Source organism: Petaurus breviceps, unplaced genomic scaffold (genome assembly GCF_028583685.1).
Source record: "Petaurus breviceps papuanus isolate PSGF00001 unplaced genomic scaffold, PetGlider_PUasm1.0 76, whole genome shotgun sequence".
In the NCBI taxonomy this organism is placed as follows: Eukaryota; Metazoa; Chordata; class Mammalia; order Diprotodontia; family Petauridae; genus Petaurus; species Petaurus breviceps.
In genome coordinates this window covers 61,880,071-61,952,159 of record NW_027186473.1, presented here as the reverse complement: position 1 = coordinate 61,952,159, position 72,089 = coordinate 61,880,071, and the positions used below count along the sequence as shown (strand labels likewise).

At 39.7% G+C, this 72,089-nt stretch overlaps 1 protein-coding gene and 1 pseudogene across 1 annotated transcript; both read left to right on the top strand.

The window, feature by feature from the left end:
* The first annotated feature begins 14,599 nt into the window (after nucleotides 1-14,599).
* Nucleotides 14,600-16,836, top strand: LOC138174855 (heat shock cognate 71 kDa protein-like; annotated as a pseudogene).
* A 4,019-nt stretch (nucleotides 16,837-20,855) lies between these two features.
* Nucleotides 20,856-62,534, top strand: LOC138174854 (probable E3 ubiquitin-protein ligase TRIML1). The gene is made up of 7 exons (XM_069105079.1): nucleotides 20,856-20,959; nucleotides 53,958-54,086; nucleotides 54,507-54,602; nucleotides 54,847-55,077; nucleotides 58,295-58,317; nucleotides 58,745-58,842; nucleotides 61,416-62,534. Exons 2-7 carry the CDS (start codon nucleotides 54,066-54,068, stop codon nucleotides 61,964-61,966), a joined length of 1,020 nt encoding a protein of 339 aa, XP_068961180.1. The 5' UTR covers nucleotides 20,856-20,959; nucleotides 53,958-54,065; the 3' UTR covers nucleotides 61,967-62,534.
* Nucleotides 62,535-72,089: the final 9,555 nt, after the last annotated feature.

Below are 72,089 nucleotides of genomic sequence, written 5' to 3'. Positions count from 1 at the left end.
CTTGCATTGTTGAAAGGGCTAAATCTATCAAAAATCAGTCCTCACACATTGTGGTTGTTACTGTATACAATATCCTCCTAGTTCTGCTCCCCTCACTAAGCATCAGTTCATATAAGCCTTTCCAGGTTTCTCTGAAGTTCATCTGTTCATCATTTCTTCTTTTCTTCTTTTTCTTTTTTTGTTTTGGAGGGGAGAGCAGGGCAATTCTGGTTAAGTGACTTGTAAGTGTAAAGTGTCTGAGGCTGAATTTGAACTCAGGTCCTCCTGACTCCAAGGACCCGTGCTTTGTTAACTAACTGCACCACCTAGCCACCCCTATTCATCATTTCTTATAGCACTATTGTGGAAGGAAATTTTTAGACCATCTAACTCTACCCTCTCATTTTCCAGATTAGGAACAGAGAGTTCAAACGACTCACCCAGATTCTCAAAGGTTGTAATTGAATAATTCATATTTGAACCTAGGTCTTTTGGTTCCGAACCTTGTTGGATTTCCAATTAACCACATTGTTTCTCTCAGAATTCAGTAACATCATCACCCTACCAGTATAACATTTATAAAGTTCCCCCTCTCTCATGTCCAATAACAGGATCATAGATCAGTACTGAGACTGTCCTCATCACATGGAGCTAAACCACAAAAGGGAACCTCCCAAGAATGGAGCCAATGGAACATGACCTCAAAGGTCCCAAGCTGGAAATCCTTTTAATGGATGCTCTAAGAGGCTCTTATTAACCTTTTTATTTATTTGTATGTCATGGGACCTTGAGGAAATCTGGTGAAACCTCTGGATCTCTCCTCAAAATAATGGTTTCAATGCATAAAATAGAATAAAATAAAGGATTAAAAAGGAAACTAAAGGTTAAGGGAAATAAAGATGTGATTTTTTTTAACAAGTTCCACAGGTGCCCTGAAGACTATCTGTGGACCCCAGATTAAGAACCCTTTCTGTCAGCAGCATCAGAATTGGAGGGATAAACACTGGATTTGAATTAGAAGACCTTAAAATACTTTAACTTAAAAGCTTTAAATACTCCCTTTGCTGTGTCCGACCTATGCAACCTCAGCTGAGACATTTCACTGCTTTCTTCACTTCTCGAGTCTTTCCCAACCCCCGCAGTGCCAGTGCTTTCCTTCTCCTTTTCTCCAAATTATCCTGTCTATGGTGACTCCCCCACTAGACTAAGTTCCCCAAGAGTGGGATTGTCTTTTGCCTTTCTTTGTATCTTTAGTGCTTAGCATCGTGCCTGGCACATAATAAGTGCTTAATAAAATACTTATTGAGGTGGCAGTTGATTAGATGATCTGTCTCCTTCTAGTTCTAAATCCTAAATCATGATGAACAGACATATACAATTTGTGATGATGGGGTGTTGGTGCTCTGGCAAATGACTAACCATAGGGATTATCAAGAGAATACTCCCTCTCTACATGTTGACCTCCCATCATAAGAATTCAACATCAGAAGGTACAGTGCATTGGAAGGAAAACAGTAATAAATTTGAAGTAAAGAGATCTGGACTCAAAATTAATTTCAAAGATTGGTTAACTAAGTGGCCAGTCCCTACACATCACTTTATCTGTTTCCTCTTCATAAAAATGCATTTCCATCTCTTACCTCGGGTTGTTAAGGGGAAATGCACTTTTTAAATCTCAAAGCACTACAAAACAGTGAGCTATAATAATCATGTGACATGAGGATCCCATCTGCACTCAGGACTATGCAGTTGCTGCCATTCACCCAGCACTTGGCCCCTGTTGTTACCTTTGTCTCCAGTACCTATTAATCACAAGCTGTCATTTACCAACTCAGGTCCCACCTGCTGCTCATTCCATTCCCCCCTCACACACTGTAAAGCCAAGCACAAGCAGCTTTCCAAAAGAATGCTGCTGTGAACAGTTTTCAAGTTTCAGATTACATGGTATAGTGAACTCTCTATTCAATAACAAATCAGCGCAAAACATTCATAGAAAATCAAAATACAACATTCACTATGTAACAACTCGACAACTTATCACTAAAATGGCCACATAGTTTTCACCAAAGTGGTCACATAGTTTTAAACAAAGTACTTTCATTTAGTCAATCACAAAATCCTTAATTCAATCACAAAGTACAAAAGTCAAAGTTCTCCACCCCTAGGTCACAGTAAATCATAATCTTCTCAGTCAGTACACAGAATCCAAGTAAAGTCTTCTTTCAGTTTCACTTAAGGCTGACTCTCTGCTTCCATGGCTCCTCTTCCATGGTCCCAGCTCCAACTGTCACCTAGGTTCAAAGGCAGGTAGCTTCCAGTTCCCTGTCCAGTTCTTCATTCAGTTCCCATTCCATATTGAAGTTCACAGTGTCCAGTCCACTTCAAGTCCTTCAAAGTTCCTATTTCTGGGAAGTCAAAGCTTGACAGAGCCACAATAGTATTCATGTACTTTGCCAGCACCATCATCAATTCACTATCTGCCTGTGAAATCAACTCAGACCCAACAACAAGGTCTGAGAACTCAACACAAATCATCAACATAGAAATCAATACAGACGCACAAACAAAGTCCAAGAGGTCAGCAGAAATCATTGGTAAAGTCCCAGGACCTCCAAAACCCTCCTCCTGGACTTCTGTACACATACAACCAGAAAATCCTCTTTTGGGCTTCTGTACAAAGTATCACAAACAAACAAACAAACATCAACACAGACAGAGAAGACAGAGTGCCAGGATACCACAAGTTTTCTCCTTCTTGACTCTGCCATCACAAGAGTCCTCTTCTTGGTTCTGCTGTCACTATAGCCTGGGCCTCATGGTCATCAGCTTCTCCCCTTACTGTTGTAGGAGTTCATGAGTTCTAAGGTTCACAAGTTGTGGGGTTCACACATTCTGTTTCTTAACAGACTTGATACAAGGTTCAAAAGAAACTTGAACTGAAACAAGATGTTAATTCAATAGTTGAAACAAGATGTGAACTACTTATGTGTTTGTCATTACACACACACACTCTCTCTCTCTCCCTTCTTTCTGCTTATTGGTTGTTTCAGTCCCTTATATTGTAAACAACAGTTTAATTAAAATCAATGAAAGTAGAGTTATATAAAATCATTAGCCAACAGTTGTGCAATCAAATGCAACCAGAGATATGCTGGTAAATGTCCCTCTGAAACATTCTAATTATCTGGGTGAAAAAATGGGGGGGAGAGGGGGAGAGGACAGTACAGCAAGAAGAATTGAAACAAGCATTTATTAAGAGTCTACTATGTGTAGTCTCTGCCCCTTCCCCCCACCCCTGGCCATTGGTGAACAGGTTTATTTGCTTTTTCTATGAGGTGAATGTGGAACTCCTTGTCCCCCTTCCCAAGCACCCCCCCCCCAGTCTGTTGCAATAATGTTGTTTGTCTGAGTCTTATCGCTGGGCTGTTATTGTTGGCTCTTAGGGGTTCGCCTGTGACATTTTTTTGTGCCAAAAAAAAAAAAAGAAAGAAAAAAGTTGGTTTGGTTTGCTAATCAAAGAAAAGAAAAGAGTCTACCATGTGCCAAGTACTTTATAATTATTATTTCACTTGATCCTCATGATAACTTTGGGACTTAGATGCTATTTATGATTCCCATTTTATAACTAAGGAAACTGAGGGACAAGTTAAGTGCTTGCCCAGAGTCACCCAGCTATTTAAGTGTCTAAGGGGCCAGATTTGAAGTCAGGTCTTCCTGAGCCCTGAACCATCTTAGCTGACACTTTAAGTTAAATTTGCATCATTAACATTTTCTCCAACATTTTTTTTAATCTAGTCAATCAACAAAACAATAAATCAAGCCCTCATTTGTAATATTTACATATTTCCAAAGTACAAGTTCTCACACTAAAACTTTAACAATTCTGAACTATTAAATAACTCCAGTAAACTTTTGCATGCAATACTCCACATCCTTCCCAGCTCCAACCCCAAAGCAAAAACTGTGCCCTCAAAGTGAGAAGGTAACCGTTGCCCACAAAAGAGTAGCTCTGGCAATTAATCAATACCAGTGTGGACCCTGGACTTCCCCACTGTGATCATTGTGGCTTTCCTGGACCCCAAGAGTACTGCATCAACTAGATATAGTGGGTTAGATGAGGTTCCAGGGGTAGCTAGGTGGTGAAGTGGATAGAGCAATGGGCCTGGAGTCAGGAAGACCTGAGTTCAAATCCAGCCTCAGACACTTACTAGCTGTGTGACCCTGGGCAAGTCACTTAACCCCAATTGCCTCCAAAAAAAAAAAAAAGATAAGGTTCCACTGAGTTTCCAGTGAGGACACCCAAGTCCCAGTGAAAAAGGTCAAAATTTAGTGGATTAATTCCTTTAGCATTGTCAACATCTTCCTTTGCTCTAATTGTGCCTCATGCCTGGAATAAAATTGATCATCAACGTAGTCTCTGAGAGTACCTAGTTTCAAGAACCAATTTTCTTTATCCTTCCAGATGCTGGTTCCTCCTCCCAAATCACTTTGTATGTATTTCCTAGGTCTGTCTGTCTTTACCTCTCTAGATTTCTATCAATCTGTCATTTGTGTTATCTCTCAATTTATCATCTGTCCAATCATGCATCAATGTATCTGTCATTCACCTCTCTTTTTATCTGTCTAAAACAAGCTGGCTTCTGTGGTTATACTACTGTACATTCTTTGAATAAGAGCTGTTTTAACTCTTTTGTCTTTGCATTAGTATCCAGCACATAGTAAGTAGTCAATAAAAACTTGGCTGATTGAAATTTTTCTGAATATTGAACTTTTACAGCTTGATAGTGCAAAGGGGCACTTAGCATGTGGCTTTGTGTTCTTCTCTGAGTCAAGCATGGTGTCACATTTACAAGACTTTCTGGTAGCATGACAGAGTGATAATTGTAGTAGAGTACAGCCTCAGTTTCCTCATCACCAAAATGAAGGAACAACCTTGCAAGTCACCTTCAGCTCTAGGACTACATAGCTTTGATCTGACTAGGAGACTTCAGTTCTAATACCAAATTTGCTATAAATAAGCTGTGTGATTCAGGGGGAGTTTGCCTAGAAATGCTATCGATGATGTAAACTTTGAATTACCTGTTTCTTCATTTCTAAAATGAGAAACTCTAGTGCACAGAGTCCTGGGCCTGAAGTGGAAGAGTCATTTTCTTGAGTTCAAATCTGGCCTTAGACACTCTTCGTAGCTGTGTGAACCTGGGAAAGTCACTTAAACCTGTTAGCCTCAGCTGTGAAATGAGCTAGAGAAGGAAGTGGCAAGCCTCTTTATTGTCTTTGCCAAGAAAACTCCAAATGGGGTCAAAAAGAGTCAGATATGACTGAGAAACAACTCAACAACAGTAAAATGAGGTAATCTCTAAATCCCCTCCTACCTTCTGCTATATATTTCCACTCTACCAGACATAAAGCTTGATAATACTACTTCTCTTTTCCACCAACCCTATTCCCTTCTACAGGAGAATACCACCATAGAGTTAACATGCTCCCTTTGGTGTTTTACATTAGCAGGAGGAATATACTGAAGAAAAATCTGTATCTTCATACTGGTTGCACAAGGCATAGGACTTTTGTAATATGCCCAAGTGATGGCAGTGCTCATACTGAAGAAATTGGATTCTTGAAGGATTGGAGTCTCAGCCCCGAAGCAGGATGTTGGATTTTTCAGTCATTGCTCATTAGCAGGCATCCCTCAGGATGAACTAAATGATAGGAATCCCTTGGCTTTTCTTTCTAAGCTTATTAAGCCCATCTAAAAGAAATGAAAAAGTGAAATATTTTAGAATAATCTGCTTTTGTAGGGCTCAGAGCTCCTATCATATTTCTCTTTCTCTATAGGGAAAATTCTCATCAATTTTTAATGGAACTTTAATATGCTGAAAGAATAATAAAAGAATTAAACAGACAGTGAAAATTTCTGTTCCAAAGAGCCAGTTAATAGTGAGAGTGCTCTATGAATCTCTGCATACATGCCAAATCCTCCTGTTCAGACTGTTAACCAAGAGTACATGCAATAATAAACATAATATGCAGTAATAATAAAAATAAATGGAAGAAACATGGATTACACCTATGCAAGGGATGGGGAAACATAAGACCTTGGGGCCTCTTTTAGCCTCTTGTGAACCTCTGTGGTCCTTTTTGCATACTTATCTAAACAAACACAAACTGAGACTTGATTTTGATAACACAATAAAGGCAAATTTCAGTTGTGTGAATAGTCTTAGGTTTTCTAGGATTTTATGTTTAACATTGAAGTTTGTCTCCACTGGATCCAAAGAGGCTGGGGGCACTTGGCTGCTCTATACACAAGTTTGGAGTGGGTTCAGATCTAGGAAGCCTGGCTTTAGGCTTTGGCATTTTCAGCCAGCCAGTCAGTCAACTATTTGGAAGTGTCTACAATATGCCAGGCTCTCTGCTGGGGATACAAAGAAAGGCAGTGAAGCGAGTAAGAGCACTGGCCCCAGTGTCGGGATGACCTGGGGATCAAATCCAGGCTCAGATACTTAGCACCACACCCAGAAATAACTGGCTGTGTAACCTTGAGCAAGTTACTTAACCCCATTGCTTAAAAAAAAAAAGGCAGTGAAAAAAAGTAGCCCCTGCTCTCAAAAAGCTCCCAGTCAAAGCAGACAACATGCATTAAGCTATGTACAAATAAGATATATACAGGATAAATTGAGAATAATCTCAGAGGGAAAGCACTAAGACTGGGAAAGATTTCTTTCAGGTAGTACTTTATCTGAAACTTGAAAGAAGTCATATAGTCATATTCACTGGTTCATTAACCCTACCTCCCCTGCCCTCCATATCACCCTAGGGACTACAGAATTACTTTAATAATAATAAGTTAAATTATGCCTCATACCTAGAGCCTTCCAAAAATTCAGTCAAAAAAATAAAAGCTACTTAATATACAATATGAATCAGGCAGGTAATTTATTCCTACATAACTAAGAAGAAGAAAAAAAAGAGAGAGAGGCTGCCCCAGTGTGGTAATTTTAAAGATGCCGCCTGTTCAGACTGCACAGCCAATGGAACGGGACTGGTTCCACTCACAAGCTTACAAAGTAAAGAATGTCTTTTCTTCAAAAGCAGATCCTCACAGTGTCTCTCAAAAGTGTCTCCATCTTAGGTGATCTGAGCAAGTGCCAAAGCTGAATTATACTAGTAATACTTCTTATAATTTGAGGATCTATAATTTCATCATAGACCAGAGTTCCTTCACTGACAATCTTTTTGAGCTTCTATGACTGGAAAAAAAAAATCAGCACCCATTAGCCAACATTTTGGTGATGAATTTGTCTAACTCAGACAAAAGACATACATTCCAACAGCTAACCATTACTTGAAAACTTTCAGGACTAATAGCCCCTGACAATTTGAGTACCCTGATAACATAGCTTTTGGGTGATAGCTCCTCTATCATGAGAGTGTAGGACAATGAAAAGACTCTGGAGTCAGAGATCCTAGTTTCTTATCCTGTCTATGACAGGAGCTGCCTTTTCGACCTTGGACAATTCAATTTACCTTCCTGGACATTCACTGTTTTTCGCTGGAGTCTGACTCTTTGTGAACCTTTTAGGGTTTTCTTGGCAAAAATACTGGAGTACAAAAGTAATTGAACATTGTCGTTGTTGTTGTTGTTCAGACATGTCCGACTCTTCCCATTTGAGATTTTCTTGGCAAAGATACTGGAGTGGTTTCCATGTCCTTCTCTAGCTAATTTTACAGATGAGGAAACAGAGGCAAAAAGAGTTAAGTAACAAGTGTCTGAGGCCAGATTTGAACTCATGAAGATGAGTCATTCTGACTCCAGATGCTAGGTACCTGCCACCAAGCTATTCATCTCTAAAATGAAGGGGTTGTACTAGTGTCTGTGAGGATCCTTTCAAATTTAAATCTATCACCTGTGATGATCTCAAAGCTCATTAGTGCTTTAGTGAAGGATATAGGAATCTGGTTGGGTGAGAAAGATATCTTATTGTCTAAGCTGTCTTTAAAATGAGGAAGAATTTTAAATGATTTTTTTTTAACTTAGTGAGAAAGGAGGGAAGCAAAGTCATAGGTCCAGGTGAAGACAATAAAATTGTTTGATGGAAACTCATTAATAAAAATCTTCACCAAGTCATGAAATTAAAGCAAAGATACATGGAAATCTTCAAAAGACTCCAAAGTCTTGAGAGGAATAGAAATAATCAAAGACTTGGGAGATAGTACCTTAAACAAAAGGTAGGCACTATATCCAGTCCATAACTGATCTGGTCTACTTGAGCTTTTCCCCTATGCCAAATTTAGAGGGCACTGAAAATGAGTGAGGGAGAACCCTCCCTACCTATCATGGCAGCAGTAGTGGATGTTGTCCTGGTCTCTCACATACATGGGATATTTGCTTACCGCATGCTTTGCTGGTGGTACAATACCCTCACACAGCCTTTTCAGATGCCTTCATCCTCTCACTTCAAGAGGATTGATGCAATTCCTAAGATATGTCAGCAGATGGCTCCAGTTACATAACAATTTCCCACATTCCATAGGGTACCAGAGATTATCAAGTTAGAAATTATAATATGCTTCCATGCTTATAATGCTTCTTTAAAATGTTTTCCCCCTTACATCTAAAAAATGTTAACACCAATTTTTTTAAATGACCCTCCAATTCTTAATGTTAATTCCACAAGTTTTTACCCTCCTATAAGCATAGTTCCTCAAGTTTTACTTTGCTGTTTTTATTGGGTGTTGATCTGGTGGAAGGAATATTGACTTTTCAGTTAATATATAGGAAATATATTTTATGAAGTGTATTCAGTTAATACATAGGAATATGCATTAGGTAGATAGATGAGACAAAGAGACACAGAGAGCCTTGAATAATGAATAAATACAATCAAGTACCTGGAATATAGCAGCTCTTTGTAACTCTGGTGGTTAGCAGTTTCCTGGCATGTGTTGTTATTGTTATCAGCAGTTGCAGGTATGTCCAACTTCTTGAGACTCTATGTGGGGTTTCTTGGCAAAGATACTGGAGTGATTTGCCATTTCTTTCTCCTACTCATTTTACAGATGAGGAAACTGAAGCAAACAGCAGTAAAGAGACTTGACCAAGGTCACACAGCTAATAAATTCTCTGAGGTCTAATCTGAATGCAGGAAGATTAGTCTTCTGATTCTAGGCCACTATGCCACCTGGCCACCCTCCTCATTGATTAAACTGGCTAAAATAGCACCTACCTCACAGGGTTGTTGTGAGAATCAACTTAGATAACACGTAAATAGCATTTTGCAAACTTTAACACTTCATAAAAATTGTTATATGGTAAATGGGAATTTCATGAAAATGGTAATCATGATGCCTCTGGAGAAAATATTAAGATCTTAATGCATTTAAAACATGTTTCATAGATCAAGATAAGAACTTGAGACATGAATTTCAATTTCAAAAGGGTCTTCCTTTATGTCCCTAAATTATGTGAATGTGAATCTTTTGTGATTTTATTTTAGTTTGCAAAATATGTGATTTGAACTAGGCCCTAGCAACACAAACATTGAAATTGCCCCTAAGCTTTACAATCCCTATTTCAGTATTTTCTATATAAAGGCCACAAATTGGGATGTGTTCAATGATAAAACTGGACCATATCCTACAAATAAATGCCTACTTGCTGAAATCTCTCATATGGAGCAGTGTGAGAAATCAAAAGCATGCTCTAAAAAGGCGGGTTAAAAAAGTACATTTTCCTAAATACTCATAATTAAGTGAGATAGTATATATTCAATTTAATTTAATAAATGTTTATTAACCACTATATTCCAGATACTGTGCTAAGCACTGGTAATACAAAAAAAAAAAAAAAGACAGTCTTTGCCCTCCAATTGCTTACAATTTAATGGGTTAAGACAACACAACAAAAGGAAGCTGGAAAACAGAGAAGCTGGAGGAAAGATATGAGGGAATACTTGGTACTGGGCATCTTGTTGAAACCAACCAGGGCTGTAGAAAAAAAAAAAACAGGAATTGAAAATCCAATTTCTACCTTCTATAAAGGAAGGCTTCAGGGATAGTTTAATATTCTGAGACCCTTCAGCCCTCTACTCAGATGGGAAGGGAGGCTGAGGCAGAGGTGGTATCCAAGGTTTGAGTTAGCAACATCATGATGAGATTAGAAGTGATGAGCTTATACTGTGAGGGGAATCAGTGCCTGGGTGGGTAAATGCTAAAGAGAAAAAATATCATTTGGGGAATCTGATTTGGGATAGAGTTTTCAGCATTTAGGACAGTATCTGGCATGGCATAGTAGGCAATTAATAAATACTGGTTGACTTGACTTCATTCCAAAGAGTTCAGTTTTTCTTCCTAAGACAGAGACACTAACATGTCTGTAAAATAATAAATTGCTTGTCTAATCATGCTGCCATGTGAAGCAATCTTATTTCAATAGCAGATTCAGAAGTTTATTTGAAACCTCCTCCTTGCTCCTCAATATTGACCCCATCCTACACTAGGTGCTTTATTGCAAAGGCTGAGGTCATCAAAACTGGGAATCCTCTACTTTGTCCCCTCAAAAATCCTCTCAAAACTTTTTTCTGTCTCCTTTTTGTTCCCTAGAACAGATCCCCAGGGGCAGCTAGGTGGCCCAGTGAATAGAGCACCAACCCTGGAGTCAGGAGGAATTGAGTTCAAACACACCCTCAGACACTTGACACACTTACTAGTTGTGATACCTTGGGCAAGTCACTTAATTGCCTTGTCTTCCCCCCTCCAGAAAAAAATGAATTTATTCTACAACAGATCCCCATATCTGAAATTTTTAGTAGACATTTATTAGGTTATTTGATAGAGAATGAGCCAGAAAAGAGGTATCTCTCTCTTATCCAGGTTTGGAAAAGTTTATATCATATACAGTATACATAGGACCTACAGTAAAGCAATTTTACTGTGTGGGCGACTTAATCAAAGCACAAGCTTCTTTAGATGATCACAGGTTCTGAGTGTGGTAACCCAAAATAGGAGTGCTTTGTATGGATCAGTGCATTGGGAATCAGAAATTCCATTAGCCATCATTCATATTATTCATCAATTCATATTAGCCATCTCTGACATTCCTGAAGAATTACTGGGGTCAAAGAACACTCAAGGTGTAGAAAACCTTCAATCACATAAGGTTGAATTTAAACAGTATACACAAATAACCCAACTCCAAGTGAAAGGCCCTTACTTGTCATCTTTCTTTTTTCCTCAAGGGTTTAAAATTAAAGTCATAGCTAACTTCAGCATAAACTTTTTTTTTCCTTATGGAGTATTCTTTCCAAGGTATATCAACAATCAGTGAACTGACCAGAAATTGGTAATTTCATCATAACTAAGCAGCACTTTAACATGGAATAGTTTGTAAAGAACACTGGCTGTTCTTTAGACAAAAGTTGGAATGTGATTTTTTGGTGGGAAAGAACTGTTACCCAGAAGTAATCCTTTGATTTTTCCACTAAGTGCATCAATATAAGCATTCATTTCGATAATATTGTTTTTCATGGATCTGTAGACTTGTCTGATGGTAAACTGTGCTCAATAAAAATTGTTCTTAGAATATTTTGATAACTTTGTTCCCTGAGATCAACTGTTAAACTGTTCTGTTGTCAATGAAATATTTACCTTCATTAAGGGATTTCTTTCTGAGTATCTATAAATTAAATAGTCTGCCAGAGAAGCACTTTATCGCAAAAAAAAAAAGAGGTTTTCATCTGCTCCCATTAATACTATCTGAAATTGTTTTCTTTCAATTAAACTATGGAGTAAGAATATGCTATTTGCAAGGCACTGTGCTAATTGATGTGGGTACAAAATCAAAACTGGGGAACTAGGCAGCACAGGGAAGAGAAAACCATCCCTGGAGTCAGGAGGACCCAAGTTCAAATTTGGCCTCAGGCACTTGACTCGTAGTAGCTGTGTGACCTTGGGCAAGTCACTTAACCCAGATTGCCTCCAAAAAAATCAAAAACAGAAATAGAACCTTCCCTCAAAGAGCTGAATTTTAATTAAGGACATAACATGCACAAAGATCCCCTGAGGGGCTATGTCATAACCTAAAACTCAGCAACTATTTGCTCTCTGGCTCAACTCCTATGTCCCTACTTTCTGCTGCTTCAGCTCTTCACTTTTCTCCTCCTGCCTAGAATTCAAGGTCAGTCAGTCCCTCCTTCTCTGCCAAGGCTGGTGACAGAAACAAATCTGTTTCAAAATCACAATTGTTATTCTTTTTGCTTTGTTGACAAATTGTTAGTCTAATTTGAACCGAAGTTACACTTTCTCCCTAGATTTAGCTTCTCTAAAACTCAATCATAGCCCTTAACAGATACAATTTGCTCAAATACACTTGCATTTTTTTCTTTCAAAGAATACGTTTTAGAATTGTATCAATGTGTATGTGTGTGTGGGCAGGGAGTCATCTTCAGATCAACAAACCTGTATCCTGACTTTGAGGAAAACCAATATATCAAAAAATACCACTCAGGGCAATTTTGTTTTAAGTACATCATAGGATTCCTTTAGTGGTCTGTAGCTTTTTAACTTGTACCCAATTCCCCCCTTCCCCCAACCCTTACCTCCCCCATTCCACTCATTGCCCTTATTTGGGCAAAACGCATTTCCTAGATTATTTACCCACTGAAATAAATAACATACTGGATTTCAACTTTGATATTTCCCTTCTTTTTTTTTTTTGCTTGCTTTTTGGAGGGGGGGGGGAGGCAGGGCAATTGGCGTTAAGTGACTTGCCTAAGGTCACATGGCTAGTGTTAAGTTTCTAAGGATGGATTTGAACTCAGGTCCTCCTGAATCCAGGGGTGCTGCTCTATTCACTGCGCCACCTAGCCGCCCCAAAATTTCCCTTCTTTAATGATTTATATATCTCTATTTAGAGGGGGTCATTTTTTTTTCCTCTCAAAAAAGGCACAGATGTCTGTGTATAAATGGCCTGGTGGAAAAAGCAATGAAATTTGGTGTTATACAGGTAAATTAAATGAATTATGAAAAGCATTAACATTAAGATTTTCAGAATCTCAAGATGTTGTAATTTAATTTTTATTGCTTGTAAATTTTATTTAGCTACATCATTGCACAATTAAGCATGGAACATTCCTGTTACCAAGGATGAAACCGATGGAAAATGAGCAAATACATACCTGAGTATGGCTACCATGTTAACCGAGGTGTAAATGGGTTGTTACTGGGACACCTAGGGTGAAGTGTAGAGCCCTTGCCCTGGTGTCAGGAGGACCTGAGTTCAAATCAAGCCTCAAACACTTACTTAGCTGTGTGACCCTAGACAAGTAACTAAATCCCATTGCTTTAAAAAAAAAAAAAGGTAGCTGTTGAGTTGTTTCAGTCATATCCAATTGACTCTCTGTGACTATTTTGGGTTATTTTAGCAAAGATACTGGAGTAGTTTACTATTTCCTTCTCCAGCTCATTTTACTGGTAGGAATTGAGGAAAACAGTTTCAAGTGCCTTGCCCAGGGTTAGACAGCTAGTGTCTGAGGCCAGATTTAACTGATGCCTTTATAAATGGGTAAAGGCTATTTATAGCCACATTCTATTCATATGAACAAGAACATTATATACTGGTAGGAAAGATTAATGGTATGTTAACGACTTTATAAAAACTAAGAAAAATTGTCTTGCTCTATTATCTGAACAGAAGTCTTGCCATAAAGCCTGTGTAGAAAACTATCATCTAGCAAGATTTATTGATGTCTCCTTCCTCATATAACACAGATCAACTAAACATTGGAAAGACTAAAATCTGTGCCCTAAAGTACTAATTGCTTTAAAAATAAAAATTACTAGGGGGTGGCTAGTTGGCCCAGTGAAGAGAGCACCAACCCTAGAGTCAAGAGGACCTGAGTTCAAATCCAGCCTCAGACACTTAGCACTAACTAGCTGTGTGACCTTGGGCAAGTCACTTAGCCCCAATTGCCCTGCCCCCCCCTCTAAAAAAAAGGAAAAATAAATAAAAACAAAAATTACTCAAACATATAGTCACACTTTTTTACTTTTAAATGAGGAAAAATTATTTGATCCTTGTATCTTTTCTACGTCTCAATGTAGTTAACTATAGTCTCCAGTTAACCACCTTAATGAATCTAATTCAATTGCAATATAATCTGTTCACCAAAAAAAAAAAAACAATTTTGCCTTATGAATGATAAATATGGAATTTCTCCATGTTTCTTTGCATGTGTGCAGATCTTCATACACATAGAAACAATTATAGTGATTTGAATGAGATAATAAGCAGCAGAAAGCCATGAGTGTTGCTGAATAGCTTTGTAAATTTTTCACTGATAGTTTCTCCTTTTTGTCTGTCCTTTCCTTCCCCTCCAGGATCCTTCTCATTACCACTGTCTTACTTTTCATTCCTTTGCCAATTAAGAGACACTTTAATAGAAAGAAAAAAACAGTATGTCTTATGCATTTTTCAAAGCCTGTCATTTGTAGGTTTCCCCTACTTGTGCAAATATACATAGACTTCAGAAGTGCTTCAAAAGAAAAAAAGATAGACTCAGTGCAGCAGCAGCCCTTCTCTCTCCACAGTGGTCAGCTACGACCCCCCGACTCCCCAGCAACCATGTCGAAGGGATCTGAAGTTGTCATTGATCTTGGCACCACTTACTCCTGTGTGGGAGTCTTCCAACATGGGAAAGTGGAGATCATTGCTAATGACCAAGGAAACAGGACCACCCCAAGCTACGCCACCTTCACTGACACAGAAAGTTTAATCATTGATGCTGCAAAGAATCAAGTTGCAATGAACCCCACCAACACAGTTTTTGATGCCAAATGTCTGATTGGTCACACATTTGATGATGCTGTCATACAATCAGACATGAAGCATTGGCCTTTTACGGTGGTGAATGACACAGGCAGGCCTAAGGTCCAAGTGGAGTACAAAGGGGAGACCAAAAGTTTCTACCCAGAGGAAGTATCTTCTATGGTCTTGACCAAGATGAAAGAAATTGCTGAAGCTTACCTTGGGAAGACTGTCACAAATGCTGTGGTCACAGTACCAGCCTATTTCAATGATTCCCAATGTCAGGCCACCAAAGATGCTGGACCATAGCTGGTCTCAATGTGCTTCAAATCATCAATGAGCCAACTGCTGCTGCTATTGCTTATGGCTTGGACAAAAAGGTTGGTGCTGAGAGAAATGTGTTGATCTTTGACCTTGGAGGTGGTATTTTTGATGTCTCCATTCTTACCATTGAAGATGGCATCTTTGAGGTCAAGTCCACAGCTGGGGACACCCACTTGTGTGGGGAGGACTTTGACAACCGAATGGTCAACCATTTCATTGCCGAGTTCAAGCGAAAGCACAAGAAGGACATCAGTGAGAACAAGAGGGCTGTTCGCCATCTCCACACTGCTTGTGAACATGCAAAGCATACCCTCTCTTCCAGTACCCAGGCCAGTATTGAGATTGATTCCCTCTATGAAGGTATCGATTTCTATACATCAATCACCTGAGCCTGTTTCAAAGAGCTAAATGCTGATCTCTTCCGTGGTACCCTGGACCCTGAGGAGAAGGCCTTAAGAAATGCCAAGCTAGGGGGCGGCCAGGTAGCACAGCGAGTAAGAGCACCGGCTCCAGTGTTGAGAAGACCTGGAGATCGAATCCTGGGCTCAGACACTTAGCACCCACCCAGAAATACCTGGCCGTGTAACCTTGAGCAAGTTACTTAACCCCAGTTGCTTAGGGGCGGCCAGGTGGCTCAGCGAGTAAGAGCACTGGCTCCAGTGTCGGGATGACCTGGATCAAATCTGGGCTCAGATACTCAGCACCACACTCAGAAATAATAACTGGACATGTAACCTTGAGCAAGTTACTTAACCCCAATTGCTTAAAAAAAAAAAAAAAGATATGCCAAGCTAGATAAGTCTCAGATTCATGACATCATCCTGGTGGGTGGTTCCACTCGAATCCCCAAAATCCAGAAGCTTCTGCAAGACTTCTTCAATGACAAGGAGCTCAATAAGAGTATCAATCCTGATGAGGCTGTTGCTTATGGTGCAGCTGTCCAGGCTGCCATTTTGTCTGGAGATAAATCTGAGAATGTTCAGGACTTGCTGTTGTTGGATGTCACTCCTCTTTCCCTTGGAATTGAAACTGCTGGTGGAGTTATGACCATTCTGATCAAATGCAATACCACCATCCCCACCAAGCTTACATAGACCTTTGCCAACTATTCAGACAACCAGCCTGGTGTTCTTATTCAGGTTTATGAAGGTGAGAGAGCGATGACAAAGGATAACAATCTGCTTGGCAAGTTTGAGCTCACAGGAATTCCTCCAGCACCCAGGGGTGTTCCTCAGATTTTTGATGCAAATGTCATCCTCAATGTTTCCGCTGTGGATAAGAGCACAGGCAAGGAGAACAAGATCACTATCACCAATGATAAAGGATGTCTGAGCAAAGAAGACATTGAGCATATGGTCCAGGAGTCTGAGAAACACAAGGCTGAGGATGAAAAGCAGAAAGACAAGTTGTCTTCCAAGAATTCTCTTGAATCTTATGCTTTCAACATGAAAGCAACCGTAGAGGATGAAAAACTGCAAGGCAAAATTGGTGATGAAGACAAACAGAAGATCCTTGACAAATGTAATGAAATAATCAACTGGCTGGATAAGAACCAGACTGCTGAGAAGGAAGAATTTGAGCATCAGCAGAAAGAATTGGAGAAGGTCTGCAACCCCATTATTTCTAAGCTGTACCAGAGTGCAGGAGGCATGCCTGGTGGGTTCCCAGAGGGTGGAGCAGCCCCATGTGGAGGTGCTTCTTTTGGACCCATCATTGAAGAGGTCGACTAAACATACCAGAAAGAGCATTCCACACAGCTTTCCAGAAATTGAAGGATTCAAATTTGTAGCCAAGGCAATAGCAGTTAAAAGTAACATTTAAGCTACTGTGTAAATCTGCGCATTCTGAATACTTGAATGTGTGCAGAGGGAGAGAAGTGAACAACATTGCACTTTATCAGTACTGTAAACTAGTGGAAATGCAATTGTCTTGGAGAATAAAATCTTCTTAAAATTGGCACCATAAAAAAAAAGGAAAAAGATATCTAGTGTTCATCATCTATCCAAGAGTCATATAGATTCTTATATTTTTCTTCAGGGGCCTTCTTTATCATAACAGCCATTTGAAATAACAGTAATAATAATGACATGGTCAGTTGGTAGTGAGAGCTGGAGGCAAGAAGACTGGTTAAAATTTCACCTCTGGCACATGTGGTCTGTGGTCTTGGGGAATTCACAACCTCTAAGTGTACCAGACAACTCTAAGACTTTAAATTGGTGGTTGTGTGCTCACAAGGAGCTCCAAAGTCTAGCTTCTATCCCTGCCATAATATTATATGAATTGATATAATTGAATATACAGAGTAATATATATAAACTATAATTGAATCAATTATTATAACAATTGATTCAATAAAGCAAGTGTAGGTTGTCCAGCTTCTGTAGCTTTTCATAGACTTGATTCAAGTTACCTCTACAGGTAGCTATGTGCTACCTTGCACCCTGAGCACTTATAGAAAAATACTATGCCCAGTGCAGTCCTTGAGCAAGGTCTAACTATTCCCTAGTTCTAAAGTTACAGTTCCCTTTGATTCCATAGCTTTCACAAAGGAAATTGTACCCAGGTCTACCAGGATTCTGAAGGGTGTCTCATCTCATTGTATTCTAGAAATGACCTGATATTCTCTCTTTGGCTTTATCAGCAAACCAAAAGGAGGGGGTGGGGGTAGTGATGGTTATGAATAAATGACGTTTCGAGAACATATGAAATGTATGAGAAAAATAACAATCTTACCTTAAAATATAATTTTTGAAATATTGCTGTTTGAGAAAATCTCCTGGGACTTTAATTGCTGCTATTTATTCTGTTTTGAATTAACGTATAAGTGTCTGATGCCTCATAAGACAAGTAGGTAGTTCATCATTCAAAGGAAATGCCACATGCCCCAGCAGTGTGCAGATTGCCACAGGTGGTCTCTCCTTTGACCTATCCCCATCTTGGCAAAAAAGACATTTTCCCACATGGTAATTTCTAAGCTTGGTTTATTATCCTGTCCTACAATTGGCTGTCTATGACATGTGCCTGAAATAAAGAACTAATACTGCTTTTTTCACATAGCAAATTACACCAATAAAGGAAGGTGTATAGTGATGCCTCATTTCATCCTGTTCTTTACGTAATACTGGTAGCATAATACCACTCAAATATGGAATCATTTTGAACCATCATTCAAATCATTAGCAACATGAAGCTTTACAGTTTATGGGAGCTGATTTTGTGAATCTGAAAAACAGCCTGACTGAAGAAAATAACACCTTAAAAAATAGACTAACTCAAATGGCAAAAGAGGTCTAAAAAACCAATGAGGAGAAGAATGCTTTAAAAAGCCAAATTTGCCAGATGGAAAAGGAATTTCAAAAACTCGCTGAAGAGAATAATTCCTTCAAAATTAGATTGGAGCAAAAGGAAGCTAATGACTTTATGAGAAATCAAGATACTATAAAACAGATACAAACAAATGAAAAAATAGAAGGCAATATCTCATTGGAAAAACCACTAAGCAGAATAGATCCAGGAGAGATCACCATCATACCATCTTGCAAGAACTTATCAAGGAAAATTGCCCTGATAGTCTAAAACCAGAGGGCAAAATAGAAATTGAAAGAATTCACCAGTCACCTCTTGAAAAAGATTCCAAAAAGAAAACTCCTAGGATTCTTACAGCCAAATTCCAGAGTTCCCAGGTCAAGGAGAAAATATTATAAGCAATCAGAAAGCAACAATTTGAGCATTGTGGTAACACAATCAGGATAATACAAGATCTAGCAGCTTCTACATTAAGGGACCAAAGGGCTTGGAATATGATATTCTGGAGGTCAAAGGAACTAGGATTAAAACCAAGAATCATCTACCCAGCAAAACTGAGTATAATGCTTCGGGGAAAAATATTATCATTGAATGAAATAGAGGACTTTCAAGTATTTTTTTTTTTTTGGTTTTTTGGAGGGACAATTGGGGTTAAGTGACTTGCCCAAAGTCACATGGATAGTAAGTGTTAAGTGTCTGAGGCTGGATTTGAACTCAGGTCCTCCTGACTACAGGGCTGGTGCTCTATTCACTGTGCCACCTAGCTGCTCCTCAAGTACTCTTTTTTTTTTATTAAGCAATCGGGGTTAAGTAACTTGCTCAAGGTTACATGACCAGTTATTTCTGGGTGTGGTGCTGAGAGTCTGAGCCCGGGATTCGATCTCCAGGTCCCCCCTCAAGTATTCTTGATGAAAAAACCAGAGCTGAACAGAAAATTTGACTTTTAAATACAAGAAGCAAGAAAAGGTAAACAGGAAAAAGAAATCATAAGGAACTTATTAAAGGTGAACTATTTACATTCCTACATGGAATAAACAATAATTGTAACTCAGACTTTTCTCAATATGAGGTTAGGTGAAGGGAATATATATGTATATATTTGTAGACATATATATATATATATATGTATAGGAGGGTGTATGTGTATATAAATAGTTACGTGAGTGTGTGTATATGTGTGTACATGTATACATAGACAGAGGACACAGGATCAGCTGAATATAAAGGGATGATATCTAAAAATAAAATTAAGAGGTGATAGAAGAATATATTGGGAGGAGAAAGATTAAGGTAAATTATCTCATATAAAAGAGACAAGAGAAAACTGCTACAATGGAGGGGAAGAGCAGGAAGGTGAAAGGGAATGGGTCATCCTTACTCTCACTGAATTTGGCTTAAGGAGGGAATAACATGCAGTCAATTGGGTATCTTACCCTACAGGAAAGTAGGGGGGAGGGAGATAAGAGGGGCAATGATAGAAGGGAGGGCGATTGGGGGAGAAGATAGTTAGAAGCAAACAGGTTTTATTTTTGCCTTTTCAAGGGCAATTGGGGTTAAGTAACTTGCCCAAGGTTACACGGCTAGTTTTTTTGGTGTGGGTGTTAAGTTTCTGAGGCTGGAACCAAACTTGGGACCTCCTGACTCTGGGGACTGCACTTTACTCATTGCGCCACCTAGCCACCCCAAGAAGCAAACACTTTTGAAAAGAAACAGGGTCAAAATCAAAAATAGAATAAGTGGGGGATGGGATAGGATGGAGGGAAATATAGTCTTTCACAATATGACTTCTATGGAAATGTTTTGCGTAACTACACATGTACAACCTACTTTGAACTGCTCGTCTTCTCAGTGGGGGTGAGTGAGAAGGGAAGAAGCAAAATAATCTGGAAATCAAAGTTTTAAAAACAAATGTTAAAAAAAATTGTTTTTTATATGCAACTGGGAAATAAGGTATACAGGCACTGGGGTATAGAAATCCATCTTGCCCTACTAAAAAGTTGTGGGGGATAGGAGAGGATATAAGAGAGAGCAGATTGGAAGAAGGGGTATTCAGTAGGCTCACTATCTTAGGGTAGGGGGTAGGAGAAAGATGGGGAGAAAATTTGCAACTCAAAATCTTACGGAAACAAATATTGAAAACCAAAAATTAATAAAATATACTTTTTAAGTTTTTAAAAAGTAAATCTGAACAAATTCTTGAGCAGCAGAATCCACAAAGAGATAGTGTGGCTGATTTCCAGCCCAAGACAAGTTGAGAGGAAGGGTCTGTCCCACTGTGCTGGAAGAGGATCACAGGCTATACCAACGCAGCTACAATAATAAAGCCAGAGCAGAAACCAGGGGACCGAATCAATCACTCACTGACAGCAGTTGTGATTCTCAGACCTCTCAGTCCAGGCAGGAGGGGGTTGGGTAAGAGAGAAGCACAGTTCTGTGTAGGGCCTATATAGCAGTGGCAACAGCTGTTCCTGGTGCTATCAGCTCACAGACAGAATGTTTGCAAGTCACCTATTTAAACTTCCAAGAGCCAAGATGGTGGAATAAACAGTAAGTAGCTCTCACTCTCCCTTATTTTTTATTTTATTATTTTTTTGTTCTTTATTAATTTGTTTACTTTTAGTTTACAAGATTTGTTACCACAATTCCTTGAGTTTCAAATTTTCTCTCCTTCCCCCCCCATGGCAGCATACAATCAAGTATATTGTCTGCAAATACTTTCACATTAGGCATCAGTCAGGTTATAAAGAAGGATTGTATCAGATGGAATGAAGAATGGAAAAGAGGAAACAAAACCAAAAAAGAAAAAGGGCAGGTAGTTTGCTTCAATCTGGGTTCAAACTCAGTTCTTTCTCTGGATGTAAACATCTCTCTCCATCATGAGTCTCTTGGGGTTGACTTATAACCTTGCATTGCTGATAAGAGTCCAGTTTATCAAAGTTGGTCATCACACATACGTTGTGTCTGTAATTGTGTACCAAGTTCTTCCTGGCTCTACTCTTCTAACTCAGCATCAAATGTATAAGCCTCTCCAGGTAAATATGAAGTCTATCTGCTCCTCTTTTCTTATTGCACAATAGTATTCTATGATATGCATATACCGTAACTCGTTCAGACATTCCCTAATTGATGGGCACCCCCTTAATTTCCAGTTCTTTGCTACCACAAAAAGAGCTGCTATAAATATTTTTGTGCATATGGGTCTATTTCCCACTTCTATGATCTCTTTGGGATACAACCCTAGAAGTGGTATTGCAGGGTCAAAGGGTATGAAATTATTTATAGCCCTTTGGATCTAATTCTAGATTGCTTTCCAGAATGGTTGGATCAGTTCACAACTCCACCAGCAATTCATTAGTGTTCCAATCTGTCCACACCCTCTCCAACATTTGTCATTTTCCTGTTTTTTCATCTTAGACAATCTGACCGGTGACATGTCTCACTCTCCCTTATTGATCTCAAAAAACCAAGATAATGTGGAGCCTGGAGAAAGATAGGGTCTAACTGTCTTCTAGCTCTCACACCTCATGGAGTTAAGATGGAATCTTATATACAGAAATGTTGTGGGAGGAATCTAGGGGTGGTCTAGGGGAGGAGTTTGGGGAGGGTCTTCAGGAGGAGTCAAATGAGGTCAGACTCCAGTGATGAGAGATTAAGGTGGGAAGTAGCTGAAGACTACCTGGAGATGAGACAATAGAGAGCTTGGGAGAATTAAGGGTGGGAAGTTCCTGGACAAAGGAGGGCTAGGCTAGTAACAGAGATTTGTGCCCAGCTATAATGAAAGGCTTATGGCCTCAGGCAAATGCTTCATCAAATGGGAAGATTCAATCAAAGCTCAAGGGGGTTCCCAGAGCCTGTACTTTCTCACAATCAAAAGTGAATCATTTACATTCATACCTCTAAAAGGTGCTTGGGTGAAATCAGATGCTGATTTCAACAGACATGTCAGTCCCTGAGGTTTGGGAACTAATGGGTCCAGTTGTCCAAATGGAAAGCTCTTTTCTTCTGAGATATATAAGTAGATGGAGGTGCCCAGGAATTGTAGCCAGGCTGAGTGATGTGGCAACAAATCCAAAAGGGAATCCCTAACTCAAAGAGAACATTCAGGAACTGAAAAAAGAGTCTGAGTCTAATAGGATTTTTTCCAAATTTCCTTTTTCTAGTGGGGGGAGGGAAGGAGTGTTGAGCCCAGCCATACCTAAGTTCCCACTCTAAGAACTTTCCTTGTAGACAAAGCCAGCTTGAGCCAGATGAGCTTTTTAAGTATCTCATGATGATCTTCTTACCTGTTCCATTAGGATTCTTGGCATGAAGGACAAACAGCTAGAATGAATTTATTTTTCTGGCTTCCATTACTGATGGTGGTTGGTGTCTTATGACCAGGTCTCTAAATATGACTCAGTAAAGACTGAAATGAAAGCCACTCTTCCCACAGGCAGGGAATTTGAATATGAAATAACTTCCAGTTCTATAAGAGTATTTTTTCACTAACATAAATCAGCACCAGTACCCAATATTTGCTCCTGGTCTTGATAGACCCAGATATTTTTCAGTGGTGTCCAACTCTTCAGGGATAAGTGACTTGGCCATCATCACAGAGCTACTAAGTGTCTGAAACTAGATTTGAATTTACAAGAGGAGAGCCCTCCTGAATCTAGGCCTAGAACTCCACCTCTGGAGTTTTTGGTGACAAGTTTCAATTGGAGTGCCCTGTTTATGGGTGGGGGGGTGGGGCAGGGAATATTTTCATCATTTTGTTCATTTTTTTCACATCTTTCATAATTCCATCTCTCCCCATTCAATAATGTTTTCATCGCATCCTACCTGCCCTTCATTTTTGGAGCATCTCCTGCTGAGGTTCAGGATCACCCCAAAATGATGAGGTGTAAGGTGAGGTACAAGGTGTTAGTGTCATTTAGGGTTATCGAAAAACAATTTACTCAGACTGTCAAGTAAAAGCATTTATTCTAGACATCAAGCAGGCTCCTCCTTAAGGAAGGTCGGCCCCTTAATGGAGGCCTCAGTTTAAGAGAGATCCCAGACAATCCCTAGTCAGAAGCTAGGGATTTTTATAGAGGAAAACTTGTGTGGGACAGGGAGATGAGATAACTAGGGAACAAGTAGTCTGGGAGTAGAGCATTATTTCTATGTTTCAAGCATATCAATATTCCATTTGATGAGGTATGGGCTCTGGGAGCCCCCTCAAGCTCTCCTCAGTCCTTGAGGTACAGGCTCTGGGAATTTCCCTTGGACTCTAGATTAAATTGTCTCATTTGATGAGGCATTTGCATGAGACAATAAGCCTTACCTTGTGGCTGGGCCCAGACCTCTAGCCTAGTTACTAACAAATTACTAGCCTAGTTACTAGCCTACTCCTCCATTGTTCATCTACCTCCCACCCTTGAGCCTATCAAAATATCAATACCCCCTTGAACTGGTTTAGCCCACCTTTGTCTGTAGCCTCCAGCTACCTCCCACCCTTAATCACTCATTGACTTCGTTAATTCCTCCTAAAGAACCTCCCCAAACTCCTCCTCTAGACCACCCCTAGATTTGTGAGAGCCCCATAGAATGCCATAGTGAGAGAGCTGTAGAATGCCATAGAAGAGAGCCATAGAATGACCTAGCACAAACTTATTGTGTCTAATGCAAGCAAATTTTTAATAAATTGTACTTTTCTTTGAATAGAATGGAGTCAAATTCATTTGGAAGGACCCCGCGTGTTGGTATTTTGGGGTCTCCAGAGCAAATCTAACCCTCCTTAGTGGGTAACCTCTTCACATTGTTCAACCATTTTCCAAAGGTTCAGGGGCCCCTGTTGAAGTTTCAATATTTCATTGACCAGACTACTTGAATCTCACCTCCTTAACTGTTTTTAAGTGGTACTTGAGACCTCCACCCATGTCCCCAAATGCATTTGGGTCCCCACTATTTGAAGGGAGACTGAGTAATGTATAAACCTCACCCTTTCCCCAAAATGGATTTGGGTGCCTACTACTTGAGGGGGAAAGATGATGAGATTGCAAGTGGTCCAAGAAGACTCCATTTCAGGAACTACTTCAGTCTATTGGTAATAGAGTTGTACCTGCCTCACTGAGTCCCAAAGGAACGTTTACTGGAACCCAGCATAGGCCATGTCCAGGGGATAAGGGGTGAGTATGGACTAGTATCCTTCCCACAGGGCCATTTGAAATTTGCTTTGAGGTTAGCCTAGGACACAAACTTAGCTTTAAGGTTCAATAGGCAAGGTCTGAACATCAAAAGCAACAAGATAATGAGAAAAAAGGAAGGGGGGGGGAGGGTCAGGAGTAGCACCAGGGGAGTTTAAAAAAAAATAGGAACCCAGTTTAAGGTAAACAGCTGGCTGTGGACTTCCTTCATCCTGTTAGATCTTTTCCATGATGTTTGCAATAAGTGTTTTATCAATACAACAGCAGACTCCCCCCTTTATCCACGAAGGGTTTTGAAACATGTGATGTCCTCCATTTTGATTCCTCCTAGATTTTGTGTAATTTTGTCCATTGACTTTTTTTTTTAAGCAATCAGGGTTAAGTAACTTGCTCAAGGTTACACTGCCAGTTATTTCTGGGTGTGGTGATAATTTGATCCCCAGGTCATCCTGACACTGGAGCCAGTGCTCTTACTTGCTGTGCTACCTGGCTGCCCTTGTCCATTGACTTTCAAATCAAATCAAATAATTTTCACCCTGAATATTTCTTCTTAAAGTTGAACTTCCTCATATCCTCTCAACATGCTTAACCACTCTGAAGTTGGCACAAGGGTACCCAGGTTATCCAGGGCCAGGACAGGCTTGGATTATCTACTTTCCATTTTTTTTTTTTGGAATAAGTCTTTTATTATCTTACTGAAATCCTATTCCTTAAAACTAGAGGTTCCTAACTTTAACCTCACAGCTTAATAGATTCCCCTTCTCCAATTATATTCATTGTTCTGAAAGAATGATCTAAAGTTCAAACACCAATTTACCTCTTGCTTAGGCCATGGAATGACTATAAATTCAGGTCAAAACATCAACATCCCACTTAAATTGTGCTCTTACTAACTACTTGCTCTGATTATAAAAATTGGACACAAAAGGAAAAAAGCATGTGCACGATTATCACAGTTTAATAACTAACTATGCAGTACTAATTCTGCCTCATAGCCAGACTCAGGAATAGCCAGGTGAAAAACATTCCTTTCCAAATGGAGAAACTGAGTCAGGAGGATCCTCTATTAGTTTGTCTTCTAGACTTTTCCCAGATGCAAGCCTCCATCTGTAACTGTTCAGGATCTGAATAGCTTATGGCATTGATGGGGTATAGGCTCTGGGAACCCACTTGAACTCTCCTTGAACCTTACCACTGGATCTGGCATTGGCCTGAGGCTATAATCCTCTCATTATCCCTAAGACTGAAAGTCTGTCACCTTTACCTAGTATAGCCCTCCATTTTCTATCATCTCCAGGTAGCCAAATCATGTCAAAATATCTTTGAACTAGGGGCAGTGAATAGAGCCCAGACTTTGAGTCAGAAGGACCTCAGACACTTGACACTCAGCTAGCCAAGACCTTGGGAAAGTCACTTAACCCCAATTGCCTTCCCCCCTCCAAAAAAAAATACGTCTTTAAGGAAATGTTACCCTTAAACTAGCCTAGCTCTCCATTGTCTGTTACCTTTGGATTGCCTCTGGCTACTTCCCACCCTTGTGTTTCACTTTCCATGATCAAAAATTCTGATTTTTTAAATCAAATCTTTCATAATTCCATCTTTCCCCATTCCTTTTCTCTTCCAAACTTATTCTTTTTCACCATGACCTCTAACCACTCCTCACCCCCAGTATTCAGTCAAATCATTCCTTGTCCCATAGTAAACTATTTTCTACTAAATCCTTTGTTGTTGTCCTTTGAGCTTTCAGGCCTTGACAAATATTAACCTTAACATTCCCACTATCTGGGGTGGCTAGGTGATGCAGTGAATAGAGCACTGGCCCTGGAGTCAGGAGGACCTGAGTTCAAATCTGGCCTCAGACACTTAACACAAAAACTAGCCGTGTGATCTTGGGCAAGTCACTTAACCCCAATTGCCCTCCAAAAAGCAACAACAACAACAAAAACCCATTCCCACAATCTGGCTATTCTCTGCTCCTACCCATGTTACAGAATGAGAAGGTCTAGTATCTATTGACTAGATCCACTAAAATTTAACTTCTTTAATCTCAACTGGATCCTCAGTGCAAAAAGACAATTCCTTTCACTCCTAATTAATTTTGTATTAAAACTTTTTACAAGTATTCCAAACCTGATCTTCTCAAGCTACCAACAGCATCCTGTCCAATCAAAATATCTTTTGTGAAGAACTTCCATCTCAACTATGAGGACAAGACTCATTACCCACCTGTAGTCCAAGTCTACAACTTGAGATTTTTTGTTCGGTCATATACTACATCCACCAAATCTGAAATATTAGAGTTTTCAAATATCAGAACCTAAAAATTCTTATTTAAGCTTTACTTACCATACATAAGATATTAATGATTAGCTGTGTACAGGTCTGAAAAAAGGTATATAAACCAAATCTGCATTGGATGAGGCTTGGGGAAGGGTGGAAAATTGCAAGTAGTCTCTCTTACGGCACTAATATTTTTTCCTTCAATTTGTCTGCTTTCTTTATTTGACATGAAGGAAGTAATAGCATAAACAAAAAAGTGAACATTGTGGATGTCCTTTAATACCAGACTATGAAGTCTGAACTCTTTCAAGGAGGCTGTGGGAAACCACTGAAGATTGTGAGCAGAGAGAAATGAGTCTTTCCCACTCCAATCCATCTTCCACTCAGGTTCTAAAATCATTTTCCTACAGGTTAGATCTGACCTCATAACTGTGCCTGACTCAGTAGTTCCAATAGTTCTCTTAAGTCTTACCTTTCAATCATTTCTGACTCTTCATGATCCCATTTGGAGTTTTCTTAAGATAATAAGTTTTGCCATTTCCTTGTCCAGTTCATTTTATAGATGAGAAACTGAGGTAAACATGATTTAGTAAAGGACATGAGCTAATAAGGGTCTGAGGCAAGGTTTGAACTTGGGTCCTCCTGACTCCAAGGCCAACTAGCCCTTGCTACCTAGCTATTTTATTCATACTTCACCAAGTCCTTTTTGTTTCAGTGACCCTAGACTTTTTATTATAGGAATAAAATGAGGATAGTATTATCAAGGAAGTGAGAAGTAAAACATAGTAATTTATCAGAAGGAAAGCTAAGACTTGTCAACACAGATGAGTTAAGCAGGTTCCCAGTACCTTTTCCAGACTGATGAGTAGTGTATACCTGTGGCTATTAGAAAAAAAAATGTTTTACTCTTCAAGTTTGTATCATTTCTATTAACATTTGTCACATTGTTTACTTTAGTCTGACTTTTGGTAAATTACTCAAGAGGATATACAGAGGAGGTAAAAAAAATTGATGTGTGTGTTAATAGGCTACTGGATACCATATTTTATGAAGCAAAGGTGTTATTAAAAATTACATTCAACTGAATGTAATTCTTGCTTAAGACTAGGAGGAGCTTCAGGATCTGGGAAGGCAAAGTCTCTTTTCACTAGGCTAACATTTTCTTTGTTATCTAATCCTTCCTTTCTGGAAGGTTTCCTTTAGAATCTTTAACATGGAGGTGGTAAGACTGAGGCTGGGTCCTTCAAAGAGGGGGAGGAAAAAAGAGCCCCCTTACCACATTAGTCCTGGTATCCCCTGTGTCCCTAACAGTCCTTTCTCAAGTAGTAGCTTGTAGAAGTAATGTGGAGGGAATGAGGACTAAATGGAAAAGGCCAACTTAAAGGTATAATGGAAGACTAAAGAGGGTAGGCAAGTGGTTAGGCAGATAGGATGCTCTACCCCCCCAGGTTGAGAAATTAGAGATCTTTGTTACTAGGAGAGGACTACCATTAGGAGACCCCTTTCAAGAGTTACTCCAGAAACATTTCCCTGGATGTCATAAGGTTTGGTCACACTAATCCATTGTTGTTGGAGTTGTGAATGGATCCAACCATTCTAGAGATCAATTTGGAACTATGCCCAAAGGGCAAATCAAACTGTGCATACTCTGATCCAAGAATACCTCTACTAGGACTGTATCTGAAAGAAACCATAAAAGGGAAAAGGACCTCTATGTGCAAAAATATTTATAATAGCTCTTTTTGTGGCAGTGTAATGTAATGCCAAGGAAAGGCAACTTCCCAAGGTTCAAAATACCAGCATAGGTGCTCTCCATTTTACTCAGTGACAAACCAAGAACAGAGAAGATCAAAACATGACATCATTCAAAATACAGCATTTACTAAGTGTGATTAAATAATCTCCAAGTACTACCCCACCCCAGGACCTTCCATTCATTCAATCAATTACAAAGTCCCTGTTCTAAATACTACTCCACCCCTAGGCTGTACCTTCATTTAGTCCATCACAAAACCCCTCTTTGAAGATGGAGATAAGTTTCCAATCTAAGTAAAGTACCTTCATTTGTTCAACCATAGAACACAAAAAGGTCAAAAGTTCCCCACCCCTGGATCACACTTGAATCTACCCCAGAGTTACATCAAGTTTAAGCACAGCACTTAATACCCAAATGGAGGTCTTTTCTTCATCTTGACACTAGGCAAGTTCTCAGCAATCTTAGTTCCTGGGGAGACAAGGCTTAGCAAGGCTACAAGATACATTGCCAGTCTCTTCATTAATTCATGCTCTGTCTGCAGAACAGTCCTAGAACCCCTGAAAACATTAGCAAAACCCTCTCCCAGGATTTCTGTAAACATACAACAAGAAAATCCTTCTTCAGGGCTTCGGAACCAACAGAAAGGTTCCCAGACCCCTGCAACAACAGCACTGTCCTTCACCAGTGGACAGTATTCACTCTCTGTCTGCAGGACAGTCTCAGGAGCTCTTAGCCAACAGAAAGGTTCCAGGACTTCTTCAACAACAGGACTGTCTTTCACCAGTGGACAAATCTGGCAAAACAACATCAAAACAGACAAAGTACCAGCAAAACAGCCATGTCTCCTCAGTCCTTGGCAGCTCCAGGGGCAGGTCTCAAAAGTCCAGGGTGATTCAAAGTGGCCCTCAGCAATCCTCTCAGTCTCTCTCTCTGCCTCCACAAGGGTGCTGCTTCCAAAAAAGTTCTTCTGCCTCTCTCTTGTCTCTCCAAATCTACGTCACCAGCTCCTCCCAGTTCAGGACTCTTTTTTCACATCAACAAGTCCATCCCACAGGTGGGATTAACAAGCTCTGGTTTTTAACACAATCAATTTGAAAACCAAGCCAATACAGGAGGATCTTTATATTCCATTACTATCACAGGCAGCAAAGAATTAGAAATTGAGAGAATGCCCACCAATCGGGGAATGACTGAGCAAGTTGTGTGATATACGAACGTAACAGAATATTGTGTTAATAAGAAATGATAAGCAGGTGGATTTCAGAAAAACCTTCCCAGTTACATGAACTGGTACTGAGTGAAGTAAGTAGAACCAGGAAACATCTTTTGCACAGTAACAGCAACAACATTGTGCAAGCATCAACTATGATTGATATGGTTCTTCTCAGCTATACAATGATCCAAAAAACCCTCCAAAAATCTATCTACATCCAAAGAACTAACTATGGAGTCTAAGTTCGATGCAGATTGAAGCTAATTTTCTCACTTTGTTTTGGGGGGCTTTTCTCTATTGTTTCTTTCACAGCATGACTAACTTACAAATGTTTAACATAATTACACATATATAACCAGTATCACATTGCTTATTCTCTTGGGAAAGGAGAAAAAATTGGAACTCAGTATCTTACATTTCTAAGGAAGTAGAGAAAAGCAGGTAAGGGCCACTGTAGTGAACTCATACAGCTACCTTGGAATCAAATTAGGGAGAGACCCTGCCTCCTTTGAATGTTGAGGGGTGGAAGGAAAATCAGGACAACATGCTAGGAGTGTCTGTAAGTGTCTCTATAGAGGCATGTTGGTTCTTAAGAGTCCACTACAGGGGCGGCTAGGTGGCGCAGTGAATAGAGCACTGACCCTGGAGTCAGGAGCACCTGAGTTCAAATCTGGCCTCAGACACTTGGTACTTACTAGCTATATGACCTTGGGGCAAGTCACTTAGCTCCAGTTGCCCTGACTTCCCCCTTCCAAAAAGCAAAAAAATAAAATGGAAAAAAAGAGTTCACTATGATTTCCATTAACAAGTCATTAAGGAAAGTCTCTTCTTGGGGTGTAGGGAGGTCACCAAAGTAGTCCAATCCCTGTAGAGATAACCCTTTTTTTTTTTTTAAGTAACTTGCTCAAGGCTACACTGCCAGGTATTTCTGGGTGGGTGCTAAGTGTCTGAGCCCAGATTTGATCCCCAGGTTATCCCGACACTGGAGCTGGTGCTCTTACTCACTGTGCTACCTGGCTGCCCTGAGATAACCCTTTTCTTAATAGTCATTAACCCTCCCAGTCTTCTTCACTGGCTCATTGCCTAGCTGATTTGGCAAGTAGATGTGTTCTTAGTTACCATGGTTGAGCATGTAAGCTGCAGCCTCTTGGGTGGTCTGGAAGTGATACCACAATGACTTTTTGTAGACAGTTAAATACTCCACAAAATCTGTTGACAAGGCCTATGGATAGATGACTACCTCAGTTCCAAAGCTGTCCATGAAGAACTGCTTGACTTAAAAGAGAATCTGTGGTCAGAGACCAACAAGGTACAATTTCAACTCACAGAGAATAACTATACTATACTGATAGTCAATGTTCCCCATCCAATTGCTATTGCACATGTTAATTACAGCATTGTGACCTTGCTTATTTCTTATCTTGCTGTCCTATTTTTCTTTTAGCAAATGTCTTAATAGTTTTAATATGTTTTTGTATAGTCACATTTTATACAGAGAGAAGAACTAATGTAATTTCCAGTTAGCTAGCTTTGTCTTGTGTACTACTTTTAAATTATTAATGTGTTGTCTTACATGTACTTAGACATTTTTTTTCTTTCCTCTGCTTTTGGAAGGGTAATTGGTATAACACTGAGTAAGTAAATTGGTCGTTTTATTATGTTGGTTCAACTTTAACCAGGATTTCAGATAAGGCTACAGTAGACGTAGAGATAGCAGGGAGGTTAGATCATGTGCAAAAGTACCATAGAAAAGGGATCAATATCAAAACTTGATCTAACACGAATATAAATATTTCAAAGAAAAGTTAATAATCAAACTGGAATAAAAGAATCTATACGTACAAAACCTTCATGGCAGCTCTTTCTGCAGTAGCCCAAAATTGAAAACTGAAGGAGTGTCCTACTTGGCTAAACAAATTGTAACATATGAATCCAGTGGACTATTATTGTGTCATAACAAATTATTAAATGGTTAGTTTTAGAAGAAACTGGGAAAACTTCTGCAAATTGCTATAAAACAAAGAGCACAACTAGAAAACAATTTATATAGGGTTACTGTTAGAGAAAAAAACCTTTGAAAGACTTTACAATTTCAATCATAAAAATAGATTTAACTAAAAAAAAAAACAATTCTGATGAACCTAATGACATTTCACAAGTCCAAAAGAATGAAAACAGAACGTCTTCAGAGATGGACTTAAAATTTATAGACATTGATATAACTGTAGATATGGCCAGGGCAGAAATTTTGCCTGACTATGCAACTATGTATTGATGGTTTTATTTTGGGAATGTTTTCATTTACTGAACAGGGTGGAAGTATGGGAAGATTTGAAAAATTAAGAGAAGAGAGGTTCTAGGTAAAAACATCAAGTTAAGCAAGATGTTTACAAGTTAAGTAAATCTGGCCACTACTTGTATTTGAATTTGGTTTATTTTGATATAAAACATTTACTTTTTATAGGAAATTAATAAAATGCACAGAAGGAAATTGAGAAGAATAGTTTTAAAGTAATATTTCCAGAAAATCAAAACATCTCTGAGGTACCACATCTCAATCTTAGTCAGATTGGCTAAGATGACAAAACAGGGAAATGACAAATGCTGGAGAGGATGTGGGCAAATTGGAACACTAATACATTGCTGGTGGAGTTGTGAACTGATCCAGCCTTTCTGGAGAGCAATCTGGAATTATGCCCAAAGGGCTATAAATACTTTCATACCCTTTGATCCAGCAATACCACTCTTAGGGTTATATCCCAAAGAGATCATAAAAATGGGAGAAAGACCCATATGTACAAAAATGTTTATAGCAGCTCTTTTTGTGGTAGCAAAGAACTGGAAATTAAGGGGGTGCCCATCACTTGGGGAAATGGCTGAACAAGTTGTGGTATATGCATGTAGTGGAATACTATTGTGCTATAAGAAATGAGGAGCAGATGGACTTCATATTTACCTGGAAAGGCTTATACAAACTGATGCTGAGTGAGAAGAGTAGAACCAGGAAAAATTTGTATACAATTACAGACACAACATATGTGTGATGACCAACTTTGATAGACTGGACTCTTCTCAGCTATGCAGTGATATAAGTCAATCTGAAAAGACTCATGATGGAGAGAAATATGTGCATCCAGAGAAAGAACTAGAAAGAACTAAGTTTATATCCAGGTGGAAGCAAAATACCTGATCTTTTTCCTTCTCTTATTTGGTTTTATGTTCTCTTTACCATTTTTCATTCCATTGGATACAATTCTTCTTTATAACCTGACTAATGTCTATTGTGGAAGTATTTGTATATACTATACTTGATTGTATGCCCTGGGGAGGGGGAGAGGGGAAAGAGAGAAAAATTGAAACTCAAGGAATTATGGAAATGAATCTTGTAAACTAAAAGTAAACAAATTAATAAAGACCAAAAAATTAAAAAAATAATTAAAAAAAAGAAAGTAATATTTCCATCTACAAAAAGTCAGTACATGATAGAGATTCCTGATCTCATACAAATTTTTTTTGTGCACATGGCAATGTTCAGCTTTTGTGTATATAAGTTCACAATAAACCAAGTAAATAAAAGTTTTCAGAAAATGAGGGAAAGATTTAAACCACATTGTTATGCTTTGTACATATTCTCTATTTCTCTAGAATTTTATCATTCCCATTTCTCATATATTAAGGTCAAGTATGATTAATCTCTGGGTATGAATACATTGGCTTCTTAGAGATTTGGCAAAAAACAAATCTAAGAAAGAAGAAAGATAATATGTATGCCCAGTTAAAGTTTTTTGTTCGTGACAAGAACTCAGATCCATAGAGATAAGTGGAGGGACCAGAACAAAGTACATAAGTTTTCTCTTCCTGTACACTTAGGAGACTCCAAAGTTCTGAATTTTAAGGAACTTCAATTTAAAATGTATTAAGCCTTTTGAACCTAGTTAAGATAATTTCCCCACCATAACTATGGCCCCAGGAAGGGAATAATGGAAAGCAGTAATGCCATTTTACTTGTATTCAACTCTCTGTAGTAAGTCCATTTCACTCATGTATCCAGGCTCTTCAACTCCAGGCAAGTCATTTATAACCTTTGTTCTGTTCACTTGTTTCCTTTCCTATAAAATGAGGATAATAGCTTGCCCAATGTTTTAGTGAGGATAGTTAGGTAGTAAATGCAAAGTGTTACCTGGCACATATTAAGTGCTATGTAATTATCAGGTATTAGTATCATTATCCTCATCATTGCTATTGTGATTAATTCTACCCATCCAGGTTACAGTGTTAGTAGCCCTAAAGGCTTCCTGCAAGAGGTACTATCTTTGAAAATTAGATAAACTGAGATAATTGTCCAAACTTGGTCAAGTTATTGCTTAGGCTACAATTAAGGGGTAAATTGGACCAAAGTCCTCAGAAAGACCAAAGGCCCTGAAGGCTGAATAGGATCTTAATTAACAAGATTACAGAACAAAATATCAAACCACCTAGGTCCTAGGTATGTTTTCTTCTGATTCATTATCTCAAATCATCTCAGCCAAAGAAAACTTTATTAAAAGTTCACTTGTATTAGACACAGGAAGTCTGCTAGGTCATTCTGTGGCCCTCTCCCTATTCTATGGTGCTCTCACAATCATGAAGACAGGATGGGGTCTTATATACAGACAGTTGTGGGAGGAATCTACATGGTCTAGGGGAGGAGTTTGGGGAGGGTCTTGAGGAGGAGTTAATGAGGTCAATGAGTGATTAAGGGTGGGAAGCCACCTGGAGACCACAAACAATGGTGGGCTAGGCCAGTTCAAGGGTGTATTGATATTTTGATAGGCTCAAGGGTGGGAGGTAGATGAACTATGGAGGACTAGGCTAGTAACTAGGCTAGAGTTAGTAGTTAGCAGTTAGTAACTAGGCTAGAGGTCTGGGCCCAGCCACAATGAAGGCTTATTGTCTCATGCAAATGCCTCATCAAATGGGATGATTTAATCAGAGTCCATGGGAGGCTCCCACAGCCTGTACCTCTAGGACTCAAGGAGAGCTCCAGTGGACTCCCAGAGCCCATACCTCATCATTTTGCTGAACCTGTTGAGGTTTAGGGGTGCTGGGACTCCAAAATGGTGATGCAAGGATCCAGTCAAATGAATTCCATGGTAAGCTTAATTTCAACCAAAACAAACAAAAAAATTTTCAAAAAAAACCAAGATTCATTAAAAATCTACCATATTGGCCAAACTCTTTAGGATCCAGGATTTCCTAGACTCTTAAGTAATCTGAGCACTTCAATGGAAATAAGGTAGATCTTGTATACAGAAAGACTGTGGGAGGAATCTAAGGTTGACCAAGTAGTCTTGAAATGTACAAATACAATGGACATGACAGCCCAGCCAATTATAATTTGATAGGAGTGTTTATTAACTGAGGTGACTGCCTTCCCAGTAGGGAAGACAGCATTGAGTCTTCTGAAAGGTACACTTTTATAGAATAAGGTGTTGCTAATCAACAAAATATGGTTCCAAGGGGGGTGTGATGCCTTTAGTGCCATTTCAAGTGAAGCCTTGATTACCTAGCAAAGCCCTGGGTACAAACATAAACAGACCTAAATCTGGGGCATATTTCTAGTAACACAGGTGAAATGTTCCCTCACTATTATGGCCTATTAGGTCAGAGACCCTGCTGAAATGCCCATGGCCTCATATACTAAGCCCCTGTATGTAACAAGTTTGGAAATTACTGAATTCTTCCTGAACTCATACGTGCTTAGCCAGGAGCCCCTCTCGTGAGAAACAGACCTGGCCATACCTCCTGATAAGATGTCAGAATGATCCTGGACATCTGGGTCTCACAATAAATCAGGACAAGGACTATACAACTGTCCAGACCAAGGCCTGGCTACAATGGATGTGCTTATCTGCCATTCTGTAGCAGCAAGCACCCCAGCGTCCCCAGGGTTTGCTGCCAACACAGGTTCTTGGATCTGCTTTGATAAAGGAAAGCAACTCAAAATGGGTTAACAAGCTTACTTTAATCAGTCAAAAATCATATATCGTTTATCTAGTTCAGGGGAAAAAGGTCAGCACCCGGAACTTCAGAGTATACAGACAGAATTATCAAGACAGAAACAAATCAAGTAGACAGATTTTGGAAATCCACTGTCCAACCATTACATTCATACCAAATCAACATCTGGGTTTCAAAGCCAGAGGAATCTTAATGGCTTCCCAGAGTTTCATCAAATCACAGAACACTTCTCAAAGTGAGCCCCAAAACAAAGCCTCACATCAGGGCTTATATAGCCTTCTCCTGGCTCAGAGAATGTAACAACCTTATTGACTCACTGGCCAATCAAGAAGTATCTACCGAGGGGCGGCCAGGTGGCTCAGCGAGTAAGAGCACTGGCTCCAGTGTTGGGATGACCTGAATCAAATCCGGGCTCAGATACTCAGCACCACACCCAGAAATAACTGGCCATGTAACCTTGAGCAAGTTACTTAACCCCGATTGCTTAAAAAAAAGAAGAAGAAGAAGAAGAAGTATCTACTGAAAAACAAGCTTCCCACCCCAGGCTCCAGGTGCACTTTAGCCTAGGGGCAGGGAAGATCTTTAAAATTTACATTCCCATTACACAGTCAGACTTATCTACCATTGTCAGACTAACTTTACTTCCCACAAGACTAACTTTGTTTCCCCCACCTATTTTTGGCAGTTTTTGACTTTAAATATTCCCCCTTTCCCTATGGTCACAGCAGCTCTCCTAAGGTTTCCTTGGGAGACTGTCGCTGGCCAGCTCAATAAACTGGTGCTCAGAAAAATTGGCATGGCTTGGGTCATTTCACTGGTAGGGGCCCCTTCTAACAGGTTTAGGGGGCTTTGGTGTATAATTTCTGGTAGGCACTTCAGTCTGAGGTGTGATTGGAAGAGGAGTCTAAGGAGGATCTTGATGGGAGTGGTCAGTAGGCTGGTGTGACTAAAGGTGTGAAGCCAGAAACCTAGAGAATGGAGTTTTAGATAAGATCTAGGGTGTGAAGTAGCTGAAAGCATCTGGAGGTAACAGACCATGAAGGGCTAGGCTTGGTTTAGGGTAACTGAGAATTGTACTTAGGAGTAACGAAAGACTTATAGCCTAAGGGGAAAGTCAGGGCAAGTCCAAATATTTAAGGAGAGTTTTAGGTTAGGTTTTCTAGGGCCTTTAGACAAAGGAAATCCAAATTCTTTTGGGATTAGGGGCAAAAGTCTTGGTTTGGACCCACATTTATCAAATCCAGAAATCCCTCCAAAAAGAAATTTCTGATATTGTGATAATTGCTTGACTTTCCTTATCCTGATGAGCCCCTACCCCAACTGAAAGGAATTTAATCTAAAGTAGGAAAGTCCATTGTTCCACTCTAGCTTGAATGGAAACAGACACTCTGGTCTAGACAACCCAAATTGAGGAGGGGGGGGGGGTGGGGGGGCTCTGATGAAAAAGGTATTTTCTCTGTCTAGAGGTGAAATGACTATGGAGCCACATCACCCCTATAGGAAAGGTATAAAAATTGTGCATCCCAACCTCAAAGGGAGCTCACTTCTTAATTGTACCTCCCATATATGCTCTGCCTTGCTTTGAAAGAAATAAATGAATAAACAACCTAATTTCAGCTGTGTAATGTAATGCCAAGCAAAGGCAACTTCCCAAGGTTCAAAATACCAGCATAGGTGCTCTCCATTTTATTCAGTGACAAATTAAGAACAGAGAAGATCTCCAAGTACCACCCCACCCCAGCACCTTACATTCATTCAATCAATTACAAGGTCCCTGCTCTAAATACTACTCCACCCCTAAGCTGTACCTTCATTTAGTCCATCACAAAGCCCCTCTTCTCAAATGGAGATTAGTTTCCAATCATAAGTAAAGTGCATTCATTTGTTCAATCATAGAACACAAAAAGGTCAAATGTTTCCCACCCCTGCATCACAACTGAATATACCCCAGAGTTACAAGTTTAAGCACAGCACTTAATACCCAAATGGAGGTCTTTTCTTCATCTTGACACTAGGCAAGTTCTCAGCAATCTTTGTTCCTGGGAAGAAAAAGCTTAGCAAGGCCACAAGATACATTGCCAGTCTCTTCATTAATTCATCCTCTGTCTGCAGAACAGTCCTAGGACCCCTGAAAACGTTAGCAAAACCCTCTCCCAGGATTTCTGTAAACATACAACAAGAAAATCCTTCTTCAGGGCTTCAGAACCAACAGAAAGGTTCCCAGACCCCTGCAACAACAGCACTGTCCTTCACCAGTGGACAGTATTCACTCTGTCTGCAGAACAGTCTCAGGAGCTCTTAACCAACAGCCAGGTTCTGGAACTTCTGCAATAACAGGACTGTCTTTCTTTCTTTTTTTTTTTTTTAAAGCAATTGGGGTTAAGTAACTTGCTCAAGGTTACACGGCCAGTTATTATTTCTGGGTGTGGTGCTGAGTATCTGAGCCCGGATTTGATCCAGGTCATCCGGACACTGGAGCCGGTGCTCTTACTCGCTGAGCCACCTGGCCGCCCCTAAGCAATTGGGGTTAAGTAACTTGCTCAAGGTTACATGGCCAGGTGTTTCTGGGTGGGTGCTAAGTGTCTGAGCCCTGGGATTCGATCTCCAGGTTTTCTCAACACTGGAGCCAGTGCTCTTACTTGCTGTGCTACCTGGCCGCCCTAGGACTGTCTTTCACCAGTGAACAAATCTGGCAAAACAACATCAAAGCAGACAGACAAAGTACCAGCAAAACAGCCATGTCTCCTCTGTCCTTGGCAGCTACAGGGGCAGGTCTCAAAAGTCCAGGGCAATTCAAAGTGGTCCTCAGCAATCCTCTCCGTCTCTCTCTGCCTCCAAAGGTGTTGCTTCCAAAAAGTTCTTCTGCCTCTCTCTTGTGTCTCTTCAAATCTGCGTCACCAGCTCCTCCCAGTTCAGCACTCTCTTTTCATGTCAACAAGTCCATCCCACAAGTGGGATTAACAAGCTCTGGGTTTTAACACAATCAAACCAAAAACCAAGCCAATACAGGGGAATCTTCAAATGCCATTACTATTACAAGCTGTCATTTTTAGACCAATCTTAGAAGGTTGACAAATTTTGACATATCTTATCTCATTTGTTCTACATAACAATTGTGAAGAAGGTACTATTATTATCCCCTTTCTTCAGATAAGGAAATGGAAGCACAAAAGACCACCAAATATTTAATATAGGATTCAAACTCACCTTTGGTGTACTTAAAGGCTGGGTTATCTTTATTTTATATCTTCTTGAGTTTGGCACAGTGGATGGCACATTGTAAGGGCTTAATAACTTCCAGTTGGCTTAGATGATGTGCCAAAAGCCAGAGGTAAGATTCTCAAGTTCATTATAATGAAAGACACAGGCTTTCTATTGTGAAGGAAAAGAGCTTATGTTAGGCCACCACAGATTGGTGAGGATTCAGTTTGACCTGGGAAAATGTTTTTTTGCTTTGTAGATTTATAGTAGAGAAGGCACAAGGGCAGAAACTTATCCCTTGCTCCATTCTGTTTACTATTTTTTCATTGCTTTTCTCATTTTCAGCTTTGGGAAAATGATGCTTCTCTTTCAGAGAAGGCATGAAACTGAAAGTGACTTGTAAACATAAGTGATTAATCTTAAGCAATTAACTGCTGAGAACTGTTTCTTCATCATTTCTGGGGTTATTTTTCCTTTATCTTTCCCCTCAGGAACATGAATGAGTCAGCTGAAAACCTCATTGAAGAGTTGAGCTGCCCTGTGTGCATGAACTAATTCAGTGAACCTGTATGTATGCTCTGTATAATGTATAATGCACTGTAGCCACAGTTTTGTCAACTCCTTAAGACTGGGAAGAAGTTAACCAGCCCTAATCTTCTGCTGGGTGCAGAACAGCCTTCCAAGTGCTGAGGTTTAGGGTACTGGTGATGGGGTGCTTGGGATCTATGTTTTTTTTTTTTTTTAAGCAATTGGGCTTAAGTAACTTGCTCAAGGTTACACGGCCAGTTATTATTTCTGGGTGTGGTGCTGAGTATCTGAGCCCGGATTTGATCCAGGTCATCCGGACACTGGAGCCGGTGCTCTTACTCGCTGAGCCACCTGGCCGCCCCTAAGCAATTGGGGTTAAGTAACTTGCTCAAGGTTACATGGCCAGGTGTTTCTGGGTGGGTGCTAAGTGTCTGAGCCCAGGATTCGATCTCCAGGTGTTCTCAACACTGGAGCCGGTGCTCTTACTCGCTGTGCTACCTGGCCGCCCCGGGATCTATGTTTTTAAAATCAATTTGTAACACCAATCTGTAATAACATCAGTCTGCAAAACAAATTTGTAAAACCAGTCTATAAAATCACATTTCCCTTTCCCAGCCTCAAACTCTGCCCCTTCTCCCTATCCACACTCTGCATAGGCAACAACTTGTGACTCCTTTGTCCTTGCTTAATCTAGCCCTATTGTAGTTGCCTCATGTCTCCTCCTGTCTGGCCCAAATCTCATCTCCAAGTTAAACTCCTCAAACTTTTATCTGTGCACTGAAGTCACAAGTTAGCCTTGGTTCCCTTACATCCATCCTGTTGGCCCTGACAATGGCAGCCCTACCCTTTAAAAGTAAAAGCCTATGCTCCCTTTCACTTGCAACAAGTCCCCTAAGTATTCTTGCCCGTTTCTGTAAAAACATAAAAATAAACTTTTACAACTCTCACTCCAATTAAGCCTGAGACTATTGAATTCTTTCCAGATGCTATTGAAAGTTTTCTGGTCTTAGATAAGATCAGAGTTCCTGCTGAACCTAATAGCCAACCCTCATCACTGGGACCCCAAAATAGCAACAAATCAGGGCCTACACAAATGAATTTGACCCAAACCTTCCTTCCGTCAAAGGAAACAATGTTTATTAAAGTTTTGCCATATTGGGTAGACTTTTAAGGAACTTGAGTGTCCCTGCTAAAGCCAGAAGGCCAGATTGAACTTTGAGCCTTTGTAATACTAATATAAGCAGACTAGAGAGAATCTGAGCACTTTCATGGGATTTTATATACACAAAAATGGATTTTATATACACAAAGATTGAGGGAAGAATCCAGGGCTGGAAGAGTAGTCAGGGGGTTCCAGGGATGGTCTTCCAGTAGCCTAGGGTGTCTAGAGGTCAAATATTGGGAAGATCTTGATGGGATTTTGATAGGATCAAGGGTAGGAAATAGCTAAAGAAAATCCCGAGGTAACTGAGATTTGGGAATAGTGATAATGAAAAGTTTATGGCCTCCAAAGAATGACAGATCAAATGGGGGAAATCTAAGGAGACTTTAAGGCAGGGTTTTCTAGGACCCTTTAGACAAATGGGACCTAAACTTTTTGGGGTAAGGGATAAAGGTCTCAGCTTGAGTCCATACCCACTTATAGGTAAGAAAGAATCCAACCATTACCTAGAGAAACTGTCCAGAATAGCCTCAGATCCTACTATCAAATTGAATAATTATAATTATATGATACTCTGAGTAATTTGCTTTAATAAACATTATATCCAAGTCTTTTATCTCAGAGAGGGAGACTAATTCCCCCCATCTTCTGACAAACTTCAATATGATTTGAAGTAGCATTGGAATCCTGAAGGAAAATTGCATTATGTAAAAAATAAAATTTGCAATGATATTCGAGTAACACTAGTCACTGTCTCCTTCAACTACTTCCCTAAAGTATCCAAAGGCACTCCTCCCTTCCATTAGTAATAAGAATATCTTAAATTTATTATTATTTTTTACATTGTCAGGCATTTGGTTTTTTTCCCACCCCTTCTCCCTGCCCCCAAATAAAAACAAAATCTTTCCAAGAAATGTGGAATCAAATAAAACAAATTCCCATAATTGTCGAATCCAAAAGTATATGTCTCAGTCAGCATATTAGTCCAGCACCTCTCAGTCAGGAGGTGGGTAGCATTTGCCTTAATTGTCTCTGAGAATCATACAGAACATTGTGTTGCTTAAAATTCTTTCAAATTTGAAAGAATCCCTTCAGCATAAAGAGACTGTTTCCCTTAGAATGGAATAGAAGACCCTTCCTTTTGGTGAATTGTAGGCTTATACCTTTTAGAAATAGGAAAAGTTTTGAGGAATACTAGAGATCCTCTTTGTTCAAGCTTCCATTCTATCCTCCTATACATTTTCATAAGAAAAGGACTTTTTGACCTATCACCTACCTTTCCTAGAAGCAGAAGAACTTTATGACAAGAGTATTTGTGTAGAATTTAAAACACTTAGAAAACACTTTCCACATATAATCTCATTCAATCCTCTAGGCAAACTTGTTGGAAGAGTTCTATTATTATCCCTAGTTTACTGAAGGGGAGACTCAGGCTGGGAAAGAAAGGTGAAGTGCCCAGAGTCCCACTAGGAGAAACTGGAGTCTCTCTCCTTTTTTTATTTCCATGTTACTTCTGAATATTTTCAGTTTCACTAAAAAGGAGGTTCTTCATATATTTCCATACTAAATGCAGTTTATAGAGGAAAGGGCTTTTCCCACAGAGGGTTATTTAATGACTTCATGTGTGGTTGGAGGGAAGGTGATGGGGTACCTGGGGTCTAGATCAATATGTGAAACCAACTTGTAAAACCATCCTTTCCCACCCTTAAGATCTGCCCCTTCCCCCTATCCCACACTCCACCTAGGCAACACCCTTTGACCCCTTTGTTCTTACTTAATCTCTTCATTTCTTCTGCGCCTGGCCCACACCCTCCTTAATCCTTGCCTTTTGTCTCCTTCGACCTGGCCCAAATCTTATCTAAACTATCTATTCACATGCTCCTCTTGGTCAGCTCTGACCTTTGTCTATGCACTGAGGCCCCTCCCATCTGGTCAGCCCTGACAATGGCAGCCCTACCCTTTAAAGGTAAAAGCATGTACCCCTCTCACTTGCAGGTCCCCTAAAGGACTCTTGCCCGCTTCTCTTGGAAGCTTAACAATAAACTTCTACAACTCTTACTCCAATTAAGCCTGAGACCTTGAATTATTTCCAGACGATATTGCAGGTTTTCTGGTCTTAGATAAGATCAGAATTTCTGCTGAACTTATTGGGATCCCGTCCCCCATCAAAGGGATCCCAGAGAAGGAAGTGGGGAGAGGAAAAAAATTGACTTTTCATAATTTCAGATCTTCTTGTGAGAAATATGGATAGTTTGGTATCCATAGATACTTTGGAAGAAGAAATGCTTTGCACAGGATGTGTGGGAGGTCCTAGGTCCAAGTAAGGGAGAAAAGAGCAGAATATCCAATTATATAATAGGAAGAAATCTGTAAGGGAGAGGGGGAGGGGCCCAGAGTAAGCTCATTGTCTGACCAAGGGTGACTCTAATGGGAAAAGGACCATTCAGGTGAGGGGCAGCCCGGGAAAGGGATATCCTAGCTGGTTGGGACCAATGATTGTGACAGGTGTGTGTGTGTTGTCCCACAAGGGAACATGCATGCCCACTTCTCTGGAGAAATGTCAATGATTTCTTCTTTCACTCAGTAGACTTTTATTTTTGTTTATAATATACTCATTAGGGACTGGTCTTTCCCAACCCCTCTTAATTCTAGTACCACCTTCTATTATTTACTTCCTATTTACCCTAGCTTTACAAAGATTTGGTTTTTAGCGTTACAGTCTCAACCAAAAGCATTGTAAACTCCTTCAGGGCAGGGACTTTTTTGCCTCTATTTGTATCTCCAGTTCTTAGCACAATATCTGGCACATAGAAGGCACTTAATAAAGGACATTATTTATAATAATAAATGAAAATAAATTAATAAATGAAATAACAAATTTTTAAAATGTTCAATTATGTACCATGAATTCTAAAGAGACAGGAACATATCTGTGTGAGATGAAAAAAAGTTTGGAGTCTGAGTCTGAGATCAGGAAAGATCTTTATTTTTTCCCAAGAGAATGGGTATAGCCCTAGTGTCTCAAACTCCATCTGCTAAGGAATGCAAATTGAGAAGCTCCCAGGCTTCTGTTATCCTAATCCTAACCCCACCTCCAACCCCATCCCACTTTACCATTGGTTGGTAAGGCAAACACACAATCTTCTTACTAATGCTAACTAATTAGCACAAAGCAATCTCAATTCATTACCATAATTATTACTAATGAGGCTCTAATTGTGTTAGATAACCTACATAATACAAGTATATTATCTATATATTTATTATATATATTACATATAACCCCCACCAGTCCAACATAGATGTGTCCTTATCTGGGTCTGAGTGTCCCAAGGCCTCTGTCTGCTTTCTAATTGGTCAAATCCACCTGCTGCTGCTAGCTCCTTTTTATTTTACATCATCTCACTTTTAGTATTATCTAGGAGTTCTCTCGGAACTGGGAACCCAACTTCTTCCCAAGGCTACTACTTTTTTTTTAGTAGTCTGCAATTCTTTTAAATTTAGTAGTTTCTGCAATCTTGCTGTTCTGTAGAAACCTAACCCTTTGCTACCTCTCACACTAATATTCCTTTCTCCAAACTAAAAATTCCTCTAATTTAATCTCAATAGTTAATTCAATCAATTGTATTAATTCCCAATAGCTTATGTTACTTTGAAACACACAATGACCCCACATGTATGGGGAATGTTACTGAACTTAGTTGCAAAGTATAAAGAAGAAATAAGAATCTAATAGGATGTTCAGAATGGGGAAACTTCACTGCAAGTCATCCCTCACATATCCTTTCCATCTTTCACCTAGTAGTGATTTAACAATTGACTTTAAGGCATGCACATTTTGTTAAGTTTTGGTGGATGGTTGAAAATTGCTTTCCAGAATGGCTGGCCCAATTGACATCTCCAAGAACTGCTAACTTTATTAGTGTATTTTTTTCTTCTAGTCCAACTGCAATTTCTCATTTTCCTCCTTTGTCATCTTTGACAGTGTGAAGAATGTTTGCTTTAATATGCATTTCTCTAATTATTAGCTGATTTAGAGAATCTTTCTTTCAAATAGTTGTTGATACCTTGGATTTCTTCCTTTGAAAAATTCTTGTTTATATCCTCTGATCATTTGTCTATTGGGGAATCATTCTTAATCTTTTAAATTTGTATTAGTGCTTTATATAACAAGGAAATGAGACTGTGGAATGCAGCAGAGTAGGAACTGACCTAGCCTGATTCCAGAGCTGTGAATTACCTGAGGGCAGTTGAAACAAGTTTAAAGGAGGGTACTAGAAACCAAAGGAAGGAAGAAAGGAATCCCCCCACCCCCATCCCTTTTGACTGTTTTGTAAAACAAACTTTACTTAATCCTCCAATTGCTTCCACTTCTAAGCCTCTCCAACCTTTTCTATGGACTTTTCCAGCACCTCCCCCCACCTTGCCCTCTTGGGCACTCCTGTACTGTGGTGCTGCATGCTGACGCCAATCTTGATCCCCTACCACTTTAGTGGTATTCTTTATTTCAGGTTAAAGTGACTTTTCTCAGAGAAACTTGCTGCATAGATTCTCCTCCTCCCCCCAGTTATCTGTTTCCTTTTAAATTTTTACTACATTAGACTTAATTGTGCAAAACCTTTTTAACTTTATAAGTCAAAATTGTTTTCTCTTTTGTGATTGTTTTTATCATGTGTATACTTGTAAACTATTCAATAAATCCCCAAACTAATTTCTTCCTTTCTCTTTTTTTATTATGTGGCTTTCCATTTCTAGATCATGTCTCCATTCGGAATGGAGCAGCCAGGTGGCACAGTGGATTGAGTGCTGGGTTTGGAATCAGGAAGACTTTTCTACCTGAGTTCAAATTTAGCCCCAGACATTTAACTAGCTGTGTGACCCTGGGCAAATCACTTCACCCGGTTTGCCTCAGTTTGCTCATCTCTAAAATGAGCTGGAGAAGGTAAACCACTTCAGTATTTTTGCCAAGAAAACCCCAAATGGGATCACAAAGATTCATCAATGACTGAACAACAACAATTTATTTGGAGCCTCTCTTGGTATGTGGTTTAAAGTACTGGTTTAAATCTACTTTATATCCATTTTTCCCAGAAGTTTTTGTCAGACAGTGAGTCCATTCTTCACTAACTTAGGTCTTTGGATTTATTGAACATTCTTCCTCTATGAGAGGTGAGAGATAGTGATGAGAGATATTGTTATCTACAGTAATAGAGAAAGAAGTAGCAAGTTAGAGTTTAAGGGGAAAGACAATAAGCTGATTAGTACATTTCTAAAATAGTCTATATATATATATATATTGTCCCCCTTCACACTTAAGTGACACATTGTGTCTTTCTCTATGTTTGTAACTTCTAGGCTTTAGTTATACCCATTCCTTCGAATATCCCTTTTCAGAACACTCATTCCTCTTTTTCTGGTATTTGTATTATATCTACTGGTCTGCAAGCATTTATACTACTACTAACTTCAATCCCTTCAAAGAAAAGCAAAAAACATAGTCAGGTCCTCTAGGAGCTCACATTCCACTGGAGGAGGAAACATACAAATAACTGTGTACAAATAAGAGAGAGGGCAAATGAGAGGATAATAGCTCCAATATTCCAAAAAGCATAATTAAAATACCCTTAATTCCAACATAAAAGAAGCATTTCAGGGAGCTACAAAACAAAATAACAAGCGAGGTAGAAGCCATTCCCTTCTCGCCTCTCCCCTCCCATTTTGGTTTTTTATCTTACTTTAGAATGTAAACTCCTGGCTGGTGGAGACTTGTCTTCATTTTGTTTGTATTTGTATTATCTGTTTAGCTCTGTGCTTAGCTATTGTGTCCCTAATCTCTTCATGACTTTGATGGATGGAATCCCAATAGGTTCAGCGGGAATTCTGATCTTATATAAGACCAGAAAACCTGCAATAGCTTCTGGAAAGAATTCAAGGTCCTAGGCTTAATTGGAGTGAGAGTTATAGAAGTTTATTGTTAAGCTTCTATGAGAAGCGGGCAAGAGTCCTTTAGGGGACCTGAGAGTGAGAAGGGTACATGCTTTTACTTTTAAAGGGTAGGGCTGCCATTGTCGGGGCTGACCGGAGAGAGGGACCTCAGTGAATAGATAGATAGTTTAGATAGGATTTGGGCCAGACCAGAGGAGACTTGAGGCAAGGACAAGGGAGGGTGTGGGCCAGGCCAGAGGAGAAATGAAGAGATTAGGCAAGAACAAAGGGGTCACAGGGTGTTGCCTAGGTGGAGTTCGGGATAGGGGGAAGGGGCAGAGCCCAAGTTTGGGAAAGGACAAGTTGTTTTCACAAATTGACCTAGACCCCAGGTACCCATCAACTTCAGTTGGTATTTTCTTGGCTGACTTCCTGGAGTGGTTTGCCATTTTTCCTTCTCCAGCTCCTTTTACAGATGGGGAAACTGAGGCAAGCAGGCTTAAGTGACTTGCCCAGGGTCACACACCTAGTGACTGTCAGTAATCTTGGGTGTTACTGACTCTAGACCTCTATCCACTGTGATAACTAGCTGTTTCTTGGCTCACATTCCTAATCCATAAATTCAGAGTGTTTTGACACAGGGGTCAGGGAGTTCAGGGAGTCCAGGAACCCCAATAACCAGAGTCCCTGGAAAGCAGTCTGGAATGAATTCACTCACTCAAGCATTCTCTAAGTCAAGGTGGCAAAGATTTACTGTTAAGCTATAAGCAAGAGTTCTTAGGGAACCAGAAATCTTAAAGGGGCTATATTATTTTTTATATAAAATAGACTATAGTATAACAAGTGCCAAATATGCTAAATAGGTGAGTCAGGGATTAAGGAATGGTCAATTCTTAAAGGAACATGCACTTTTAATATCTACTGAGCAGGCCTATTACCCAGAATTCACCGGGAAATAGCCTGAGGGGGGCCTGCATGGAGCTGTGGTTTTAGGCTTGAAACATCTCTAAGTCAGCTAGTGGTCAGGGCTGACTGAGAAATACCCTGGCTGTCCCTATATCAATGTCTTATTAGACAAGATAGATGTTGGTAATAAACATAAATTCCAAGCTAAGAAGGGATTCAGGATGTATATAATGAGCTAGGGAGTACACATATGACTGAGTCTAGGATACATACATACAATAGGTCAGTGAGTAGTAAATATCTTTATGACCCAGTACACAGCTGCTTCACAACTGGGTCAAATTACTAAATTCTATAGGTGCAGCTGGCTACTGTATCAGGAAGAGAGAGAAGTATTTTGCTAGGGCATGCTGCCCCTGAGCTAGAGACAAACTGCCTGAGACAGTGTTTTGAGGCTAGGGAAAAAATGTGATTTTGAAACGGGGGTTCAAGCACAGGTATCCAAGCACCCCATCAGTCGGAACAGATCATGTTCACTAAAGTGTCTTATAGCTTACAATCAATGATAATGCCTTTTTGCTATCTTGCCTTCACGACTTTTCTCATACCTGTCTCTCTCCCACTTTGCCCACAGAATTCCTATTTGTCTGAACAATTCCAAAGTCCTACTGAAATTCCAGCTTCTCCAATGAATAGAGCAACTGGCCCTGGAGTCAGGAGGACCTGAGTTCAAATCCGGCCTCAGACACTTAACACAAAAACTAGCCATGTGATCTTGGGCAAATCACTTACCCCCAACTGCCCTCCAAAAAGGGGGGAAAAAAAAAAGAAATTCCAGCTTCTCAATGAAGATTTCCCTTGGTCCCTAACAAACTTACAACTTCAACCTCACATGCTGTTTTGTTTTGTAGTTCCCTGAAATGCTTCTTTATTCCAGAATTTTGTGTATTTTTAGCTATGTTTTTTGGAATATTGGAACTACAATGTTTGACCCCTTTAACCTTCTCAAGAATTCTGTCCTCTTGGGATTACTTCTCATTTGCCCCCTCTACATCTTATGGTACACAGTTATTTACATGTTTCCTCCTCCATTTGAATGTGAGCCCCTAGAGGACCTGATTATATTTTTGCTTTTCTTTGAAAAGTGCCTCATCAAGGCACTTAGAATGATACCTGTCACATTATATGCACTTAATAATTGCTAGGTGATTGACCGATTGATTTAACTCCCTAACTGACCTTGAGTTTCTTTTAGATAGGTATGCCTCTTAAATCAAAGTACACTGCATTGTACTCAGTAGACACTTAATTAAATGTTTATTGATCAAAGGAATAGAATTTTTAAAATGGAAGCCACAAGAGCCTATTTAGACTTTGCAACCTAATTGATTAAATTTGACATCCTCTATATTTCTCTTGGGTAATATATTTTTTTCCACACTAAACAAAGAAGGCAAAAATTCATATGACCTTTGAGCAATCCTCATTCAATCTTGTCCCAAAGATAGATGGCCATCTATCTTCCATGACGTACAATAAAGGACTTTATGAACTGCACTATGATAACCTGATCCTAAATTTTGCAGGCATCCTAAATAATTTCCCATCCTTCCCCCAGTAGTTCTTTTGAGTTTGATGAGTTTTGATTCAGGATCTGGAGATTGCCATTCAGTAGATTATTTTCCCTAATCCTTAGACAGCCATTCTCTAAGAAACTGCAACTGTTTTGTCAGGCAGCTTGAATGAAAGAAGAATACATTTATTAAAACTTAATGGGAGATCTTGAGACATTCTCTGAGCTTAGATAACAAAGGAGTGGTGGCCAGAAAGTGGTATTGTGGTTTGGAACCTTGGGACTATAACTCAATTCAGGCATTAGGTCATTATTTGTGATATTGAATTTAACAACCATTAAATAAATGGGCATTTATTTCCATAGATATAACCAAAGAGGATTATACCTGAAACTGAGAGCTCTACAGCTTATATTTTTGTTTAAATAAACAAATTCCATTTGTAACAAATCTGACCATGTCTGTGATTCTTTCTGGCCTTCCTTTTGTTCCCTTCTGTCCCTTTAAAGTGTATATGCTTCAATGACTCTCTTCTTTTGCTGCTATATCCCTACTCCTCTGTCCCAATGGAATTTAAAAAATGAGAGGGGGGTAAAAAGTTCTAAGAAAGATGTATATTTGAGCAAGACAAATTCCTTGATTAGTCTTGTCCAAAATATTTTCTCCTTTGGTCTATCACCTTTTACTAAAATACCAAATATTTAAATTGATTCAATTTTAAAATATATTAAGCTTTTGCTGTGCCAGAATACTAGGCCCTGAGTGAGATAAAAGAATAAATGAGGCCAAGTCTTTTCCTTCAGGGAAGTTTAAATAAGGTAAGCAAGACATTTGGGGGGCAGCTAGATGTGAATAGTGCCGGGCCTGGAGTTAGGAAGACCTGTTTCGACTTCAAATCTGGCCTCAGACACTTACTACCTGTGTGATCCTGATGAGCAAGTCATGTAATCCTCTTTGCCTCGGTTTCTTTATCTGTAAAATGAACTGGAGAGAGAATTGTCAAACCATCCATTACCTTAGCTAAGAAAACTCCCAAATGGGGTCATGAAAAGTCAGAAATAGTCTGAAAGGATTGAACAACAAAAAAGCAAGACTTTTACATTAAAATTTAAATTTACATTAAATAGTCTACTTTTCATCCTAAATAGACTGTGCAAAATAGACAAGGGAGCTACAAAAACATCTTTGAGAGTGCTGAAAAAGGTAAGATTTTACTGAAGTAAAATCTTTTTAAAGATCAGTTGTTGTAGGGTCGAAAAATGTCCACATTAAACAGATCCTTTTCACCTACTCCCTAGTGTCGCATTTTCATGCACAGATGCTAACAAGAGGAAAAGGACAAAATTATGAACAACAGTAGTGAATATCATGGCCTATTGAAGTGAAAAATCCCTTCTAAGAAGGTGGGTGGGTCTTCGAGGTCAAGTGATCACCCAATCTAAGGCTTTCCTAATTTCCTTTTCATATGTATGTTAAAAATGCAAAAGACCAAAAGAGTTTAGTCCCAGAATTTCCCTCGATCTGAACAGCCTGCTGTGAACTCCACCTTTCTTGGAGGTGAGTGTGTGTGTATCTGCGTGTGTGTGTGTGTGTGTGAGTGTGAGTGTATGTGTGCCACTCCCTAGGATCAGAGAATGAAAGAGAAATGTAGTGCTTGAGAAGATAGAAAACTTTCTGATATTTGGGGTGGGGGAGGCAAATGTCTAGGATACTAATCTTAAGTGCTTTCCTTTTTGCTAATATCAAAGCCAAGTTGTAAACTCAGATAATCAGAAGTACCAATTCCTTGAATTTCTGAACTGTGATCAGTTAAACCCAAAATAATCAACCAAGTGCACCAAATCAGAGATCTTATTTTAATAAAATAAATTCGTTTTAATAAAATTAAATGACTCACTAAGTGGGTGATTCTTGGTTGATGTGGTAGCTAGCAGTAATTACAACTTGATTCTATTACTTAAAGCCTTTAGGTCTGTGATTTATTCAACATGAGCATATCTTCCACCTTCATAGATTGTAGTTTCTACACAATCAGGGCAGAAGGGATAGAGGTATGCAAGATTCTTAATGTCCTGTTTGTAAGGAATGTCAAAGCCCATTTTGATTTGGCTATAGAATGTTTGAAGAAGAAGAATGTATAATAAGGCTGGAAAAGTAGATTGGAAGCAGATTGTGAAGGGTTTTAAAGATCAAACAGGAATTTGTATTTGATTCTACAGGTACCACCACTTGTGTGAGTTAAGGCAGTAATGGGGTGAATCCTACACAATTAGGAATGACTGAATTTATGAACTTGAGTGACTAATAGGATGTTTGTGCTACAGAAATGTGAAAGCTTAGGGGAAATATTATGGTAAGGTAAAGGGAAATCAGGATAGGACATTCAAGAGGGTGTAGTTCTGGATATCAATTAAGTTGTTTTAATAATTAAAGGTAGCATTTATATAGTGCTTTTAAGTTTGCAAAGTGATATATATATATATATTTATATATAAAATATTCATCTGATCCTCACAACAACTGTCATCTTCTCAATTTTGATGAGGAAACTTGAGCCTGAGAGAGGTTAAGTCACTTGCCCATGGCCACTGAGTTGGTAAGTGTCTGAGGTTAAATTCTTACTTGGGTTTTCCTGGGTCTAGCTTCAGGGTTCTGTCCATCATGCCCTTAAATGCCTCTGTATTTTTTGGGATTTTTTTGCTTTTTGGAGGGGGGAAGGCTGGGCAGTTGGGGTTAAATTACTTGCCCAAGGTCACACGGCCAGTAAGTGTTAAGTGTCTGAGGCCAAATTTGAACTCAGGTCCTCCTGACTCCGGGGCCAGTGTTCTATTCACTTTGACACCTAAGCTGCCCCTGCCTCTGTATTTTTGCATTTGATGGGTGACAAAAGACTAAGGTTGAGGATAATAGAATTTAGCAATCAAAGATATTTTTTAGAGCTGGACAGTGGTAAGTAAGTTTGCTTCTATAGTGTGCGTTATGAGGAAGTGAAGAGAGTAAAACTGCAGACTTCCTCTGGGAGCTTGGCAGCAAATGCTTTGAGATGGTGTGAGGGGGCAAAGTTAAAGTGTGTTCTTGGTTAGTTTTTGTTTGTTTGTTTTTGTTTTTAATGTATTTAAGGATGAAAAAGGCCTGGGGATATTACCTGAATCTGGGAAGGTGCTTGTAGTAAGGGAGAGATTGAAGATAAGATTTAAGACCTATGATTACTGGGGCAGGGATTTAGAAGAGACCTGAGAGGATTAAAACCACGTGTATAAGTAGATAGACTTCTGTTCTACAGAAACCAGCAAAGGAAGAAAGGCTTTTGAGATGTGGGTGAATAGGGGAAATGAGAAAATTCAGGATGAAGCTGCATGAGGTCTGAGGGAAGTCTGGAGGAGACAATTAACAACTGCTTTGGGGGATGGCATTTTTTTTTAAGGCATGGGGGTGGGGCAATCAGACCTAAAATTTTATTGGTACAGGTCAGGGATTCAAAAATTTTTATTTTCTTAATTAAGACTGAAATCCTGAAGCAAGAAGTAAGAATTAGGGGTAGGCAAGGAGAAACTAAAATTGGACCATCTTGAGAAAAGAGACTAAGACACCTTGAAGCTGGTGTATTCTATGAGGACAGAACAATTGACAGAAAGATCCATATGAGATGATAGACTAAGGAAAGATGAGTGAGGGTGCAGAAGGACAGGCTGACCATTCTGACCTATTGGGATGGATGGGAGTGGTACCAAGGATGGTTAGGAATGTAGTCATACAGGGGAAGAACCAGGTTTTGGTGAGCTGGTAAAAAGGATAGAGTGTAAGATATAAACATTTAGGTGGTAGTTAAATAAGACTAAAGGCTGGGGCATAGAGGTGAGAAAGTCAAGAATAATGAGGGGGAGTGGGGGATGGATAAGGATGCAGAAGAACCTCCAGAAGGTTAATTAAATTGCTGAGATTAAGGAGGCAAAAGCTAACAGTAACAGATTTGGGATCCATGTCCTGCAAAGACTTGTGATAACTGAGCTCAAGCTTATTGGCAGGCTAGGAGCATTAGATTCTGTTGCTTATCAATCACTTCAAACTCAAGGGTTGTAGGCTGCATCAATAAAAATCTGGAGAAGGCAACAAGGGCATCTACTTGTGTGTCTTGGTAATTAAAACCTATTGAGGGGCAGCTAGGTCTAATAATGGTGAGAGTAAAGGCCCTGAAGTCAGGAGGACCTGAATTCAAATCCAGCCTCTGACACTTAACTGTGTGACTCTGGACAAGTCACTTAACGCAATCACTCCCTCCTCCCCTCTGCCTCCCTCCCCCCCAGGAAAAAAGACCTATTGATCTTATGTCCTAGGTCAATTTAAAGTCACTATAAACTCTACAACTCCTTATCCCCTTTTCAAAGTAGAGGGCTTCATGAAGTACAGCCAAAATAAACCCCTTATGTGGACTATGTTCTAAGTCATGTGACTTAAGATCTCTGGTGCATTTAACTCTGGAAGTGTATGATGAATGTGAATTCCCTCTGGTCCAGCCCTTCTCTATTGCCTCAAAATTCCTGAAATTTCATTATGTACCGCAGTCCTTTTCTCTCTCAACCTAGGAACATGGCTGCCACTTTCAGAGATACTACTGAAAATCTCTGCTTAGACAAGTTCACTGAACCAGTGACTACCAGCTGTGGTCATCATTTTTGTAAAGAATGTCCGCTGAGGAAACTGGAGGGAGGAGATCCACATACCATTTACCTGCTGAAAGTGCAGGGGAATCATGAACTCTAGGGACCATGGGCCCAGTCAGCACCTGGGGAATCTGGTCATAGTTGCCAAACATCTCCAACATCTTTTCCACAGTACTATCAGCTGCCTGACCACCTGTGACAAATACAAGAACAGTAACTGTTCTGTGCAGATCAACATAGTCTTGTGCCAGCTTTGGAACACCGAGTCTTTCCCTTGGAAATGGCTACAAAGAATGACCTGGTAAGATTCTCTGTTCAGTATAAATCCCAGAGAAGAAATTTAGTCTTCTCATTGGCCTTTTGACAAGCAACGTGGTATAGTGGACTTATTGGTCCAAAGTCTACCTCATGTAGTGATCATGAATGTGTGATCATGGATGAGCCACTTAACCTCTCTATTCCCTATTACTCAATTTCTTCTATAAAATAAGAGATTTGGACTTAGCTTGCCTTTTAGTTCCTTTCTGTTCTAAAATTTCCTTTTATTGCCAATTGAGGCCCCTGCCCCATTTGACTAAAACCTCACCCTCAGGCCTTACAGATTCAAAGCTAAGATCACAACTATCTTAGTCTCAATAACTTTACACAATCCTCCAAAACTTGGGGCTTTTCAGTTCTAAAATGGAGGTTTTACTGATGCCTATTCATATTTCTCATTTAGGATAAACTCCAAGAGATGTTAAATGATTTATGGGAAAAAATAAATAAGACTGAAATTGTACTAGCTGAGGAGAAAGAGAAATATGGATGGCGTAAGGTAAGTGTTCTTTCTCTCTTGGCTTATATGAAAACAATCAAGGTTGTATAAATACAACCCTCATTTGCAGAAAGTGGAAATTTTCATGAAAGAAAATAGTATAGTTAGGTCAGGGATCAGGGCCTGTGAATTTTCCCAGACATAGGCAGTAAGATTTACTAGGTGGCCAAAAAAAATTTGCCACAGATAAAAATGATAATTATCTTTTCTGTCCCTTCCCTTATCATATGTTTTCTGTTGACAGGCAAATGTACAAAGTATGAAACAGGCCATTTTATCAAAATATAGCAGAATGTACCAGTTCTTGAGGAAGGAAGAACAGCAGCACCTAGAAAAGCTGGACAAGAAAGAAAGAAAGAACTTGAGAAAATTAAAGAAGATTGAATTAAAACTGTCCCAACAAGTTCAAGACCTACAAAGAAAAGCCATACAAGTTGGATTGGATTTTAAGAAGCTAGATTTGAAAACGGTCCTGGTAAGAGTTTTAAATAACATTATGAAAGTGTTTTGAAATTGATGAGTGGAAGGGACATATATTTTCATACCCAGAACCCTATAAAGTTTGAATTATAGCCCTTTTGTGGGAGTGAGTTATTTTCTATTCATAAGACCATAGGATCATACAAGTAGCTCTAGAAGCAACCTACTCCAACCACCTTCATTTTGCAGTTATGGAAACTGGTACCCAGAGAAATGAAATTGATTTGTCCAACATCACACAAGGATAACTGGTGAAACTAAGGTATGAACCCATGTCATCTGGCTTCATATCCCACCAATATTTTCATTGTCCCACCTGACCTCTTGAGTTAAACCCAAATAGCGTTTTGTTTCAAACGTATTGTTGTATTCACAAAAAGGATTTAGCATTAATTTGCCTTGACCAGACAACATTTGAATGACTGGCAACAATCTCACATATAAAGAGAGGAGGGCACAAATATTGTAGGCCCTAAAGACTGTTACATGGAGGAAGGGAACAAATACATATTAAGTGCCTACTATGTGCTAAGCATTGTGCCAAATACTTTTCAAAAGTTATGTTAAAGTCAAAGGAACTGAGGTGTTTAAACCCAAATGAGAGAAGGTTTAAAGAAAATATGATAGCTTTATTCCAGAACTTGAAGATATATCATTTAGGGATTAGACATGTTCTTACTGCTCCCCACATTAGACAACGGAAAGAATAAAAATAATGCTTTGCATGTTGTTGAAGGCTAGCAGCAACACTATAAGGTAGATAAGACAGCAGTTATTCCCATTTTACTGATGAGATGTAATGAATCACCATGGTAATGGAGGCAAATGTCAGAAGTAGGATTTGAATTCAGATTATCTGACTTAAAAGTACATTTTTCATTGTACTACAGAATGCTGTCATTCTACAGAGATAGACTTTGGCCTTATATAAGGAAAAACAAAACAAGACTTGACCTTATTTTCAAAGCTTTCCAAAAAAGAAATTGGGCTTCTTGTAGAAGTAGCAAGTTCCTGGGATAGGTCTTCTACCTTTGTGGATGTTGTAAACATAATTCCTACGTTAGGCTTAGGGTAGACAAGATAAAATTTAAAGATGCTTGTAGCTCTTTAAGATTCTAGTTTTCTAATTAATAACAACAAAATATGAGAGCAAGGGATCCTAACCTGGGGCCCACAAGGCTCTAAACAGTCTGTAAATGGACATCAGAGAGTCCAGGCACTTGCATAAGGAAGGGAAAAATCTTTATTTTTACTAACTTCGAACTGAAATGTAACATTTCTTACATTTATTTGAAAACATTCTGGGAAGTGGTCTATAGGCTTCATAAGCCTGCCAAGACACAAACTTTAAGAAACCATTCTACAGAGGTAGAACACTGGTTAGTGGCTTATTTAACTCATAGTGCTTGAAGATGTGAGTGTTTGAGCTCCTAAGGCCACTGTTGTAACAAAACCCTAATTCAAGCTTGGACTTGATTTAGTTTCCAGTTAAAAAAGATGAAGTCAGTCCTTCAGGCCTTTCTCTTTTCTAAACCTATCTCAACCTTAGGGAAGAAGCATTCCTATTGATGAGGGTTGGCTATTAGATTCAGCAGGAACTCTGATCTTTATCTTAAGACCAGAACCAGATTCAGTCTGAAAAGAATTCAACTCAAGCCTAATTGGAGTCTGAGTTGCAAAAGTTTATTATATGCCTGGCAGGAGAGGATCCTTAGGGGACCTGCAACCTTAAAGGGGTAGAATTAAGATTTATATAGAATCATCCATAGTAGAACCCTTGCCAATTATGCTAACTAGGTGATTAAGGGTGGGATTAGGGAGGAGTTAAGGTGGATACAGTGTTTAAAGGAACATGCATCTTTAATGTAACTGCACAGGTGTATTGCCCATGATTCACTGGGAAAAAGCCCAAGGAGGGGCTACCTGGAGGTGTGGTTTTAGGCTTGAAACATCACTAAATCGGCTAGTGGTCAAGGGCTGATGGAGAAGTGCCCAGTCTGCCATCTATCAGTGTCATGTTTAACAAGACTGATGTCTGGGAACCAAGGCTGAGACTCAGTGTGTGGATAATAGGCTAAGGAGTTAACCCAGAGATAGGGTCCTGAAGGATTCATTGAAGCAGCCAAGGAGTGAACCTAGAGATAGGGTACTGAAGAATTCATGGGGGCAGTGGGCCACTATGCAAGGGGGAGATAATAGTTGCCTAAGATGGAATGTTTATAGATATGGATAAGGATTCATAGGACTAACTTGTTCCAAGCTGAGATAGTTGTTGCTGGGCAGAGTTATTGCTCTGAAGTTAGGGGCGGGGGAGGAGAATGGAGTGTGATTTTACAAACTGGTTTTACAAATTGATGTTACAAATACAGATCCCAAGCACCCCTTCATTACTGATGTTACAAATTGATTTTACAAACATAGATCCCAAGCACCCCATCACTATCATCCCATCCTCTACCATTCTAAATTCCTTATCTCATACCCTCTTATCTCATAGTCTTAGAAAACTAGTAAGTTGAGTGAAAAATGACCTTCCCCTCACATTGTAGTAATTTCCTTGGGAGAAGCCCCCTCAAGGAAGAACTAGAATTCAGTTCTTCCTGGATTTAACTTTCGTAATTAACATACTTTATAAAAGTGTACTCTGGGAGAAGTTTTGGGAAAGGGTTACTGGGATTTCTCCACAAAAGACAATGTCACACAAAGACCGGGAGTAGATTTCAGAAAAATTTGGAAAGATTTACATGAATGCTGAGTGAACTGTGCAAAACCAAGGAAAATATTGTACACAATAACAGGAACATTGTGTGATGACCAATTTTGATAGACTTAGGTCTTCTGAGCAATGCAATGATCTAAGACAATTCTAAAAGGCTCATGATGGAAAATGTTACCACATCCATAGAAAGAAGTATGGAGTCTGAATGCAGATGGAAGCATACTATTTTTTTCCTTTTTTTTTTCTCATGGTCTTTCCCTTTTTTTCTGATTCTTCTTTCTCAACATGACTAATGTGGAAATATGTTTAATATGGTTGTATATGTATAGCCTATATTAGATTGCATGCCATCTTGGGGAGGAAGGAAGAAAAATTTGGAAATCAAAATCTTATAAAAGTGAATGCTGAAAAAATAATAGATAGATAAATAAATAACCAAATAGACCAGGGAATAGAAAACTAAACCTATGTTGTTGTTGTTTTCTCCCTCTAGGATGTGAAAGACATGTTGAATAAGTAAGTTTCTATTTTATGCTAAACTGTCCCAACTAGTGACCTTATATAAGAACAAAAGAAATCTTGACACAATTTGTGCAAAACTTTTTGAAAACAGAATGGGTTCCTTCTGGAGGTAGGAAGTTCCTAGAATGGGAGATCTTCCATTAAAGGCTGGGTCTTTCTGGTATGCTATAGACATAATTCCTAACTTAAGTATAGGTGAGACTGGATAAAATGTAAGGGTGTTCTTAACTCTTAAGATTATGGTAAGATTATGGTTTTCTAGCCCGTAATGTCTGCCCATGTTGGAATAGAGGTCTGTGTAGCGGAAGGACTCAGTTGGGGTCTATGCTGTTGAATTGTTCTAAGGCTGATGATGCTCATCCTAGTGGTTACTTTGAAGACTCATGGAAGGCGCGTATAACTGAGTCTGTCTTCTTTGTAGAAGTGAAGCATTGCTACTTCAATATCCACAAGATGATTTCCCCAAATGGACAATGTGCCATGTCACTGGGGTGAGGGAGATGATGATGACCTTCCAGAGTAAGTTTCCCCTTCTGATATTCTGGAAGATTCAGTAGTTCCAGTGATGTGTGGGATGGATTTACCCCCTCAGTATGTGATTTAGGGATTAAGAAATGAATTTTCAGGCATTCTCTGTCCATTCAAATTATACACTTCTTCCCCTGATCACTGTTAATGCCTTATATTTTCTCTTTGAATTTTCTGCCCTTGATTACTGCTTGTGTGCCCCTAGGCAAGTCATTTGACCCCCTTATGCCTCTGGGGACTTAGTTTCCCTACAAATCTTATAGTTACAGCATTTACCAACTAATTGTTTGCTAGGAGGTTTTCTTTTGTTTTTTGCCTTTTGGAGGGGGGATGGCAGGGCAATTGGGGTTAAATGACTTGCCCAGGGTCATATGGCTAGTAAGTGTTAAGTGTCTGAGGCCCCATTTGAACTCAGGTCATCCTGACTGCAGAGCTGGTGCTCTGTTCACTTTGTCACTAGCCGCCCCCTAGGAATTCTTTATATTGACAGATTCATAAATCCTTCCTGTGTTTATGTGTGTATCTTGAGCCACCAAAGCACACAAAAAGTATATTGGAAGGAAAACAATAGCTTTATAAGATGACCACTTACATGCCCTCTCATTTTTAAAAGGTCCCTGTACAATATCCTGGAATTCTGATTCGTTTTCTATATAATGAAAGACAATTGTAGTATTTTTGGCCCAATAATCTTAACAATGAAACATCTATATTCTTAGTTGGGTTGGGGTATTTTTGTTTGTTTTGTTTGTTTTTCATAATTCAATAGTTTCATTATTAGGAAAAGTAAAGTCAGTGTCCCTACCTGAGAGAGATGGTGAAAGTCCATCAGAGAGCTCTTTGAACCTTCACCAGATTAGAGGGTGTGGGCTTAAAGTACATGAAGACATGGGGCTTCCTATGAGATCTGAGGTAACTCACTGGGCAAATTCTGAATGCTGATACTGAAATCACTGAATTTAATTCACATAGACATTTATTAAGTGTAAACTGTGGAGAGTAAGTGTGCTAAGTGCTTAGAGAGAGAAGGCCCACACTCTCACAGTTTAAAATGTTAAGGGGTCTAGATAGTCAAAAGTAATCCTAATACAGAATAATATATTTCCAGGTATAGGGAAGAACTTTAATAAAGATCATGGATACAGAGCAGCAAAGGATTTTCAAGGCCATTTATTCCAACACTTGCATTTTACTGATGAGGTAACTGAGGTCCTTGGAGGTTAATTTACTTTTCCAAGGCCATGTAGGCAGTAAGTGAACCAAGATACACACCCAGGACCTTTGACTATATATTCAGAGTTCTTTCCATTACCTGATGGTGCCTTAAAGCAGAGGCAGGTAAACAGTGGTTATGTTCAAGGATTCAGTAGTCCAGTTGGATTGAAGCAGAAAATCTTTAATAAGCTGTGATGTGATGTGAATTTAGAGAGTAGCTAGGAGGCTCCGTTGATACAGTGAATTAGGATTCAGCAAAACCTAAGTTAAAACCCTCAGACACTGCCTGAAAAGTATTTCAGTTGAAAATACTTAGGTGAAGAATGCATCCTTGAGATCAAAGGTTAGCAAAATGACAACAAAACATCATTGATGAACTCCAATATGTAAGATGAAAGTGGGTAGGTGCCATTTGTGAGAACAAAAGCCCAAATCTGAAAATGGTTTTAGGAAGAAATTTATTGGATCATTTGTAGAGAGAGGGAAGCTTCTTGGCTACATCCTAGAGTTCAGATAAGGGTTTAAGGACATTTGCCTGATTGATCTTAATAGTCTGTATCTTACTAGGCTTCTAGGGGAAGGGTACTTTGCAAATGCATATCATCAGATAAGCCAATCTAATTTGGGGAATCCAAAACAAGTACTAGGTGTGACCTAAGTATTCCTTACAAACCTGACCTGATTGCCTCCAAAAGAAAAGAAAAAAAATACTGTCATTTGAAATGAGCCTGGCAGGTGCTCCTCCAGAAATGGGAATCCAGATTGGAGTTGAAGTAGAACTGGAGAAGGTCCAGAGTTAAGGAGAAAAAGCTCCAGTGTTCTATCCACACTATACCCCAAAGCCAGGAAATTACAGGGGGAAAAAAAACATGGATTAGCTGTAGCCCCCAAGGACTGTTTCAATAAGATGTTACATAAATTTCAGATGTTAGAGGAAGATCCTAGATGCATGAGATTTTATGCTTTCTACAGATCAAGGGGGAAACCAGAGAAGCTGGGATATTTGGTACAGGAGAGGAGAGTAACCTGGACCAGAACAATATTCTTCTTGAATCTAGAGAACAGATAATGAAACATTCAGATTCAGACATACAGAATAGATGTGTAGAATTGTCAAAAGGTATCTTTTCTAAAACGTTCAACTGATATGCTGTTATATGTATTAGATTGGTGGCTTCTTTTGTGTTTATTTTATATTTTACCTTTATGTTCTGAGCACTTAGCAGCAAAGTTTTTGGTACTAATGGAGGATTTAATAAGTAAGTGCTAGTTGGCTGACTGACCTCAAGTATTTTGGATAGAAATAGACTAAGTTGGTAATATACAAAAATAACTTCATCTCTCTTCAGGAGATATAACACTGGATCCTGAAACAGCCAATCCTTATCTCATTGTGTCTCCTGATCTGAAGAGTGTGAAACACTCATGTGTACCCCAGCATGTACCTGACCACCCAGAGAGATTTAACTATTCTGCCACTGTGTTGGGTGCTCAAAGTTTCTCCTCAGGTATACACTACTGGGAAGTGGAGGTGACCGGCATGACTGAATGGGAAGTGGGGATCTGTAAGGACTCCATTAACAGGAAGGGGAACCCCCCATTGTTACCTGGAGAAGTAATTGCCCTAAAAACCTTCAAAGTGGGAGATAACTTCTGCCTTGCAAACTCACACCTTGAGGGTAACTTTCACATAAAGAAATCCATGCAAAAGATTGGCATTTTCCTTGATTATGAAAGTGGATATATATCATTTTACGATGTTACAGATGGATTACTTATCTATAGTATTTCAGCTCTTGCCTTTCAAGGACCTCTTCGGCCTTTCTTCTCTCCTTGCTTTCAAAATGAAGATAACACATCCAGATCTCTTGTTATTTGCCCATGTATACCCATTTCTTAACAAGTTCATTTACCTAAACTTTCAGACCTAAAACTAAAGAAGAGCCAATAATGATAATAATTGTCCAGAGATTCAATTACAGGTGACTGAAAACACATGGTAAAGTAGTTTTTTCAACAAATTGGAATCTATATTGAACTGATCAGTAAAAACCTTGAGACTTAAGTGTCAGACCTTATTCAAACTCTACTTCAAAGTCCAGGTTCTTCGGTCTCACACAGCACTGGCAATCACCTTCACTAAGTGAAACCAGACCCTTTCTCCCCAAGGGATCGATACTTTCAATTTATCTCAAAGAATCTTGGCTGCTCAGGTAGAACACTGATCTAGACTCCCTTTGCTGAGTTCAACTTGATCTTATCAGGAGTTAAACCTTTGTGTAGAAGTTTTGTTCAGTGATGGAGGGGATTTGACTACCTTTCCCTATAGAACATGAGTTCTTAACATGGTGTCTGTTAACTTTTGTTTTTAAAAATTTATTACTAAAGAATTAAATTTTTCAATAAATTTTAACATTTCCAATCCTGTGCATTGTTTTGTGCATTTTATAGGTTTCATTAGACTGATTAGGGGGGTACATTACACATCACACCAAAAGTTTTAGAAGTCCTGCTGTAGAGGATGGGATGATTTAGTCACTAGGAGTAGGATGGACACTTGTCAGAAGAGTCACCCAAAAATTCTGGCTTATAAAAAGGTGAAGCCCTTGAGGAGGCCCTTCAATTGTTTTTGCTTTTTTTCCCCCCTTTGAAGACTCACAAAACCACCCTCTGAGGCCTTAGATTCCTCTTGGAATAAAGCACAATTTGGGGGTTTGTCAACAGAAAATCTTCCCATTGGACCCCTGAAAAAAATATGTAAAGAAAATTGTATTGTGTGGGTGTGCAGTCTATTTGATATAGTAAGATGTACATCATTTTGACTTTTATGTGAATATCTGATCAGTTGCTATATCTAATAAAGGTATGTTAAACTCACTAAAACCTGTACCACATAGCAGATGCTATTTTGAACATCAGAATTTATTACTAATTTTTAAAATAAATTTATGTATTTTTTGCATCATCCCCATTTTTATTTATTTATTTTAAAGCAATTGGGGTTAAGTAACTCGCTCAAGGTTATACAGCCAGTTATTTTTGTGTGGGTGCTGAGTATGTGAGGCCGAAACTGATCCTGGGTCTCCTGATGCTTGTATATATATATATTTATTTATATTGTGTATGAGGGGCCCTATCAATGGCTTCCTTGGGATATAAGCTCCATCCATAATGGAGTCTCTTGTTTAAAGGCAATGAATATTTTCATCACTATTTGCATAATTCCAAATTGCTTTCCAAAATGAATGTACAATTTCACAACTCCAACAAAAATGTATTAGTGTACCTATTATTCTGTAACATTGCCAACAAATTAACTCAACTCATTATTTTTTGTTTTCCTTGTTATCTTTGTTAACCTTTAGGGTATGAGGTGAAAACTCAGGATTGTTTTGATCTTTATTTGCAATTCTTTTGAGAACTATTTGTTCACATTCTTTGACTTATTTGTTGAGAAATGACCTTTAGTCGTTTGAATGGGAATGTTTGTGTGTGAACTCTTACCAAACCCTTATCAAAGAAATTTGATACTGTTGGGGTTTGGGTGTCTTCGATACCCCAAAATACCAACAGCCAGGCTTTGCTGAATGATGCTCAAGCCTAATCTCAGCCAAAGAAAAGCCAAGTTTATTAAAAATTCACCATAAAGGAGCCTAAGGATTTGTGACAAGCAGGCCAGAACAATCTGACCCAGACTGAGTCTGTACTAGATTGAATCTCAGCCCCTTCATGGAGGCAATATGGATCTTATATACAGACTGTGGGAGAGATCTAGAGGTGGTCCAAATGAGGGTCTTGAGGAGTCTAAGGAGGAAGTGGGACTCCAGGAATGGGATTAAGTGTAGGAAATAGCTGAAGGCTACCAGGAGAAAACAGACAATGGAGGGCTAGGCTAGTTTCAGGATGACAGATTTGGGTATAGATATTTTGATAGGATCAAGGGTGGTAAGTAGCTAGATAATTGAGGGCCAGGCTAGGTTTAGAGTAACAGATTTGGGTCTAGAGATAATGAAAGCCTTATGGCCTCAGGCAAATGCCTCTTCAAGGGGGTTCTCAGAGCCTGTACCCTATCAAAACCATCATTAGGTGATGAGAAACACAAAACTGATTTTAGTTATTCCATTTAGAAAACCAGAAATCACTTAAAATTTGTTTTAGCTGTAGATTACAGTATGAATCAGAAATATACTGTTCAATATTTGATTAGGATAGATAGGTAGATATCAAATCGGTAGATATCAAAACATTCAGTTCAGTTAAATTAATCATTTATTCAGTGCATACTGCATACAAACTTTTGTACTAGGCCCAAGGATACAAGAACAAAAGTAGAGAACAACATGTAAATAGGGAGATGCTCCATAATTTGAGAGGAAACAACTAATGATCCCGGAGATCTGGAAGAGATTTGCTTCTGAGATGGTACCTGAGCTAAGCTCTAAAGAAAGCTAGTAATTCTAAAGGGAGGGAAACTGGAGATAGAATGCTGAGTTGACTGGTTTGGTTGGAACATTGAGTTAATGGAAAAGTCTAATATAAAATAAGTACACAAGTAGCCAGATTTCAGTAGAGGGCTTTAAATGCAAAAATAGCAGTTATTCACAAGGATTAGTAGAGAAAGTACCACAGATAGTTTTTTATTTAATAATCTTTAGAATTGATTCTTTAGTATTTATGCTTAGCTATTTGGAAAGCATTTTTTTTTAAAGAGATGCAATTTTAAAAGCATGCTAGGTAGGCAGGCAATAGGCATCTAGTATTTTTTAAGCACTTATGTGCCAGACACTTTGCTAAGGGGTACAACCAGTCCTTGATTGAGGATGAAAAGCCATATCTGAAATGCCTTGAAAATTAAATGAAAGAACAAAAAGAAACTGGTGGAGAGTGAGGCCCAAGCATCCCAGCACATCAACACCTACAAAGGTTGATTGTAGAGCTAGAGGATGACTTAGAGAAGTCAACCTCAGATGTTCCTGATAAACATTTGAAAACGTGGTCATGTTTTGGGAAGAATGCACAGAAGGGGATGGTTGTAGGACACTGAAAGGAATATGTTACTCCTCTTCAATAAGCTTTATGTGGTATTTTCAAATCCCTACAAGCATTTCAATTTTTTCTTCATGAATTGGACTTAGTAGTAATTTAAATTTAACAGACAACATGTGGAGAGCTGTGTTCAGTTCTTGATGCTGATGAGGTATGGGCTCTGGGAGCCCCCTCAAGCTCTCTTTGAGTCCTTGAGATACAGGCTCTGGGAACCTCCCTTGGACTCTTGATTAAATCATCCCATTTGATGAGGCATTTGCATGAGGCAATAAGCCTTATTTTGTGCCTGAGCCCAAGCATTACTAGATTTCCCACCCTCTGTTACTAGACTTCCCACCTTTGAGCCTATCAAAATATCAAAACACCCTTGAACTGGATTAGCCCACCATTGTCTGTAGACTCCAGCTACCTCCCACCCTTAATCACTCATTGACCTCATTAACTCCTCTTGAAACCCCCCCCTAAAACTCCTCTAGTAGACCACCCCTAGATTCCTCCCACAGCCTTCTATATATGACACCGTCTCACACCATGTGAGAGGACCATAGAATGATCTAGCACAGACTTAATTCTGTGTCTAATGAAAGCAAACTTTAAATAAATTTTACTTTTCTTTGGCTGAGAAAATTCAAGTGGAATTCATTCAGCAGGACCCATCGTGTTGGTATTTTGGGGTCTCCAGAGCAACCCTAACACTCTTAGTGGGTAACCTCTTTAATGCCACAGCAGATAAGATGAACCAGGATACTGTGGCAACAGATAACTCTGGATCAGTTGAGAAAAATGTTGAAAGGGCTATAAAGTTGTGCATATCCTTTAACCCTGCAGTATCTCTACTAGGTTTACATCCCAAATAAAGGAAAAGAAAAAAAGACTTGTATGTACAAAAGTATTTGTTTTGTAGCAGTTCTTTTTGTGGTGACAAAGAATTGGAAATTGAGGGGATGTCTATCAATGGCTAAATAAGTTGTATATAATCATGATGGAACATAACTGTGCTATAAGAAGAGATCTGGGATTAAGAAAAATCTGGGGGCTCAGTAGCGGCAGAGGCAGCCACTTGACCCCCCCTCGTGCCCCGCTACAGTCTGCATCTGCCCTGGCCAGGCCAGGCCACCCCCAGCCCCTGCCTTGGAGCAGAGCAGGCAGTAAAACGGCAACAGCAGCGCCCCAGACTGGATGGAGGGAGCAGCTCCAAGACTTCACACTGTGACAGCCCACCTCTTTCATAGACACCCCAAGATATTAACAGAACTTCTGAAATGGATACTCACAGCATTGGAGAGAAGAACAGCTCCCAGTCTGAAGAAGATTATTTGGAAAGACGGAAAGAAGTGGAGAGCATCCTGAAGAACTCAGACTACATATGGGATTGGTCCAGCAGGTCTGAAAACATCCACCCAAAGGAGTTTCTTTTTAAGCACCCAAAGGGCTAGGCCACTCTCAGCATGAGAAATACGAGTGTCATGAAGAAGGGGGGCATCTTCTCGGCAGAGTTTCTGAAGGTTTTCCTGCTGTCCCTGCTGCTTTCTCACTTCCTTGCCATTGGGTTGGGAATCTACTTTGGAAAGCGACTCACCACCTTCACCAGCACCTTCTAGGGCAGTGGGCTGGGAGTCTGGTCAAGTAGCCGGCTGCTGTCTCTGAGAATGCAGAGTGGTTACTGAGGAAGTCCGTGTGTCCGAGATGGCTCCTGTGACTTGTGTTCATTTGTCATGTAAATGTCATGTTCCTAGCTCAGTAGAATGGGAGGATAGACAGCTGTATTCCTACCTGGGCACCACCGACACAGGGAGCAGGCCAGTCTGATTCCCCTCCTCTTTGTAGGCTTCGCCCTTGTTCTCTGATGACCCCCTTTCCAATCCCAGTCCTGAGGCTTCCTTGACTCCCAAGAAATCCCCAGACTTCCAAGTTCCCCTAAACATTGCTGCCCCCTTGAACAAGTGAATCATGTCATTATTAAAATCATTATATTTAGGGGCTTGTCCAAAGGGCTGTAGACTTGCCTCATATGGTCCCAGAAAACCCCCTGTGCCTGTCTGCCCCAGCTGGAGCAGCCCCTTGGCAAACTCCCCCTCTGTTCTGCTGGGTGAATCTTCTTGGGCAAATGGGACAATAGGGTGGAAGCCCCCATGGTGGTCTGCTTAGCTTGGGACAGTCCATCCAACACTGACATTTGAAGTCACCCCCCTCCCCTCTATGTGATTTCCTGTGTAGGGCCTGCTGCGTCCTGTACCGGTGAGGGCCAGCTGCCCCTGCTAGGCCTGTGCTGTGCTCCTCCCACCTTGCTCTTTATCAACCTCAGTGACTGAAACCAGAATGGGAAGAATTCTTTGTTTGCCAAATCCTGAGATGGCCTGTGTTTCTGTCCAGCTCACCAGAGTCCCGTGAGCCTGCCAGAGGTTCACAACTCTATTTCCCTTGTGGCAAATATTTTCTGAAAAGAGGCCATGTCTTTGCTGTGCTGGATACACTCAACATATGTTTATATTTGTCTCTGACGTTATTCCCTACTACCCCTCTTCATCTGAACTAAATAAATGCAAGCTTCTAATTTGGAAAAAATAAAATAAAAATCTGGGAAGACATCAGGGGTGGGGAACCTGCAGCCTTGAAGCCACCTACTCCTGTTCTTGGGATTACAGAATAAATCCTTTTTTTAAGGGGATTTGTTCTGTGAAGTTTGGATTCAGTCAAAGGGTCTCTCTTAAGGACCTAGAGGGCCACATATGGCCTCAAGGTAGCAGGTTACCCACCTCTGACTTAGATGATCTGATAGAAAATGAAGTGAGCAGAACCAGAAGAATATTGTACATAGTAACAGCAATATTGTATGATGATCAGTTGTGAATGACTTAGCTATTCTGATCAATACAATGATTCCCAGACAAATCTGAAGGACTCTTGAAAAATGCTACCTACCTCCAGAGCAAGAATTGGAGTCTGAATGCTAACTGAAACATAATTTTTTCACTTTTTTTTCCTTTTTGGAGGGCAAGTGGAGTTAAGTGACTTCCCCAAGGTTACATTGCTAGTAAGTATTAAGTGTCTGAGGCTGGATTCGAACTCAGGTCCTCCTGACTCCAGGGCCAGTGCTCTATTCACTATACCACCTAGCCAATCCTGTTCACTTATTTTCATTGGTATCCCAGGGTTGGTCTGGATATATTGAAAACTGATCAAAGTGGCTAAGTCCATAAATCTACATCTACCATGAATTCAGGTCTGGGTACAAAATTAAGACAGGTAAGACAAGCTGTCTTAGAGAATTAGGTAGCCAGTGATTAGCTTTCCCTCAGGCATAACCATGGTTGCCAAGATTTTCAGGGAATGTATTGCTTTAATATTTCAAATAATAGCCATCTTATCAAAACCATCCCAGGAGACCTGTAGAAATTGATTTTAGGTATTCAACAATCCTCCACTGGTGAAATTTGGTGGACTTGATGATGGCTGTGGCTATTCTTTTTTTGTTTGCTTGTTTTCCATTCATTTCCACCAGATTTTGAGTTACAAATTTTCTCCCCATTTTTCCCCTACCCACCAGGCCATGGCTATTCTTTTTTTTTTTTTTTAAGCAATCGGGGTTAAGTAACTTGCTCAAGGTTATATGGCCAGGTGTTTCTGGGTGGGTGCTAAGTGTCTGAGCCCAGATTAGATCCCCAGGTCAGTCGGACACTGGAGCCGGTGCTCTTACTCGCTGTGCTACCTGGCTGCCCCTGGGCCATGGCTATTCTGCCACTGCATGCCTTTGACAGATTCTGATGGGGTGTGTAATATTTGTGATCATATGTATTTTTCTCTGCTGTTGTTTCTGGTGCGTAGGAAATCTTTACTTATTGTGTAGCTCACTTGTTTTCTAGTATTAGTCTAAGACATCTGAATCTCTTTGATTATGACTCATTGAGGAAAAGATCACTTTTCAAAGGAATTCTATGATGGGTTTCATAAGATTATCAGTTAAGCAGGCACTTCTGCTCTGGCATTTTGAAGAACTTCCTGTAATGGGAATGTAAATTTTGAAGATCTTGCCTGCCCCTAGGCTAAAGTGCACCTGGAGCCTGGGGTGGGAGGTTTGTTTTTCAGTAGATACTTCTTGATTGGCCAGTGAGTCAATAAGGTTGTTACATTCTCTGAGCCTGGAGAAGGCTATGTAAGCCCTGATGTGTAGCTTTGTTTTGGGGCTCACTTTGAGAAGTGTTCTGTGATTTGATATGGATTCTGGGAAGCCGTTGTCCAGAGGCCCCCGGCTTTGAAAAACCCAGATGTTGATTGCGTTGGACAGTTTGGAAATCTGTCTACTTGATCTGTTTCTGTCTTGATAATTCTGTCTGTATATTCTGAAGTTCGGGGTGCTGACCTCTTTCCCCTGAACTAGGTAAACGATACATGTTTGACTGATTAAAGTAAGCTTATTAACCCATTTTGAGTTGCTTTCCTTTATCAAAGCAGATCCAAGAACCTGTATTGGCAGACACCCTAGGGACGCTGTGGTGCTTGCTGCTACACTTCCCTTTTAACTCTTCACCCAGCTCTCTGCTTCTGTAATTGTGTTTCTGCTAGTGTGAAGGAATACCCAAAGGAAGGGAAGTGTAGGTAAAATTAATTAGTTGTTTTTAGGTAAAAGTATTAAGTACTGAATAATAGGAAAGGTTATTAATTATTTAATTGCTTGAATCTAGCATGGCAAGAAACCAAACATGTATTGCTTAGAGACTACACTAATTTAATGCTTAATTTAGGTTTGTAGGTTGTAGTGACCCCAGAAAACTTCAGGGAACCCAAAGAATGATCTTTGGAAATTCCAGTTAATTTCTTCTTTCCTGATTAGTATTTTAATTAATCAATGTGTTTTATTTGGAAAAAGTATGTAACACCTATTGTTTCTTTTCTCCTTGGTTTGAATAGTATAGAATGTGTAACTTTTTTTTAAACTTTTTTTGTCTTTATTAATTTGTTTGTTTACTTTGAGTTTACAAGATTCAGTTCCCCGGTTCTTTGAGTTTAAAATTTTCTCCCCCTCTCTCCCATTCCCCACCTTTCTCCCCCCCCCCCCCCCCCCCCCCCCCCCTCCTCCCCCCCCCCCCCCCATGGCAGCATACAATCAGGTATAGGATCTGCAGATACTTTCACTTTAGACATTGCATTGCTTGGGTTATAAAGAAGGATTGTATCAGATGGAATGAACAATGGGAAAGAGGAAACAAAACCAAACAATAAAAAGAAAGAGAGCAGGTAATTTGCTTCAATCTGCATTCAAACTCTGTTCTTTCTGGTTCTTTCTCTGAATGTACACATATCTCTCCATCATGAGTCCCCTGGAGTTTACTTATAGTCCTGCATTTCTGTGAAGAGTCCAGTTCATCAAAGTCACATATACGCTGCATCCATAACTGTGTACAAATCTTTCCTGGCTCTGGTCTTCCCACTCAGCATCAGTTCCAACAAGCCTCTCCAGGTAGATATGAAGTCCATCTGTTCTTTGTTTCTTATAGTGCAATAGTATTCCACTACATTCATATACTATAACTTGTTCAGCCATTCCCCAATTGATGGGCATCCCCTTAATTTGCAATTCTTTGCCACCACAAAAAGAGCTGCTATAAATATTTTTGTACATATGGGTCTTCTTCCTGCTTCTGTGATCTCTTTGGGGCACAACCCTAAAATGGTATTGCTGGGTCAAAGGATATGAAATTACTTATAGCTAATGTGTAACTTTTTTTGGGGGGGGGGAGAAGCAAGTGCCTTCACGATCTTCTCTGTGCTCTGTCTCTTGACCCCCACCCAGGTCGGGGCTCAAAGGGTTCGAGGCCCCAGTCCCCCAGCCCTTCTCCCCTCTCGCACTTCAGTCATTCTTGAGAAGGGGCAACCCAAACCAGGAAATGCAAGAAGAAATGTTGATTCCGGTAGGGCCACCCACACCAGGGAATAAACTTGTTAGACTTGTTCTTCTTTCAAGAAGGAATGTCAGCACATTCCTTCCTCACCCTGACTTCCTGGTGACCTTTAAGATTCCGGTACTGAATCTTAACCATCCCCCCCTGGCCCCTATAGAATTGGCGCCAAGCCACTATCTCTAAGGCTCATACTTGTCTGTCACCCAATCCCTGACCTTTGTGTTTCCCCGCTCTCCCCAAGAACTGTATAAAAGAACGCCCGAGAAGACACTCGGGGTCCTCCATCTTAAGTGTATGGTTGGACCCGGGTTCGAACTCGTGAATAAATGTTTGTCTTCTTTGTCAGTCTTGTAGTCTCTGTTTTTTCCCCTGGTACCATGTTTCATACCATGTTTCATACCACGTTTCAATTCTGCCCCCCTCAGTTCCTCTCATACGTCTTAGGTCGCACATTCTCCTACAGCATCTGCACGTTCTCTCTCCTTTTGTTCAGAATGTACAGCTAGATTGTATCTTGCTCTTATGGGTAGCACTGCGGAGTGACCACGGGGTACTGGCAGGGTTCCTGGCACTGACAACAGCAAAGTCTAGGGCAGAGTCTCAGCTCGGCTGCCAAAGGTGCCTCCCCCCCACACTCCCCTTCCCCTTGTGCTCTCTTCCTATGTCCTGCTATATCTGGGATCCGGCTCATCCAAAGAAAAGGGCACAGATGCTGTCTCTTTTAAAGATGAAGATCCAGAAGTAGGGATTCATAATAGAAATTGAGAATTTAGGGGAGAGTAAAGGCTTAAGGAGATAAATAAATTGAGTTCACATGTAATCAGGTTGAGTTTGAAGTGCAAGTGGCCTTGCCCTAGGGAGGATATTCAAAAAGTGGTTGGAAGGATAGTAAAAGGAGCTGACAGGAGCGGGGCCACTAGAGATGCATACAGATCTGGAGATCACATAAATAATTCAAGAGTTCCCATCTTGGGGTCCGAAACATGGATTTAGATCATATATATTTCAGTATGTTTGACTTCCTTTGTGATTTACATATTTATTTTATGCATTTAAAAACATTATTCTGAAAGGGAG

What these genes read in the sequence shown, in the direction of transcription:
- LOC138174854 (XM_069105079.1), top strand. Translation starts at nt 54,066, where the DNA reads ATGGCTACAAAGAATGACCTG. An exon ending in TAGATTTGAAAACGGTCCTG is followed by an intron (nt 55,078 to 58,294) that starts GTAAGAGTTTTA and finishes TTCTCCCTCTAG; the next exon opens with GATGTGAAAGACATGTTGAA. An exon ending in GTGAAAGACATGTTGAATAA is followed by an intron (nt 58,318 to 58,744) that starts GTAAGTTTCTAT and finishes TCTTCTTTGTAG; the next exon opens with AAGTGAAGCATTGCTACTTC.